Below are 72,089 nucleotides of genomic sequence, written 5' to 3'. Positions count from 1 at the left end.
CGAGTCTAAAAGTTAAACAAGTCAAGGTGTCAAACAAGTGTAATAATGAAAATCAGTAGGTGTATGCATTAGACAACCCAAGTCTCTAGACAACCTAAGTCACTAAGTTAAACAACTAAGGTGTTTAATGACTAAAGAATTAGACAACAAAGGGTTAGATGACTTGAGATAGCTTAAGTCCTTAGACTACCTTAGTGTCAGATAACCAATATCTTAGAAATCTGAAAATAGCTTAAGTCACTAGATGACCAAAGTGCTAGTTAACCTTTATGCGAAACTTTTATGGTGTGCTGAAACAAGTTTTTTTATCTCTGAATATTTGTGTGAATTAACATATTGATACATGTATTTGAAATAGAGATTCAATTATATGAATTACAACGAATATTATCACTTTGGAAAAAGGAAGCTTTTTAATCAAATGTTCAAATGAAATTAATATTTAGAAATATCTGATGAATGAACTATTGGCACAAGCAAGCTTGAACCAAAGATTTGATAAAGCCAAGTGCATGAAGATCATATGTGTTTGATGAAGATTGATGAAGATCCAGTTGAAGATTATGTTTCTAGTGTATTAAATCTAGAAATAATGTGTTAAATGTAATGATTAGGTGTTGTATCATGTTGGTAGGCTATACGACATAGGTTAGATGTCTTGTTAGTCTTAGTGTGTCTCTTTTAATTTGTTAAAATGGGTTTTACTAGGTTAAAAGACTTGCAATATATAGTTTTTGGTATGAATGTATTCAATCAGTTGAATTATTTTTCAATCGATTGATTTCACTTAAGTCAACTGAAATCAACCGACTGTACAGAAAATTCAACCGACTAATTTCACTTAAACTAGACTATATATGTTGTGTTTTCGAGAGCAGAGGAACGATTCTGAGTTTTTTAGTGCGAAATCTTGTCATTCATCACTGGAAAACTCTCTGTGCAATACATAGCTGCAATGTGTTTATTGAAGATCTTGGTTGATCTTAGAGGCATTTTGGCTTGGAATTAGCTTGAAAAACACATGTATGGTTGGCTAGGGAGAGCCATCATCAGGTTTGGCTGTTCTTCTGCCTCTGGTTGTTTGCCTGATGTGATTTTAGGTCTGTAAGTGTGATTCTTGCAGGGTGTAAGTCTAGATTTTTATGTGAGTCAAAAATCTTGTGATTTTCTTTGTTAAAAAGTGTAATCTTGGTGTGTGATTTGTAAAACTTTTAAATATAGTGGAAACCAGGCTCATGTTGTCCTTGTAAACTGGATATAGCTCTTTGATTAAGTGAACTAGTAAAAAAACAAATGTGCAATTCTCTTTCCTTCATCTCACTCACTTTAAATCACTCTAAAAACTCAAGAAAACTAAGGAATCCACTCTTTGTTATGCTTTAATGCGTTCTTGTCTAATATGAGGTTGTATACTTGTTAGAAATATTATTTGGAACAAGTCTTGTATGTAAAAGTTTGTTGTTTGAGTTGAATCTGTGAATTCGGCATTCTACATAAATTCCCAGAATTTTAGCTGACTGATTTGAAATTTTAATCGACTGTTTCATAGCTCAAGAACAAACTAGTCTGTTGTTTTATTTTTTGACCGATTGAAATTGTATTGTTCTACAACTTTTACATCTAATTCCCTAGTCTATTTGATTCAATTGAAAGGGTGTAACATCCCTAAGGAATATTACTGATATTTAATATATAAAATAAGAAATAAAAATAAATGCCTCATTTAATATAACACCATTTCCCAAAAAAAATGCGGGAAATTTAAAACTTTAGTACCATGTAATAAAACAGGAGTCCATCATTATAAAACTGAGGTAATATTCAAATGGCTCCAAAAAAAATTACAAAGTTATCTCAAAACCAAAATAATAATTATATACAAAATCCCATGCTATCCCCCGCTCCGAGTCTATGCATCTCCTGGCCCACCTGTCACATCATCTGCTCCCGGATAACGAGTTATTCGATCATCGCCAAACACACACAGAAAGGGTGAGCTATGCACAATATATAAAACAGATACATGATATAAACATGTTTCCCAACCCAAAACAACATGAGTACAAAACTCATAATTTCCAAATCACCCAACCATGACCTCATAGTCCTTCATGACTCATATGCATGAACTAGTTCTTGAGACTTCCCTGTGCTCCCATGAAACTAACTCATTCGTGGTCCAACCCTATGAGCCTATCCCGCTCATAATCCTGCCCTACAGACTCCTCGCCTATAGTATAACATCCAAGTCTCATACTTGGACCCTGGTACGCACGCAATCACCATACTATGGACTCCTCGCCCAATAGTAGCCGATGGGAACATCACAGTTCCTTGCCCATCGTGTGCCCGACACATGCAATCACCATACTAAGGACTCCTCGCCCATTAGTAGCCGACGGGAACTCAACCAGTTCCATGCACATCATGTGTCCAACCATCAAGCACATCCCAGACCCCTATTGGACTTAGTCCTTCACGCCCCCAACACCACACCACATGCATATACATCCTATACCGAGGATAAAGCAACCCAATCACACACACAAGCACACACAAACATGGAATTTCGAATAAATTCGCTTAAGCTAGGGACTCTCGCCCAAGCTAAGCCCACAGCCTCGCTTAGGCTAGTTCACCTCACCTGGGCGAGCTTAAGACAGTGACTGCATCGCGTTATCTCGCTTAAGCGAGATCTGTTCGCCTAGGCGAGATCATCACTCGCCTAGGCACCCAAAACCAACTCGCCTGAGCTACAATGCAAGCAACACACCAACTTGATCATGACATCTCGCTTAGGCGAGAACGTCTCGCTTGAGCGAGACCCTGGTTCGCTCAAACCCACCAAAACTCCTCGCCTGAACGAGAAGTCGCGCTCAACACGCTCAACTTCATCATCATCTCGCTTAGGCAAACCTCACTCGACTAAGCCAGTGTACGTGTCACTCAAACCCAATTCGTGTCGCCTGAGCGAGAAGCTCGTGTGGCATCATGGTTTGCGTCTCTGCTAATCTCGCCTGGGCGAGTCTGGCTCATCTGAGCGATAATTGCAGATCCCTACACTAATTACGCACGCAACAACAGCAACCAAACACCACTTTGCACTCCAATTCATACCAAAAAAGCTTATAACAATTCCATCAAACATACAGCATAATTTATATACAACACAGTTCCCCCAACACCCAATTTGCACAAATAGTGGAGTACTTAGTGTAGATATTCATCATGACCATACTTTTAGATAATAACACCAATAGAACAGTACCCAAATACCCAAATCCCTCATTCCTTTCATGTGGAACACGAAAATTCATGGTAACAGGATGCACTATCATACCATATGACCAAAAGCACACAATTACAGTTCACCTCCCCTAACCTGAAAATTTGATTGAAATTGGGAAGAAGATTGGTTTTCCTTGGTTTGCCAATGATGTGCCACAGACTTCCTCTCAGTTCAGCCCCTTTATGCACCCAAACCTCCTCTCTCAGCCTAAATTTCGTACTCTCTCTATAATAGTTCACCACAGATGCCAAAACCCTTCCCTTTTCCTAAGTTTTGGCTTTTATAGGTGCCTTTAAGAGGGTTTTTAAAAATAAAATTAGTTTTGGGCTTTGTGGGTTTTAATTCCTCTTCAATGTTAATCATTCGGTAATTTTCCAACCCCCTTGGCTGCCCCATTCTGCTAGGCTTTTCTTTACCCCTTCACATTCATACCACCACTATTAGTTAGCAAAAATAAAGCTTATTCTTTGCCCTACCAAGGTTTGAACCCATGACCTTCCACTCATAAGGCCAAAGCACAACCACTATACCAAATCACATTTGGTGATACACACAAAGCAACATAAGTTTACAATACCAATCACATACTCATACATATCTTTAAAATCAATAATAAAATAACTACACATAATTGGCATACATAGAACTTGAACCCAAGTCCTCTCACACAATCAAAGTACTCTCAACCATTTGAGCTAGTACTTTTCCATGTCACATTAAACAATAGTTAATGCCATAAAGGCGCTTTCTACCCACATTTATTAATTAATTAAATATTTAATTAATTAATTTTCATGGGTTTTACAAAGGGGTTTTATGCTTTCAAAAAAGTTTTAAAGAACCAATTCAACCCCCCTCTTCTTGCCTTAAATCACCATTTCAAAACTAACATGAACTATTTCATTGAATGAATAATATTATTGCTCTAGCAATTCAAATGCAGAAGCAAGATTGCACAATGTTTCCTTAATAGGACATATAATGAAGGTTAAGTCATATGAGAAGAACATGAATAAGAACAAGAGAAAAGAAAAAGGAAATATTGTTGTAAATATGTCATATCAATAATGTCTTAGAGAAATTGGGTTTACAGCTTCAATATTGAAATATCCTTCATTGAGTGAAGTTGGAACAATGAACTATGTTATACCATACATTTGAGAGAGTGTCATTTGCTTATTGTTGAAATTGAGAGTTCTTGATCTTAGGGGAGATTGAGAACGATACATGGAGAGGTTGATGCTTAGTGTAGCTTGAAAAGGTTTGTACTCATGTATTTGGAGAGGTTGAAACTCGTGTAACCTGGAAAAGATGATACTCGTTACCGATAAAAAATGTTGATTAGTAGAACTTCTGGAACAAGTTGCTTAAGATACGAGACAACCTCAGGTGAAGGTGAAATTGTATAAACCTGTAGTTTGCATTCTCTCTATGCCTACACATTCATTTTTCAAGTAGTAAATTCATTTGTCATCGCATACATATGTGCGTAGTTTTTGAATTTGTTTCTCATACTATATTCATCCCTCTCATTCTAAACCTACATTGCATTAACATAAATTAAAGCATAAAGACTTGGGTTCAAATCTTGTGTATGTTATTAGTGTGATATTTTAATTGTGTTTTATTTTACATATATGTTTTAAATGCGGAAACATGATTTATCATTATATGTGTGCATGAATTGGCATGAAACATTTAGTGGCTCAATGGTTGTACATATGCTTGATGGGTTGGAAGGATGTGAGTTCGAACCTTGGCTAGCATGAGTAGTTTCTCTTTATGTTTTAGTATTTTTGCTAAATGGTGGAACCTGGAAACTTTAGAAATTCTATGGGAAACGAAAGAAGTCCTCTCACACAATCAAGTACTCTCAACCATTTGAGCTAGTACTTTTCCATGTCATATTAGTCAGTAATTAATGCCATAAAGGCTTCCACTACCCGCATTTATTAAATAATTATTTATGTAATTATTTAATTTTGAAGGTCTTACAAGCCACAACTCGTACACTCACATCGCTAACACACACTATTCCATCCTTAAGGTATCACCCAAAGCCTTGTAGACCACACACATCCAAAGCATACAAGCCATGCCCTTGCATTATCGCCTCATTATACAAATGTAACTACTAACATAGGAACTCAACATAATTACTTGACCATGAACCCAGGATATAATATGCTTCCACGAACCTGCCCGCTCGTGGCCCAACCTCTACGAACCTCTCCGCTCGTAGTCTAACTCTATGGACCTCCCCGCTCGTAGTCCAACACTCGTGATCCATCCAGCTACGAACCTCCCCGCTCGCAACAACCCTCAAGTGTGAGCACGAAACATACGAACCTCATCGCTCGTATCCTCACACGAGAGTTCCATTAATATGTATCTCCCTACTCATATTAACCACGTGTACATCAATAGTCATGAACCTACCCGCTCATGACACTATCAAGCATCTCCTAGTCCAAGTCCAAACCCGACCAACTCACAAAACACAAGCCAAAAGAGTCCACTGCCCAAGCGCCAGACAAATTCCAAAGTCACTATCTTATGGCTATCACCTGGCGGTTCACACCTCACACCAAGCGCCACTCACTTCAGGGACATCCATGGTGTTAGTTTTGAAATGGTTGAAAAGCCAAGAAGGGGGGGTTGAATTGGCTAGTTAAAAATTTAGGCTATCTTTGCAAGCAAAAAATCACCTTTAATTGAATAAAATAGATCACCAAGTTAGGATGCAAACAGTACTGAACTATACACTTTCAATCGATCAAAAACAGACTTAAAAGATTGATTTTACTAAACAGATTCTGTTCTAGTATAATCAATCGATTGAAACTAAAAAATAGTCGACTGAAATACTGGGAAAAATGTAGAAATTTGAATTTGAATTTTAAATCAGAAACAATGCTCAAGAATGATCAAGATCAGTTCCAAATGGTTATACAAACATGTTCAATGCTGCATATGCTATGAAAACATGCAAGAACATGAAAAAGACGATTAAAGCACAAGTTCTTGAAACTTTAAAATGAAAATGCAAGAGAGAAATGTTAGAGAAGAGAGGACACCACGAATTTGTATACTGGTTTACTCAAACCTGAGCTACATCCAGTTTGTCAAGGCAACCTTAGCTTGACTTTGCACTATTTCAAAAGTTTTACAAAGTATTCACCCTTACACTTCAAAATATGTAAAAACAACACAAAAGACTCTTGAATCACACAAGAATCACACCAGCACAGCAAGAACCCTCTTGCAGACCTGGAAAACCACCAAGCATACACACACACAAAGCTTGAGAAAGATCAAACCTCAGTGGTAGCACAGCCTAGCCTACCACAAACCACTTTCTCCAAGCTTCAAACTAAGCCAAAAGCTCCAAGAATTGATCCAAGATCAATCTTCAACAGTTGCAACACCTATGATCACGAAGGAGAGAGTTTCCACAAGTTTCCATAACCAAATCGTGCTCTAAAATGATCAACAAACCTCTCTTTCGAAAATCACAGCTTTTATAGTCAAACTGTTACAAAATTCAACAGGTTGATTTTCAAATCAATCGATTGATTTCACTTGACTTAAGTGAAATCAGTCGATTAAAAACTAAATCAACTGATTGAATTTTTTGCAGTTTAAGACTACTGTAGTCAACCTTTTAACCTATTGAAAAACCATTCAACAAACTAAAAGAGACATTTAACTTGTTGAAAAACCATTCAACAGATTAAAAACACAATAAAGACCAAACTACATCTAATTAATGCTTTAAGGTCTAGAACATGAATTACAAGCTACAAATACACTTTCTTAAAGATGTAACCAAATGGAGAGCACACATTCCAGCCTTGATCACCATGGATATCATCAAATCTCCTTTCCTTCATCAATGTAGGCTTCATTCCAATGGTAATGGCTTCAGGATAGTTCAAAAGAGCTTTATTCAATCTTCATCAAATCTTCAAGAAGCAAACCACATTGGCTTCTCATGTCAACACATGGTACTTCTATCGCCTGGCGGCATACCCCGCACCGCTAGGCGCTATACTAGTAACATGCCAGCTACTAATTTAGCACCCCAAAATAGTTTTATATCCTCAAATAGTCCATGCATAAGTCCAGTTTACTATTTTACAGATCTATATTTAGCAACTTAACTCAAGATTACACTCCAACATATTATATAGTTCAATAATATAAATTTGCAGTATGCACAACCATGTATTCTCATGCCAACACTTAAGCGAAACCAAAATCATCATGTTCTCATACTTGCCTAAAAGCCATCATGATCATGCAACACTCAATCATTGTGATATCATCAATAATGGCCTTTTTCACGCACTTATAACATCATACATTCAAGCTAAGATATATAGATTTATGCATTCACCAATCAAGGCCATACCAACATTTAAGCATCCAATATTAATCATACTATTAGGGAAATCAAACTAATAATCATGAGTAACATATATATCTCTAGCTATAGATCTTCAATTCAAATCTCACTATTATTCTTCCTAACAACTCGAATTTTAATGGTCTTAATGGCTAAAACGAAAATTCCATTAAAATGTGTTTAATGGTTAATCAATGGCCATTCTAAAGTGGTTTTCCAACCACTTTCAGCTCCTCTCTTAGACGGCTAGGATTTTTGCTTCTTCATATTCATGCCAAAAAGAGATTTGGCAAAAAGAAACTTATTTCGCTTCAGTCACGGTTTAAACACATAACTACACAATTACCAAATCAATGCACAACCAATCAACCAATTCATATTTTGTGATAATTCCTATACTTCTAGGATTCTATTATCACTCATCATGCTCAAGCGTATTATCAAAATAATAAACAATTAAAATAACACACAATTGGCATACACAGGACTCAAACTCAAGTCCCATCATAATAAATAAGTACTCTCAACCATGTGAGCTAGTACTATTCCACGTCATAAAAACCAGCATTAAATGCCATAAAGACTCCCACTACCTGTATTTATTAAATAATTATTTATTTAATTATTTAAATTTCTCGAGTCTTACAGTTACAATCAGGGTGCACACTAATAACTAGTTATAAGATAAGTTCTTGTCTTAATTTTGAATGTTTTTACTATTAAGTGAGTTTAAATGGTCATGTGATTTATAGTATGCAACATGTTTTGGGATTATTGTCTCCTTATTGAGTAATTTTATTATGAATATATGTTTAAGTTTTAGTGTAAGAAGTTCCTTTGCATTGAATGCTTTGTTTGTAGATTTTAATGTTGTCTTTTAGGTTTATAATTTTACATCAACAATTGTTTTGGTCCAGCATTATATATGTCATAATATATGTGGTAGGTGTTTTGTCATCATTAAAAAACATATGTTCCAAATAAATTTGAGATGTTGGCGTTGAAGGATGTATCATTTTCAAGATGTTTTGACTCTTTGTAAATTGTATTTATAGCTAATGGGGAATAAGTAGTATGTTTAAATTATAGAAATTGGATTGAATAGACTACACAACAAGTATATAGAAAATTGAAAGTTAATGTAAGTTATATTTTTTTTTTTTTATTTTCAATACGAGGTCAGTTATGAGGGTTAGATAAGTTGTATGTTAGTAGGTAGAAAATTATAAAAATATATCCATAGAAAGTATTTAGGTTGTATTCCAAGATAAAAGTAGAATTTTGTTGAACTTGGTGGCTAGAAATGAAGCTAGAATCAATGCCACTTTATGTGACAATTTCATATGAGAAGTGATAATGTAGTTGGTTAAGAAGAAAGATAGAGAATTTAATTGGTATGCAGATTGCATATTGCTAGTATATTAACAGGATTGTTGAGAAATGATAGTTGATCAAGTTGCATGGAGAATCAATGTTTTCAAAAATAGATATAAGGTTTGGGTATCCATAAAATTTAAGTGAATAATGTAAAGTTGATGAATCCACCCCAAGGCTTATAGCTTGGGCCAATGGCTAGGCCCATTTCTTTTTATTTTGCTTGTTTTAAATAGATGCACAAATGTATATGAATAGTGTTTTTAGATGGTGTAATTAGTATTTTTCTCGTGGGCTTGTATTCTAGCCACCTTTTTAAGTGTTGTTCTTTCCTTTCTTTGTAATCTATTTTTGGGCCAATAACCTTTCCACAAGCCCAATATGAAATGACCAAAATCTCCTTCAGTGCAAGGAGTTATGTTGTGAAGTGCCTAGTAAAACCTTTTTAGGCATGCACGCGTGCAAGACCATCCAACTTTCAGCTGTTTAGTAGGCTTCAAAACTGATTCTACGAAGAGTGGCCCAATTCAATATGGAACCATCAGCATTATGGGATTCACTTTACCAAAGTCTCGATCCAAGTGTGCAATAGAGGACCTTTCGTGAACCCAACATTTTTCTTCATCACATGTAGATACCCTAAGCTAGGGTTTCCCCCTGTTCATCCTCACGTGTGCCATCATCTTCACGACGCCTTGTCTTAGTATCCAATGCTTCTTCCCTCACCTTATCACCGTTAGGGTTCCGCTACCTTAGCTAGGATTTCACCTAATCATTAGGAACCTTTGTTAGACGACTTTCTCTTCTTTGTTTTTTGGCTGCCTTTCCACCTTTATAAAGGCAGGCCAACCTCATGTAACGATTAGCTTTGATTAATAGAGAGGTTTATACTCCATTTTCAGAGCTCACCTTCCTAGTAGGCGTTCTACCTCCTAGGGTTTCCAAAAGTAGTGAGAAACGAGAGTTCCTCACTGGAACAAGAGAGATTTGAGTTCCAAACGAGAGAATCTGAGCCTTCCGCTTCGTTACAATGGTGTTCCGCGTGGTTTAATCAGTGGAACAACGATTGGAGTGGACGTCTGGCGAATTCCGTGATGGAACGTCTCCATCAAAAGTAGTAGAAAGTAACATATAAATATATATGATTGCTTTGAGTATATACTGATATTGTCTAAAGTGGTAAGTGTTTAAGACATATTCATGGATAGGAATATGGCCTTTTGTATCATGTTGGAAAAGTTTATCAAAGTTGTAGAGAGGTCATGCTTATGTATCATGTAATCAGGAGACACACAAGGGTTTCTTAAGGGCAATGGTAGAATTCGTCTCGAAAAATAGTATAAGTAGGAGATTTAGTTAGTGAGGATGTAAATTTTGGGATAGGTAATATCAACTTAAAGAAATCTAGTAAATCTAGTCAAGGATGTCCCAACCCTAATTAGGATAACAATGATGGTTGAATCTAGTGACTTGTTATAGGGAGTTCAATTTTTCTAGATAATAGTGCTCTTTATACAACGAAATAGTAATGCATGAACATTTTCACTAGATAGGTAAAATTTTATAGCCCTAAAGTAGAGATTGAATGGTTTGTTAATATTTGGAGTTTTTGATTTACAACGTCTTAAGTATAGGATGTTACATCCTAGGTTGAGATAAGTATACAATAAATAAATAAAAAATTATAGATCGATGGATTATGTTTGAAGAAAAATTTCTAGTTTATGAGAAAGTTTAACTTACTTCTGACATAGAGATAATGGTAGAAATTTTGTTTTGAAGACCCGAAAACCCTATCTTGATGGTGCTAGTTCCACAAGTTTAATATTGCCAGCGTTTAGGTAATTAATTGATCAGAAGGAGCTAAAAATGAGACAAAAGAGATTTATGAAGTTTGAAGGGATTGTAACTTCAAGTACTCGTAACGTCTAGAGACGGTGAATTTTGTTAAGGAGACCTTGAGAAGAAATGTAGTGTAATTGTTAACAGGAATGATCAATAACTTAAGTTAATAGAGTGTCAAAATTTTTACCGACTAAGAATTTCAGGATGAAAGCAAATAAGACTCTATAGGGTTTAATGTGTGATTTACTACTAAAAAGTAAGAAGTTAAACAAAATGGTTTAGTGAGAAAAATTTATAGGGAAACTTTGATTCATGATAAACATGACCAAATATATCAGTGTCTAGAAAGGTTCTTTGTATAAGTTCAGCATAAAAAGGGAAGATATTTAATCTGTATTTGTATATCTAACTTGTTTATAGTCATAGTGCAGCATCAAAACTTGACAAGATGTTAGGACAGTTGGACATGACTCAGAAGAAATTAAGTAGTATTACTATGTGAGTGATCTCTTTTTTTCACAACTAGTAAGGATGGATAAAGCAATATAGATGATAGTAGATTGAGTGATAATGAATACACAAATCTCTTTAGGGCAAATAATGATGTATTAAAAGAATGAGTTTTAGTTAATGGGTCAACTTGAGAAAATAATTGTTGATGTAGATGTTACAACAATTAAGTGTTAGATATGTTAGTGGCTAATATTAGTGAGTTTGAATTTTAATGGTATTTAGGGCCTATTAGTAATTGATAAAACTAAATATCTCTAAGGAAATCGATGATAAAAGATTTATATCTTAGTCATTCTGTACTAAGCCAATTTTCAGGATGAAATGTTTTTTAGTGGGAAGGATGTGAGAACCCCAAATTTTATAGCAAACCCTTTTATCTCAAACCCTAATTTCCCTTAATCATCTTCCTTTTCTCCCTGAAATCTCTAACACATCCATCCTCTTTTTGAAAATCCAACACCAATGGAGTGATGTATGCGAAAGACTCTACAAAAGCCTCTAGTTGATCTCTCCCTTTAGGTAATTTAATTTTCTGCCATTTTACTATGAAGTAATTGGATTCTCCCTCTCTGCATGCAACTCTTATCTAAAATTGTGCCTTGATCGTTAATTCGGCCTTTGACTGTGTAGATAGAATGGTTTTTTGTGTGTGACACTATTTATGGGAAGAGAGTAAAGCTAGAAAAACTTTGTCAGGTAAGGGAAGCTAATTTAATTGAAATTTTAAGGTCTTATTGTTGAATTATTATTTTTTTTGTATGAATGTTGTCTTTATATGCTTGCTAAAATTTGGGAATAATCCTTGTGAGAAGGGAGAAGGGGTGAAGGGTGATTTGTTTTAAACTGTGAAATGATAAAGTGTGATAAGAAACTATTATTTTGGATAAGAATTGTTTGTACTATTTTTTCTAATGGAGTGAGTATGAATGTGCTTTCAAAGAGATTGACTTACGAGAAATTTTGATGGTTAAGTGTATTTGATAATGTATTAGTATAAAGTATCATAATTATTATGGAAGAGTTAGCCTGTAAGATGAGAAAGGAGTAGGTGTGACTCTAATGTTATTATGGTAAAACAATAGTATGGATTTGTAGGATTAGATGTTTTTGGTGTGCTTTAATAACTTTTCCTTATAAGCCTTAAAGTAATTGAACACTTTTGTTTAAAGAGATTAAAAAGTTGTGAATTTGGAATATTGTTGCAAAAACTATGAATATGTTTGACTAGATGTTTGTATTACAATAATGTAGTATTAAATGTGGCATTGTATTTGTATTTTTTGAGATATGTGTTATGTCTATGATTGTTATAAAGTGTGAATTAGTGGTGTCTTATAGTGTTGCTAAATAGCTTCCTTGTATGCTACTTAAGATAATTATGGTTGCCTGAATTTATCTTTGGTAATGTGTGTGCATATGTAAAGTTTTAAGTATCTGTGCTAGTCAAAATAGTATATTTCCAAAGGAAAATATTAATTTTGGTTGAATCCAAGTGTATTGAAAGGAGATTTTGACAATGAGACTATCCTGATTCAACTAGTATCTCACTCACGTAGAGTCAGATATGCAGGTGGTGTTAGTCGAAGAAGGCTTCACATGGCAAATGGTATGAAATGAAAGAGGATCATGCTTAGGGAGGTAGTAGGGTTAAACCTGTGATGGCTTGGTTGGGGACAATGGTTCTGATTGTTAGAACACCATAGGAGGATTTGGAAGCAAGCATGACAGGTGCAAAGTTTCACGAGTCCATTCAATACACTAGTTTTCTAAGAGTAGAGTCTAGATTTATTTAGTTATTTGAACCGTTTTGGGCTGAGATATGGGGTTGATACATGGTAGGGTTGATACATGGTATTTGATTTGATGAATATGAACTGTATGTGTTTTTGGGATGGTTCATATAATGGAATTTTATTGTTGAGTGAGTTATTGGCTTGAAGTAATGGGTTGGTTTAAATGGGAAAAAGGAGAAGGACTAAGCTAAGGATTAAGTTCCATCAAATATTTGTTTAGATAATATTTATTATAAGTTAGTTTTGCTCTCATATTAAGTTTCTCTTATAAATGCATTGGGTGAGTTTTTTCTTCTTTTTTTTTATGTTGACCTTTAAAGAGAACATTAATTAAGTGGATAATTGAGTTATGATATATGGAGAAATGAGAGAAAATAATTTAAGAACTTATTTTTTCTTTTGAATATGCTTTAATGATGGGTTACTATTTCTAGTTAATCATTTCTCATCATTTTTTAATGCAATAACTTATCCTTACTCTTACAAATCTTATTCTATTTCAAAATTTTAATTGGACAACTTTTGTGATAATATATTAATTTTTTCTAATTGAGTGTATTCCCTTGCAATTATGTGTCTCTTGTTTCTTTCTTTTTCTTTATCCAATAATCATATATATTTTTATATATAGGAGCAAAGATAGGGGTTGATGGTGATATTAGTATTGGAGCTAGATCATGGAGTTGAAAGATTAGTATAGTAGTATTTTAGATAATATATTTCGAAGTTTAGTTTATTTTTGACATCTCTTAGATTGTGAAGACCAAAATAAGAATGCGTTGAAAAAAAAAATTGAAGGGATAAATTTGTACAATTAAACTTTTTTTACCATTAAATTTTATACGAAATTCATTTTATACGATTACATGTGCAACTTGTAAAAATAAAGGAAATGATTATTTTTAAAAAGAAACTAGAAAAAGGATTAATAAAATAACACATGAATATCTATTATAATATATGAAAAGAAAATACTAAAAAATTTACTTTATTTTGTTGTGAAGTTATTTTACTTTATATCCATTTTTTTAATTTTATTTATTTATATTTTTTTTCACATGTGTATAGAATTTATTTTACTTTTTTATCATTTTATTTTATTTTTAAACTAAAATTTGCCTATACTATTTTTTATTCTTAATTTTATCTTTTTATAACTTCTAATTAGTTACCATATGAAAGTTTGTTTGTTTAAAACGTTATTTTACTTTTTGTCCATTTCATTTAATAATAATATATTTCAACTCTGTCATTTAATATCTAATAAATTATTATTTTAGCTCTTAAATAGAATAGTTACTTTCTCAAATGTATAATTGTTATTTTAGGTCTTAAATAAAACAATTACTTTCTCAAATTTAACTTTATATTAATTTCCAAAATGTTAATTATATATAAAGTTGGAATTATTTTGATAATCAATTTAATCTATGATCTACATTCAAATCGTAAAAATCATTTTAAAATTTGTTGATTTTTAAAATAAATAAATAATTATTTATTTAATGTGTGCACTTAGACACATTTTAACTATCACCAAATAAATTAATGTATTTTCAATATATTTGTTAGTAAATAATGACTTATAATTAAAATACAAACTTTGTTCTTTTATACTATTTTTTTTCTTAATTTTGTTATTTTATAATTTCTACTTGATAAAAATAATTTATTAAAGAATAAAGTATTAATTTTTTCTATATTAATTTTTTATTTTTAATTTTACCCTTTTATGAATTCTAATTACTATATTTTTTTTCATTTCTTAAAATATTATTATTTAAAAAAATAATATATATTTATTAGCAATACAAATCCTTTATACTGCCATACAAAAAATTCTCTCTCACATGATTTTTTTTTTCAATCAACTTGAACTATGATAAACATTCCTAAAAACTATTTTAAAAATTACTGGATTTTAAAATAAAAATAATAATTGTTTCTTTTAAATTATGTCCTTAAATTTAGTCATAAACAAATAGTTATTTTAACGTGTCCTCACACACGTTTTAATGATTATTAAAAGTTTTTTCTAACATATTTTCAACATATATATTATGTTAAAAGAATGACTTCTATTTAAATTATTAATCTTTTTATATATTATTTTTTTTCCTTTTGTGATATCTAATTATTTATTCATTTATAAAATTAAATTTAGAAAAATATATTTTATTTTCTTAAGATAATAATATTTAAAAAATAATATATTTTTGTTGATAATAAAATATAAAAAAAACTGTAATGAAATAATTTTCTCTTAAAAAATTTATCAATAAGAAATTATATTTATCATTTTTATATTAAATAATAATATAAATATTGTTATTATTTAATATTATTCTTATGTAAAAATTAAATTAATTTATCTAATAAAAAATATCATTAATGATATGTACATAAAACTTCGTAGATTTTATTAAAATATTGTATTTAATAATTCATTTCAAAGGTTTAATATATATATATATATATATATATATATATATATATATATATATATATATATATATATATAACAAAAAAAAAGTTACACGGCTTAGTATTATGATTTTTGTTTTACTTAGTTTATTTCAAAGGTTTAAAATTTGTAATAAAAAAGCAACTTCTTAATATATTATTATAATATTGAAGTGGAAACATGTCAAACGTGGTAAATAATTGATATACTAACATGAAACGCGTTTAACACGCTAAAAATAGTTGACGTAATTGGATTAAAGTGACTAATTGATTCATGTTTAAAGTTTGAGAACAAAAAAGTATAAAACTTTGGTATTAGACGAATTCCAAATTCGAGTCAAAGTTCAAGGACTAAAAATGTAAGGCCCATGAGAATCCACCTTTTATTTCTGCCCTAAAGTTAGTGGGTTGCCCTTGTAAGTGGGCCTAAGGCCGACCCATAGGATAAAAGCCTTTCCTGTTGCCCTAATCCCACACTCACTTTCACTCTTTCAGAAATCAGTCGTCACCTTCTACTCCGTGAGAGAGAGCTCTGTTAGGGTTCAGCCGCCTTCCGCATTCAGTGGGCTCGAACTAGTTTTTCACTTCTCTTCCTAAGTATAACCTAAAGCTGTGGTGTCGTGGTTACTATTGAGTCCTGTACTAGCATATTCCAGGTACGGGAAGCTAGAACCCATTCTTGTGCCTTGTTTGTGTTGCTGTTTTACTTTCATGTTGAGAATCTTTGGCTGGTTTGTTATTCTGAATGCGTGCAATGGTGTGATGTGTTGTTTGGACTGGTGGGTGCGGCTGTTCCAGGTAAACCAGTGGCGATGCCTGTTAATCTCGCCTAGGCGAGATGAACAGGGAGCTCGCCTAGGACTTTTGCGTGAAAGGTCGCCCAGGCGACCAGCTCGACTTCGGAGCGAGCGAGCATCTCGCCCAGGCGAGAGGGGTCTCGCCTAGGCGAGATCCCGCGAGTGCTTATGCTCCCTTCTCGAGCCCTCGTCTAGGCGAAGGGGGAGCTTGCCTAAGCGAGCACGTCTCGCCTGAGCGAGACCCCTCAGCCTGAGCGAGACCCCTCAGCCTGAGCGAGTCCCCTCAGCCTGAGCGAGGTGCTGGGCGAGACAACGTTGAGTTTGAATGTTTGTTTATTTCCGGATGATCTGTTTTGGTTTGGTGGTGGATTGTATGATGGGAAACATGTATGTAATGGAGTATTATGTATGCTTGGCATAAATCATGAATTGTGGATGATGGGTCTGGTATGAAAGTTGGCATGCGAACTAAATGAGTTGGTTATTTGTTAAAATGGCATGAAAATGAGATGAGTTAAGATCCTATGAGCATGAATGGTTATGATGAATTGAAATGGGATGGGCTTGGATCATGAAAGGCGTTGGCCTCAAAGGTTGGTACGAGTGATATATATCTATGCGTGGTAATTATTATTTTGGCTATGTGAATGTGGTTGATCTGTGTCAGTGCATAATTTCTTGGGGTCTCTAGGTGAGACTTTCAGGGACGCGCTTCAGTGGTCGGGACGTAATTCCATGGCCCCTATTAGTGGGTGTCCATGGTGGTGCCCCATCTGTATAACTGGGTAAGGATTCAAGGTAAGGTTGCATCCTAACACTCTGAGGAGCGAGTTAGTCTCACCTAGAGCGGACTGACTCCTGTGGTGAGAGTAGCAGGAGGCCTGAAATCCATTAAGGGCTAACCTTGTGGTGAGGGAAGATTTGATTCATCGTAACACTTGTAACACAGAGCTCGGGGATGAGCAACTCAGGGTCGAGCAGAGGTATCCACCACAATTGCAAGCATCCGCTGAATCCGACCAAGTTATACGTATCCAGATGAGTCGAGTCGAGTCGTAGTGTAATGTTTGAGAGTCATAATATGTTTGGTTGATGTTTGGATATCGAATGCCGAGAAATATATTTTGATTGTATGATAAAAGTGTTGTTGGCTCTAGCTTACCCGTTTTGTTGCATGGTTGTATTGTATGTGGTTGTTCTTCCTTGCGATGATCATCAATTTGATTGATGGGAGCAGATGGGCGGAGTTCTCGTGGTCAACAAGGGAATGGCGAGTCCGCTGCTTAGCCATCTGGGCTGGAGTTGTTTTATTCACGATTTCTTTAGGGCTACGGTCCCTGTACCGCCTTATGCTTTCCTACTCTACACTCTTTGTTAGAATTGTATCTGGTTTATGTTGGCATCGTGGTGTGCCTAGGTTGTAGGGGTTGTGTTGAGGACCCCAAGACTACGCTACTATACGTTTCCTTTAATTTCGTCTAATAATTAAACAGGACGTTACAAAAAACATATTTAAAACCTAATATTAATTAGGCAAAACAAAAGGTAAAAGCTAAAAAACTAATTATCTTAAAATATACCATTAATGTATTTATATTGTCCTTAAATGAATCTAAAAACATATATTAAACATGCATTGATTAAATGAGTCTAGAAACACACACCAGATGAGTATAGAAAAAAAAATTAGACGAGTTTAATGATATACATTGGATAATTTCTCTATACATTGATTATATGAATACAAACAAGTCTAGCAATATACATTAGACGAGTTTATCTATATATTAATTAGACAAGTATAACAAAAAGCATTAGATGACCCATTTTGTTCATTAATTGAACAAATATAACAAAAAATATTATAACAGGTCTTGCAATGCACATTAGACCAATCTGTCTATACACTAATTATATTAGTATAACAAAAAATATTAGACAAGTCTAGCAATATACATTAGACGAGTTTTTCCATGTACTAAATAGATGAATATAACAAAAAACATTAGACAAGCCATTTTATTCATTGATTAAACAAATGTAAAAAAAAAATTAAACGAATCTATCAATGCACTGATTAAAGAAGTCTAACAATATATATTAAACGAGTTTATCAATACATTCAACAAAGAGGGAAAAACAAAAGGAGAGAGATAAACAAACTTCAACAAATAAACTTAATTATAAAGGAAAACACAAGTTTTGCAGGATAGAAGAGAAGAACAACACGTTCTATATTGGTGAGATACAACATGATCTTTCATAGGCTTGTAAAAAATCACAAATTAACCTTATGCAGAAGGGTTAAGGCACAGTTTCTCTGTAAAACCGAAGTCTATGTTATAATTGTCTAAGTATAGGCTTTGGTTCATTTAAATAACCAAATCCTATACTTAAATAGTCAAAGTATAGGTTTTGGTTTCTTCGGTGAACCAAAGTCTATACTAAGACACTCAGGTAAAACTGTTAAAAACACAATGACATTTTTGAAATTATTGACAAAGTATAGACTCCAAACCTAAATTAACCAAAGTTTATACTCTAACTATCTGACTATAGGCTTCAATTCTCTTAAAGAACCAAAGCATATACTTAGACAATCAGAATATATACCAGAGTCTACTTTGTCCATAATTTCAAAAAATGCCAATGCATTTTTAAAGATTATGTTTTTTCTTAAAATCATAGTGTATTATGCATAGTTAAATACACATTATTTTTTAGTGCGAATGAATGTGATAAAGAAAAAATTTCAATTTTGTTAGTTTTATTACATCATACTTTTTAACTTTAATTGCAAAATATTGATAAATTAGATTAGTTGAAATTTGAAAAGTAATATTTTTGATTAAAATTATTTAAAAAATATTTTTATTTTCTTTTACACGTAGTTCCTAAAAGGGTCTTCTAGGAAGTATATCTTATTAACATACAAAGTAATTAGATGAGTAAAGAGTTTCATACTGCTTAATCAAATCAAAAGACTCTAAGGGTAAAAGATTGGAACGAAAGGAAAACTTAGTGTGATATATAGATTTGTTAAGAAACCTACATTTTATACAATTTTATAGATACATTTTATACAAATAAACATAACAGGCGAAAATATATAAAAAAGATTGAAAATATGTGGTTAGTATTTGTTCTTGACTTTGTTTCTGTCTGTAAAAGCTCTTTTAATTAGAATATAATAAAAGTTATAGGGTGTGTTTGGCAACTCTCAACTCAAAAATTTACAAGTTGACTAAATTTAATTACTTATTATCTAAGAACTTTTAAAATTTTAAGAATGTTTTTCCTTTAAAAAAATGATAAAATATTACTCTGAAACTTTTTGACATAGACTTGAAACAAAAATCAAGTACTTGATAGACATTGATGTTTACAATTTACTAAAAATACAAAATTATTGAACATTTACAATTTAAACTGCTTTGAATATAGAGGTCTTTGTTGAAGATTTCTGAATAAATATTTTATATATATATATATATATATATATATATGTGGAGGTTGAAAATAATTACGTAGAGTAATTATAACCTATACTGGCTAGTGGTTAACAAAAATAAATACATAAACAAAAGACAGTAATTATGTAGAGTATTTATAGGGGTTGAAAATAGTTATGTAGAGTAATTATAACCTATACTAAATTGTTAACAAAAATAAATAAGTAAAGAAACAAAGACAGTAATTATGTAGAGTATTTATGGAGGCTGCCAAAGGCAAGGGAGGTTCTCCAATTGCGAGAATGCAGTTTGTAGTTGCTTTTAATCATTTAAACTTTTCAATTACTTTCTGTCCAATTTTTCTTGAAACTTTCAATTACTTTCTGTCCATTTTTTCTTGAAACTTTCAATTCTATTGTTACTCTCAAGGTAAAGATGGACCAGATTGATTCAATGCATGCATTGCACTTGAGAAGTTTAGGAATTATCCTCTGTCAATGTTCTTCTGTGCGAAACACAGAACTTTCACACTGATACCCTATAAATTGTCTGTCGGAATTTACTTTGGGTTGTGAAATATAAATGGTCCTTCTACACATACATACCTATAATCATTAATGAAGCTATGCTTTATTCTAAGTATATATCTCAATAGATGCTTAGTTTCTTGGAAAATGAAAAAGGTGTAAAAATATCAGTCTGATGATAACCAAATTGCTTCCAAAAATTTGCCACACACCTTTTACACTGTCACTGGTTTTTTCTTGTCTCTTGCAAAGTTTAATAATTGAGATACAAGATGATAACACAAATCCTGTCATCTATTCATCTACCCAAAACAAGATGATATATATTCTTGTAATATTATTTTAATTAAGTTAGCAGTGAACTATTGTCTTTTCGGAGTGAGGACTTAATTATTTTCTAAATTAATGTCTCCAACTATAATGATTCATATAAAAATATTAAAAATCTAATATCATAAAATTATATTTTGAATCTAAAAATCTTTTGAACCTAAAAATGTTATATTTTAATAAAAATTAATATGAAAAGAATATTAATCAATGCATTAATAATAATAATATAGAGCAATTTTTATAAAATAATTATATTTTGAATTATATATATATATAGAATGAAATAATAAAATTTGAAAAATTATACATTATTTATACTATTATATATACTATTATATAAAGATGATTATTTATTTATTGTACATATTTTTTTCAATTTTACTCCTTAAGTATTTTTTTAAAATCAAAATATTTATTTTATCAATTTTACTCTTTAAGTGTTTTTATTCTTTAAAATTTAACCGTTTTTTTCATTTTAACAATTTCTTTCTATAATATTTTTTAAGAAGATAAATTTTATATTAAAAATTTTATTTTAAAAAATATTTTCTAGAATAAAATTATAAAAATTATTTAACTTTATTTTTATAATTATAATGATAATAATAATAATAGATTTATTATTTTTTGTTATTATAGAAAAACAGATGCACAGTCGGAAATTAGTTATATTAAAAATGGTATTTATATTTTTCTAGTTGTAAAAAATACATGTTCATATTTTTAAGCTATATAACATAAAATAACAATCTTTTTTTATATTTTCAAAACAGTTTATGTAACTTATGTTTTAAATAATATAAAATTACATTCAGATTTTTCATTATATTCAATAAACTAATACTTAGTCTCGTCTTATTTTAAAATAACAATTTAATTAAATTTAATTAAAAATATAAAAAGAATTAATGTTTTAAAATAAAAAATAAATAAATATTTTATAGAAAGAACTTATTTTGTATTATCTTTCCCTTAAATGTCAGTTAATAATAGACTATTTTAGAATAAAATAAGAGAGGAAATTTAAAAATATAATAGAAATGAGATCATTTTATTAAAAAATTAACAATTATAAAGGAAGTTCATGTTTGATAAAAACAATAAAGGATATTACCATTTTATTAAAAATTTACCACTTTTTCTTCATAAAACAATATATTCAATAAAATATCAGTAAGCCATTGAGTAAGTAATAAAATTTTCCACTGACCCTGTACACCAACCAAGAATTTTCTTTTTTAAGTATCCTTTTTACACAAATATTGTCACTTTACTCTTTAAATTATATAATTATTTATTTAAATTTAATCTATTCTGAAGACATATATGCTTGCAATGCATGCATTGAAACAACCTGGTCCAGCTTTACCTTGAAAGTAACAATAGTATTGAAAGTTCCAAAAAATATTAGACAGAAAGTAATTGAAAGTTTAAAAATGATTAAAAGCAGTTACAAACTGCATTCTCGCAATTGGAGAAACTCTCTTGCCTTTGTCAGCCTCCATAAATATTCTACATAATTACTGTATGTATTTATTTATTTATGTTAATCAACATATTATATATATATATATATATATATATATATATATATATTAAATATTGATATGTAAATATTAATATTAATATCTTGTTAGTGTTATTTTATAAATTGACATTATTATTATTAGAGATGGTAACAGGGTGAGATAGAGATGACAATGGGGTGGGACGAGCACGAGTTTTGCTATCCCATATTTATTTCTGTAAAAAAAAATTCATCTCCATCTCCATCCCATTCCCATATTCAAACTAAAATATATTTTAAATGTTTGTTTACTTCAATCTTTTAAATTCTAATAAATCTCTTTTTTATACACTAATAAAAGTTATAATACATCATTTGATCAAAATGATACAAAGAACAAATAATAATCACAATAAAAATTTAAATTAAATTATAATTGTTTACATTTTAGATTATAATACCAAATAAAATTTCATGAGAACCAACACATTTATTAAATTTGCAAACATTAATTAATTAAACCTAATTGATAAAATTTAAAAATATTATTTTAAAAATATAAAAAGAAAACAAATATTCAAATTAAAATATATTTTAAATGTTTGTTTACTTCAATCTTTTAAATTCTAATGAATCTTTTTTTTATACACTAATAAAATTTATAATACATTACTTGATCAAAATGATACAAAGAACAAATAATAATCATAATAATAAAATTTTAACATAGATCTTGTATCTTTTAAACTTCAATTATGTTGGATGGTGATAAAAAAATATTCATGACAATTACATTAAATTTTTATATTGTAGTAAATAAAAGTTATTTATACAATTATAGTGAAAATATTACAGTATGATTGATAATTAGTTAGAAAATAAAAAATAATTAGATAAAATGTATCGAAATAGTATTCTACACAATGAAAACAAATAAAAATATTAAAAAATTAACAAATGTTTACAAACAATTTGAGAGACTATCGAAAGAAATCGCACAAAGGAAAACAAATATATAATTAAGGGTATGATAAGTTGAAAAATATCTTAGAGATCTAAGAAAAATTTTCAAATATCAACATATATACTCAATGGTTGACAAATAACAAAAAAAAAAATAGTGAAACAAAAGATTTCTTCAAATGAAACAAAAACTAATAATAATAAGTAAAAGTTTTTTTTATATTACCTAGTAAACGAAAGGTTTGTGCTATTTATTACTTAAATTGAGAGTATTAAACATTCTCATGTGAAAGGAAAATATACAATAAATAAAAATATTAAAAAATAATAAATATTCAAATGTGAGACATAAAAAAATTTTAATTGACATACATCTTTTTAACATAATTACATAAAGATTATGATAAGATGAAAAATATAATTGAGATGCAAATGAGTTTTATGACAAACCAAATAATTAGAAGAAATAAAAATAATATATATATATATATATATATATATATGTGTGTGTGTGTGTGTGTGTGTGTGTGTGGTTACTTAATTAATTGTGAATATTTAATAATTTAAATGGGGACGGGTACTATGGCGGGGATATATACATCCCATACCCATTCCCATATCCAATTAAAAAAGTCGGGGATTCCCCATACCTATACCCATATTCAGTCAATACGGGGATTCTTTGTCAAAACGGGGATGGGTTCGAGCAATACCCACGGGGCCGGGTTTATTTGTCATCTCTAATTATTACAACTTTATAAAACAAATGAGTTTTATCAAATAATTGTGTAAATAAAGAAAATATAGAAGTAATGATTCACTTTCTTTAACAAATTTAATTTTTGTTTTTAGAATAAATATTAAAATTATAAGTTAATTATTGTTGGATATTTTAAACATAATTCAAAGAGAAACTAAAATAGACATTGAAATAATGATTTTTTTTTATCGAGACTAAAATAGAATCTCTTGTTGCTAAAAAGGGGGAAGATCTAAGTGGTGACTTAAATGTTTCTAATGACTAGAATAGAATCCCTTGTTGCTCCAAAGGGGAAAAATCCACAAGTAAAAGACTCTTTGACGCTCAAGTCAATAAGAGAGTTAAGATCTTTTAGAGTAAGAGAGAATGAGTATGAAATAATGTTCGTATTCCTTGGAAATACTATATGTATTTATAAGGCCTTTTAGGCCTTAGATCCATGTGATAAAACAAGAAATGTAATATTAACTAATATCAATAAAATAACAACTTACCTCAAATAACAATAATATTGATATTTGACAAGTAATAAAGTTATTAAATAACTCGGTGCCTCACTTGAATGGCTTTTTGCTAATGGTACTTGTCTAAGTAACTTAGTGTCTCGTAAGGAGGGCTTGGTGCCTTGCTTGAAGGGTTTTCGTTAATGTTAGTTTTCTAAGTAACTCAGTGCCTCGTCTAGAGGGCTCCATGCCTCGCTCGAAGGGCTTGATGCCTCACTCAGAGGGCTTGGTACCTTGCGTTGAGGGCTTGATGCCTTGTTTGGATGGCTTTTTATTAATGTTACTTGTCTAAGTAACTCAGTGCCTCGGTAGAAGGGTTTGGTGCCTCTCTAGGAGGGCTTGGTGCCTCGCTTGGAGGGCTTGTGCCTCACTTGGAGGGTTTTTCCTTAATGGTACTTGTCTAAGGAAATGTATATTGTAAATGGATACCCGCGGGTAACGGGTACAAGTATCTTTTATACCCGTATGTTAACAAAGCGGGAACAGGTATCATAGTATTTGTACCCGTAGATATCCATACCCGCTATACTCTAATTTAAATTAAAGAAAATTAAAAAATATGATTAAAGCATTAACACATTGATTTTGAATGGGTTGTTGTTTATCAATTGGTTTTAAAAGATCTATATTTCTTTGAAAAAGGACATTCAACATTATTTAATTGGGTTTTTTTGAAATTTATGAATATTATGCATTGTATTTTTATTTGAAATTATGGTTAAAATATGTTGTTAAATATTAAAGTTTTAATTTTTAAATACCCGCAGATACCCGTGGATATTTGTGGATATTAAAAAAATATACAGGTACCCGCATAATGAATATGGGTATGGATACTAGGCAAATATTTATCCAACGGGTAGGGTATATGGGAACTACTACTTGTACCCTACCCACCCCGTTGACATCCCCACTTGGAGGGCTTAGTGCATCACTAGAAGGGCTTGGTGCATCGCTTGAAGGTTTATTCGTTAATGTTACTTGTTTAAGTAACTTGGTGCCTTGCTAGGAGGGCTTGGTGCCTTGCTGAGAGGGCTTGGTGCCTCGCTTGGAGGGTTTTTCGTTAATGTTACTTTTCTAAGTAACTCGGTGCCTCACTAGGAGGGTCTGGTGCCTTACTGGGTGGTCTTGGTGCCTCGTTTGGAGAGCTTTTCGTTAATGTTACTTGTCTAAGTAACACAATACCAAGCTTCGCTTGCAGGGCTTTTCGTCCTTCAACTTTCTTTGCTTTAGCTTTCTTTATTGATGGTTACTTTTTGTTGAGGTGGTTTGTCTTGAGATGACCTCGATTATGAGCTTTCCGTTAAGTTCTTCTAGCCTTCCTTCTACCTTAAAATATCAAATGTCGTTAGACTTTCTTCAAAGTAAGTCTTTCTTCTGGAAAGGTTTTTCTTGAATTTGGGTATTGTAACACAGGGTATTATCTGCTATTGTACTCAAGTGTTGGAACACCAAACTACTCTTGTACTAGAACGTCGAGTTTACTCATGTATTTAGACCATTAGAATGCCGAGTTATTCTTGTACTCGGTTATTGGAATGTTGAGATGATCTTGTTACTCAGCCACTAGAACGATGAGTTACTTTTGTTACTCAATCCCTGGAACACTGAGTTGCTCTTATTACTTGAGAAGACAACTCATGTAAATTTGCTTAAGTATTGTGAAATTAACAAAACTTTTATGTAATGAACTTAAGGCAATCTCGCTTAGGTGTAAAGTCAAAAAGCTAAGTTAAGTCACTCATTATTGATGTAACCTACTAGAGCAAACAAGTTGTGTGTGTGATCTACAAATTGTTGAATCAGAGGTTGTCACCTACTGTTGAACAAGTCCTGCACATGGAGCCGACTTACAATGGTCAAGATGATTAGATCATAACAACTTTTCTTCAATGCCTATTTAAAGATATTCTTTGAAGAATAACTTCTCCTTGATTATCATAAAATTTCTTCTGAATTAAATTGAGAATTGATATTACTAAAGCAAATATTTTGTTCTCTTAGAGGTCATAAGTGAAGCAATTTCTCTTGTAAGTAATACACATTTAATTCATAAGCTAGGTAGATTTCGACATTACTTCTCCCGTAAAACTTAAGGAGTGTGATTTTTTACTTTGATATTTTTTCTTCTTGTATAAGTCTTCCTCCTTACCACCTTTGCTTATAAAGGTAGAAAGGTTCCTCCTTACCACATTTAACAATGGATAAAAATGTGTCAATAAAATTGATTTACTGACAAGTGTCGACGAATTTTAAAATTCTAATTACTAGTAAATATTTTTGTTGGTAATGGATATATAGGTAAAATATATCATTAATTAACACATATTTTAGAATTTTAATTATTGATAATATCTATCAATATGGATTAATCAATAAAATTTGTAGCTAAGACAAAATTTAGATTTTTTTTTTTACTGAAGGATATTTGTATCTGTAACCAAATTGTTGATAATTGATTTTTTTAGTAATTTATCAATAAATTTTGTTGGTAAATTGTAAGCCAATATTCCCACCAATTTTTTAGGAATTGACCATTTTATGTAAAATCCATCGATAAATTCTATCGATAGTAATCCATCAATAAATATATGGGTAAAATAGGCGTTAAATTTGACAAAAATATGTCTTATTGATTCATTGGAGACAGGTGAAAAGAAGAAGGACGAGGAGGAGCCAAAAGAGGATGAAAAAGGGAGAGCAGACAAAGGAATAAGAGGAGGAGCTGGAGAACCAAGAACCAAATCGTGATAATTATCAACGAATATATATTCGTCGGTAATTACCAACGAATAAATATCAACATATAATTATCAATGAACATCGATAAGTACCCAATTACCGATGGATATATGGTTGTTAGTAATCATAGATAAATTTCTCCTAACAATCGGTAAAACTTACCAACAAACATCTTGCTGATAGATTTCTTAGAGCTATTTGAGTCTGTTGACCTGTCTTGTCATGTAAGGGAAACTAGTGGTTTTTGGTGTCCGTGAGTTTGTTAAATTTGATGTTTTGCATGTTGATGAAATCTGCACGGTTTGGTGAATCTTCTTGGTATGGATGATTTTAGTATTTTAGATTGCTTGATCAATTGATGTATGTTGTTGTTTGATCTTGTGGTAATTAGGAGAAAATGGAATTTGATTCATTGATCAAATTGGTACCAGCTACCATGTCTTTTTTAAAAAAAACCTATTTTGGACCAATACCTAACAAAGGAGTACAAATTTGAGCTATGAAACAAGTACAAATCACTTAAAAATCACAAAATGCATTTTTGTTATCTGATGTGACGTTGAGCGAAAGGTTCCACGCTTGAGTGCCACATTTTGCCAATTGATCAGCGTTGAGGGACATCTTGGTGGCATTGAGTGTCAGTGTTCACTGTAGATCTGATAACATTTTGGCTCTAGGGCGTTGAGCATTGAGTGTCAGACTCTGATTATAAGCATCAACTTTTCTAAATGATTTGGCATTGAGCGGTGACATGATATCGTTGAATGTTAGTTTTTACGATGCAAATGGTGTTGAGCACTAACATTGAGTGCCAAATGCCTTGTTTTGCTTGTTCATATTGTTTGGCTATTTTTGAATGTTAGTAATTGATGTAAAAATGTTATGATGGAGTTATTTATGTTATGACTATGAATTTTTATTATGAGTTTAAGGTGAAATTATGTGGTGAAAGTCATAGGAGGTCCTAGTCAATGAATCATTTTGGTCCTAAGCACTAAGGGGACTTACCTTATATGTGTGGAAGGGAAGGGGGGGGGTGTGATAACCCCTTGAGACCAAGCTTTTTAGAGCCTAGGAATCATCACAGGTGCACACCTACACTAGGTCCGACATCATTGGTATGTATTCAGATAATTGAGTTTGTGTCAATTGTTTATATGTATTCCCGTATGTTAACTATGCTTAGTAATATTTAATATGCTTTAATTGTGTAGGATAACTCTTTTTTACACTAGCTTACCCTTTTGTGTGCTTTGTATCTTCTTGTGTGATTTGCCTATTTCTTTTAGATGATCACATATTCGACGAGAATAGACAAAGTTGCAAGTTTAGAGACACTTTTGGAAGATGAGGAGCCATTAGTTAGAGTATATGGAAGGTTTTGAGTTTTACTAAATGGTAAGTTTTGTACAGGACTTATTAATTTAGTTTGAGTGTATAAATAATATATTTTTATAGTCTCATCTTTTATAAAACCGTATTAATATACTTTATAATTATCTGTTTTGAATACTAAAATGAAGTGTTCTATTTTATAAAAACAAAAATTCATAAACAATTACAGTACCATATAAGTTATTACCAAATCATCGTAAAATGCCAAATCCACTTAATCATCCTCAATCCATTATGTTTACGTCATTAAATCCAAATCAATTCTTTTAAAATCTTTGGAACATGATCAATTCTGCATCAAACATAATCTTATGAAGTAAATAATACACTTTTTTAGCATGATTCTTTTCTATTTTACATGAAAAAAATAATTTTGCCTCAATTCTCTTTTAGCACACTTTTCTTAATTACTTTTAACTTAAATAAATTTGTACACTCATTCTTTCTGTGTCTTTCTTCCTTCACTCACCAAATTTGAACACAACCAAACTAATAGATAATAATAATATAAGATGCTACATCATTATTTTCTAGAAAATAGGAATATGACCCATGACCATGTAAGAACATAAAGTGATTAACTCTATTGACTAAAAAATTTAATAAATTAGGAAAATCGTGTTAATTACTCAAGTCTTTATCTAATCACATCTATAAAAATTAATAAAATATGTCATATTCTCACTTTTGCGCGTCATATTCTCATTAGTAAGAATCATAGATGAATAGTGATCCTATTACTAATAATAATTTCTGAACAGACACAAAGGAACTATAACATATTTTTATCAAAATAAAGTAATAAATATTAATTAAAAACTGAAACTGTGGATGTTCATACATTTATACATATAATACAATTGAACTTTGTTAATAATTTTGGTCAAATCACATTATAATAAAAAATTCTGTAAATAGTAAATAAAGTTATATAAGATATGATTTAAGAAGAAACAATATATTTGTTTTGGCTTTGAAACTTTGACTCTTATAGATAAAAAATAGTAAGTTTTCTACTCGAGTTTTGATCTTTGTGAAATATAAATATTCACTTACGTACATCAATGTGCTTTAACAACATGAAAATGTTTCTTTAACCTTTTTAAAATTTCATTCCATTACTATATAGGAATAGACCAAGAAAAGATTATTAGTTTTAACTAAGTTGTGTTTGTGTATACATTAATTAAGTGATTACTTCACAATAAGAAAAGTAAACTTAATTTGGTGTAACAGAAAATTTATGACTTCTAGATAACATATACTTTAAAATGGCAGTTTTTAGAGTCAATCTCAAACTGTTCTTCTTAAGCTTAGTCTTAAAGGATTCTTCCTATAACAAAGGTCAGATCAACGGTTATCTAACATAAATTAAATAGCGCATTCAATATAGAAAAAGAAAGTGGCCAAAATTCACCGATCCTTTATCAAAAAAGAAAGAATCGTGTCAGCAAAAAGCAGTAAAAGTGGCATAAGATGAGAAAAATGCTTTTATTAAAGTAGAATTATATATTTATGGCTATGAAAAAAGTCCCGATGCTTTAGCAGTGTGATAATTATAAAGTCAAACAGGAGCTAATTCTCCTCCTCACATCACATGTTCCTCCATCCTCAACAACACAATAAACCTCTCCACATGCTATTAAGAATTCCGCAACCCTGACCCTAGCTATTCTGGTCCCTATAAGTTTTGCCCCACCACACTTTAACCCACACTGATTCCTATAAATTCACCAGAATGTCGCAACAACACAGCTCAAGGTAATGAAAGGAAAGCTGGTTTTGGAGCCAAGCCAAGAGGGCCGAGAAACCATGCTCCATTAACAACAGAAGTGGGTCTCCGAATCTCACTGTTGTTTGTTTCTCAAGAAAAAGGGTGTGTCTAAAAATAGTTAGGAATCAGAAAAGTGTAGTAGCTATGGTTAGCCAGGAGAGAAAGAAGAAGATAAAAAACGGGTCTTATGGGTTTGGGTCCATTTTCATGCATGCCGATCGCAAAGATTTGCTTTTTATGATTTTAGGTACCTTTGGGTCTGTTGGGGAAGGCTTTGCCACCCCTCTAGTCTTGTTTATCAGCAGCCGCATGATGAATAACATTGGGAGTTCATCCAACATGCAAGGGAACACCTTCATCCATAACATCGACAAGGTTCAATTCTATCTCTCTATACACACAAGAAGTTTTTATATGTTCTCTTATCACCGTGATCTCAGTTAATCTACACCCAGTTAAGTGTCATGTAAAATTAATTAAAAACATGAACACGTGAAACTCTGAAACTGTCTTAATAATTTTTCTACTCAACTCACACCAAAAGAGTATATAACACATGAGGGAAGCTTGTTAACAGTTTCAGCTTTATTTGTAATGCAGAATGCAGTGGCGTGGTTATATTTAGCTCTTGGCTCTTTTGCCGTTTGCTTCATGGGTGAGTTTTGGTTCCGCAATGATTTTGCTTTTTCTTTTTTCTCTTTCCATTTACGCCACGCAAATTAAAGTGATGATATTGTTGCATCTTTTTTCTTTAACTATTATTATATTTTGCAACTTTTTTTTTCCCAGAGGGTTACTGTTGGACAAGAACAAGCGAAAGACAGGCAGCGAGAATGAGATTCAGGTATCTGAAAGCAGTGCTTCGACAAGATATTGCGTACTTTGATATGCATGTCACAAGCACGTCAGAGATCATCACCAGCGTCTCCAACGACAGCCTCGTAATCCAAGATGTTCTCAGTGAAAAGGTAAGCTGTTATGTTTCATTACAGTTACAAAAAAGGATAATCTAATTTTGCTTATAACTAATCACATGTGTTACAGGTTCCGAATTTCTTGATGAACATTTCGTTGTTCGTTGGGAGCTACATAGCGGCGTTTGCAATGTTGTGGAGGCTGGCCATAGTGGGATTTCCTTTCATTGTTCTTCTGGTGATACCGGGTCTAATTTACGGCAAGACTTTGTTGGGGTTGTCTAGTAAAATCAGAGATGAGTATAATGAAGCAGGAACAGTTGTGGAACAAGCAATTTCATCCATCAGAACCGTTTATTCCTTCGTTGGGGAAAGCCAGACCTTGAACGCTTTCTCAAACGCACTTCAAGGGACAGTGAAGTTAGGCCTGAAGCAAGGCTGGGCCAAAGGCTTAGCCATTGGTAGCAACGGCGTCGTTTTCGCCATTTGGTCTTTCATGTGCTATTACGGCAGCAGACTCGTTATTTATCATGGCGTTAAAGGAGGGACAGTTTTCGCCGTTGGAGCAGCCATCGCAGTTGGTGGATTGTAAGCAATAATTACCTTACCCCTATTATTTTTATTATAATAATAACATTATTATTATTATTATTATAATTAATACTATTGTCTTGTCTATATTATGTAATTGTTTTTATAGTGAATATTTTGAATGAAGGTTAATTAATTTTACGTTTGTGAAAAAGGGGACTGGGAGCGGCTTTATCGAACGTGAAGTACTTTTCGGAGGCGGGTGCGGCGGCGGAGCGTATAAAGGAGGTGATAAAGAGGGTTCCGAGGATTGATTCTGAGAGCGAGGAAGGGGAGATTCTGGAGAGAGTTTATGGGGAAGTGGAATTTGACAGGGTGGAATTTGCGTACCCGTCGAGACCAGAGAGTGCAGTATTGAAGGGGTTGAGTGTGAGAATTCCGGCAGGGAAGAGAGTGGCGTTGGTGGGGGAGAGCGGGTCGGGGAAATCGACGGTGATAGCGCTATTGCAGAGGTTCTACGACCCACTGGGGGGAGAGGTGCGTTTGGATGGGGTGGGGATTCAGAAGCTGCAGGTGAAGTGGCTGCGTTCGCAGTTGGGGTTGGTGAGCCAGGAGCCTGCTCTGTTTGCGACAAGCATTAAAGAAAACATACTTTTCGGCAGAGAGGATGCCACGGAGGACCAAGTGGTAGAGGCTGCAAAAGCTGCCCATGCTCATGATTTCATCTCGCTTCTGCCACACGGTTACCAAACACAGGTCCTAACTCTACTCTTCCTATCATACCTCTACTGCCACTCCGCTATTTCTTCTTCTCCCAACTCACGCACTTATCTTATCAACCCATTCATCATTCATCGCACCCTCTAAACTATATTTTCATCATTACCAAAACCTAATAAATGCATACGCTTTCACGTAATAAATCATCAAATCATTAACTCCTCCTTTTAATCTACTACCTACCCTATTCTATATCATTTCTTATTTAATGTGTCTCTCTCACTTTAATTTTACTAATCTAAAAACAATGTACCAGATGAAGTATATTAAATATACTTCCTCCTTTTTTAATATTTTACACTGACTTTTAGTCAAAGCTTTTCCTCCAATATAGATCGCTTTTAGAAAATAAAATAAAAAGAAAATTTTAAAAGAACGACTTGAGGCGAATTTACAATAGTAATATTTAATTTTAATTAATGATTTATTTATTTTTCTTACAATAAGAAGAAAGTCATGCTAAATTGAAACATAACCTTATGAAATATATACCCAGATTGAATAATTATTTTTATGTTAATGGAAAAGAATAAATAACGGTTTTGATTTCACTTTGCAGGTCGGAGAGAGGGGGATTCAGATGTCAGGGGGACAGAAACAGAGGATAGCGATTGCGAGGGCAATAATCAAGAAACCGCGAATTCTACTTCTGGACGAAGCAACAAGCGCGCTAGACACAGAATCCGAGCATCTCGTCCAAAAGGCACTGGACAACGCCGCCGCGGGTTGCACCGCTATCATCATCGCCCACCGTTTGTCCACCATCCAGAACGCGGACCTCATCGTCGTCGTCGCCGGCGGAAAGGTCGTAGAGATGGGCTCGCACGACGAGCTCCTCGAAAACGACACCAGCGCCTACGCCTCCTCTTTCCGCCTCCAGCAACAAACGAAGAAAGCGAATGTAGCCGAAAGCGCGGAAACCGATGCTCCAGGGAGTGTCACGAGCTCGGCATCATCGAAAGACACGGAAAACGCGCTACCGGTGGGGCCATTTGGTGGGAGTGGTACGGACGTGGCGGAAGGGAAGAAGGTACAGGCGCCGTCGTTTCACAGACTGGTATCCCTGAGTGTCCCCGAGTGGAAACACGTGGTTATGGGGTGCTTAAACGCGATGGTTTTCGGTGCCGTTCAGCCGGTTTACGCATTCACAATGGGGTCCACAATACTGTTGTATTTTCACGCGGATCATGAGGAGATAGTGAGGAAGACTAGGATCTACTCGTTCGCCTTTCTGGGCCTCTTTGTGGTGTCTTTCATTGCGAATGTTGGGCAGCATTATTGTTTCGCCTACATGGGGGAATACTTGACCAAACGGGTCAGAGAGACCGTGCTTTCCAAAATCCTCACTTTCGAAATTGGATGGTTTGATTTGGACGAAAACTCCAGTGGCGCCATCTGTTCCAGGCTTGCCAAAGACGCCAATGTGGTAAGTTTCCTCTTCCATTTCCTCAATTACTTCTGCTCTAACGTTTTTAAGCTTTTCTTTTCACACTTTCTAATAACGGTATCAATTATTTGCCTCCATTTCTTCAATTTCTTCTACTTTAATGTTTTTAAGTTTTTCTTTTCACCAATAACGACATCAATCATTTGCCATTTGCCTTAGGAAAACAAACATCATAAGAAAAGATGGAACATAATGAGTATGATAAGATATGCTTAGGAAAGAAAGTCTTGTTAATCAGTACCCCACACCTGTCTAACTCAAAATAATAGGATCTCCAATAAATGCCATCTTATTTCTCATTTTAAAAATATACATAGCCCACATGATAAATAATACCTTTTATGAGTGATACATGATGAGTGAAAGATAGAAAAAAAAAATTATGTGTTAATTAAGTTTCAAAAAAATATAAAGTATTCATGTTGTTCAGTAACTTATCTGTTTTAACCAAACATTCATCAAAATTTCCACTTAAAAAAATTGTTTTCAAAATATTCTAGATTTTACTCCCTTTTTCTGGGTCCAGAAAGCGAAAGATATCAAACTTCAGTTATTCTTTCTTTTCTTGTTTTCATGGTGAAAGTGATTGTGGGAGGTGTAAAACATGAGAAGAAAAGGCATGAGGGAATTTTTACTATTTAAGGTCTTATTGTTTTGTACCATAAATTCTCAGCTATAAGGCTATAATGCATGTATCTCTCTACATGCAACCATGGTTGTCGGTGAGAATTTTATGTGTAGTTCACAAAAGGTAAATCTTGTGGATTAAAGATGGAGGACCTCTATTGGTATATCTTCAGTTGTGGTTACATCCTATCCGTACCCTTTTTCTTTTGAAGAAAAGGGAGGACCCGGCTCCACCTCACTTTCCGTTACCTTATTTTTCCTTTCTTTTCTTTATCTTTCAAAGACCAGGGTACTACTTCTAAAGACATAACTATATATATATATATATATATATATATATATATATATATATATATATATATATATATATATATATATATACTCCAAGTATAATTTTTATTCACTCTACTACAATGGAATTAGTTCAACTAGGCACTCATTCATTGAATGCATTAAATTTAGAATAGGATACTCTCCTTAAGAATCTAGGCTTGCGCTAGTTGAGAGAAGAAAAGAGAGATGAAAAGGAGGAAAAAAAATCTAAAATGTGATAAAAAAGAAAACTATGTATAACCAATAGGAAAATCTATAACATTTTCCTTTCCCAGAACATGAAGAGGGAAATGGGTGTGGACCAAGAAGAAGTGACCGGAGAAAGAAAAGGAAGTGATGATTTGATCACAATAGTAAACTTGAATACTATAAATATTTATTTTAAATTATTCGGTAAGAATATATAATAACTTAAGAATAAATACTAAATATTCTAATTTACTTAATGAAATCACTTTCTATATTTATTTACTTATCATTGACCGAGACCATATTTTTTATCGTAATTAAATATTGTAATTAATTCTCTCAAGTATAATATTACGATGAAAGCATCTTTTCCTTACCATAATTTTTTTAAGACAGGCATCTTTCTCGTTTGGTTCACTCTTTTTTCTTTTGATAGTAAAGACTTTGTAGTACCAGTTAACTATCCGTACATACTTTATTTTTTACTAAAACTTTGCAGTAAAGACTGTCAATTTTAACATTTTTTCTTAGGATAAAATTAGTTTCACATATTTCTTAAAAAGCGTAAATTGAGGAGCACTTAGTATTAAATAACATTAACATTATCACTGCTAAAAATCTCAGTGCACGTTAAAAACAAATAGTTTTCATGAAATGAACTGTGATGAACGCATGAAAGAGAGGACTGAGGCTTTGAAGGTGGCATTGTGGCTCCTGTCACAACTGAGGAAAGTTATGTACGTTGTTTGGGTACGTCAGATAATTTGATCGTGGCTTCATGCCGTCTAAACCGGCTTTAAAGCAAGACGTGCTTGTTTTTCAGCGTGTTCTTTAGCTTTTTGTGCGTTAGGTGTTGATAGTTTGGCAGCTACGTACAAGATCTGCGTAGTGGTTAATTAGTGTGATTGTGATTGGATCCGTGAGTAGCGTGTGTTGATGATTGATATTTGGTTGTGTTGATTCAGGTGAGGTCTCTAGTGGGAGATAGAATGGCACTGGTGGTACAGACATTTTCAGCGGTGATAACAGCCTACACAATGGGTCTGATAATTTCATGGAAGCTTTCCATTGTTATGATAGCGGTACAACCTATCATCATAGGATGCTTTTACACAAGACGTGTCCTTCTCAAGAGCATGTCCAACATGTCCATGAAGGCCCAGCAACAAAGCAGCAAACTGGCATCGGAAGCGGTTTCCAATCTCCGAACCGTGACCGCCTTTTCATCGCAGGAACGGATTCTGAAAATGCTTGAAGCGGCCCAGGAGGGCCCAAGCAGAGAGAACATTCGGCAGTCGTGGTTTGCTGGCATTGGGCTTGGAATCTCCCAAGGCCTTGCATCTTGCGTTTGGGCCCTAGACTTCTGGTACGGTGGGAAGCTCATCTCGTACGGACAAATAACAACAAAATCTTTCTTTGAGAGCTTCATGGTTTTGGTGAGCACTGGGAGGATAATTGCGGATGCGGGAAGCATGACAACGGATATTGCTAGAGGTGCTGATGTTGTGGCCTCTACTTTTGGCATCATAGATAGGAGTACAAAAATAGAGCCTGATGAGCCAAATGGGTACAAGACAGAGAAGTTGGTTGGTGAAATAGAGTTTCATGAGGTGCATTTCACGTACCCTACAAGGCCTGACGTGGCTATCTTCCAGGGGTTCTCGATGAAAATGGAGGCAGGGAAATCAACGGCGCTGGTGGGGCAAAGTGGATCTGGGAAATCAACGATCATAGGGCTAATAGAGAGATTTTACGATCCACTTAGAGGGATGGTGACAATAGATGGAATGGACATAAGAAGGTATAACCTAAAGTCACTAAGGAAGCACATAGCACTTGTGAGCCAGGAGCCAACGTTGTTTGGTGGGACCATAAGAGAGAACATTACATATGGAAGAGGTGGGAGGGTTGATGAGAGTGAGATGATAGAGGCAGCACGAGCAGCGAACGCTCATGATTTCATAGCGGGTCTGAAGGAGGGGTACGAGACATGGTGTGGGGAAAAAGGGGTACAACTTTCAGGGGGTCAAAAGCAAAGGATAGCAATAGCGAGGGCCATATTGAAAAATCCTAAGGTGTTGCTGTTGGACGAGGCCACAAGTGCATTGGATAGTCAATCAGAGAAGGTGGTGCAAGATACGTTGATGAGGGTAATGATAGGGAGGACCAGCGTGGTGGTGGCACACAGGTTGAGCACCATTCACCATTGTGATGCTATTGCTGTGATGGAAAAGGGAAGGGTGGTGGAGACTGGAACCCACTCCTCCTTGTTGGCCAAAGGGCCATGTGGAGCTTATTACTCTTTGGTCACCCTTCAGACTAGACATGCAGCCACACTCAACAACACTTGTACTAAAGCTTCCCACTCTCTCACTTGACCTTCCCAAAGTACCATGTTGTCTTTGTCTGCTCGCCTTGTTAGCTACTGCACTTTCTTTTCTTTTTTAGATAATAATAATAATAATAATCATAATAATGATGATGGTAGTCATAAAGAAGAGATTAGATGATCGGTTTGATTGGCTTGGTTTGGTGATAGATGAAACCCAACTTAAAGAAGTGGACGAGATGGAGAAGGAACTTTCAAAATTAGTGTACCTTTCTTATTTCGCACTTTCTCTCGTGTTCCCAACAACATCGATCCATGTTTAAATAATGTAAAGGTCTTTATGGATATCCAGCAGAATACTTGTGCCAAATCGTGTCAATATTTCCCTCCACTTTCCACCTCGAAATGATTACTAGCTTAGTAAATATTAGACTCAAGTACTACCGCACTCCTTTACAAAGTTTTAAGAGGATATTTTTTATATTTTGTGAAACTTTTTCAGATATACTTAGCCCAACTTTCAAAATTATTTAAAAAAATTACAATGACATTTCTGAATTATTTAACAAATATTACACGGTATAATTCTACGTATAAAAAATTAGTAAATATTAAAAAAAATATTTGCATAGTATCATTTACTTACTTTTTAAGTAGGACCTATTTGAAAAATGATAAATATTAGGTTTTAAAAATTTATAATTAAGCCCTTAAAACCCTGTTAGAGAACTTCGGAACAATTTCCTAACCACAATATGAACTAAAATAATACAGCTTCAAATTTTTAATACCAATAAATATAACTAAATATTAAAATTATTATCTTGTTGCTAATGTGCTAATTTATTTGATTTAATAACAATTATTACTCAGGCAAAATAGTGCAAAATAGATATATTATAACATAATATTAAATTAGTTGTAACCGAATAGATGTAATTCAAAATGCAACAACAATCTTATAAGGAAAATGATATCCTGACTCCATATTTTGACTCCATACTTGACTCCATGACGTGGCATGCACAGGTGGATTTTATTTTTTAAATTAAAATTAATTTTATTGAAGCATTTTACGTCAGACGTGGCTTAGTGGAGGAGTTGAACCGTTTCTCTTTTCTCCTTCTCCCGCGCACTCAATCGAAATCTCTCTTCTCTCCGCACAGTCGCCGCACGAAAACCCTCTTCTCACCGGTAGGGTGTTCATTGTAAATGGCGAATGGTTTTTTGGTCAAAAATTTTAACATTCTTTCCTTTCTCCCCTGCGCTCACTTGTATGAGTTCTCACTTTACCCCTTTTTGTGGTCGCAGTTGTAGGTTCTCTTGTCACCGGCAACGCGAACGGTTTTTGGAGTGGTTCGTCTGGTGAAGGAAGATAGCACAGTGTGGGTTTGCGGAATCTCTGTGGTGGCTAAACCTTGAAAGGGTTAGGGTTTGCGGACAGGGAGGGCGTTTGCTGTGGAGGAGTTGAACCGTTTCTCTTTTGTCCTTCTCCCGCGCACTCAGTCGAAAACCCTCTTCTCTCCGCACAATCGTCGTTTTTCTTCCCACCGACAAGGTGTTCAGTCTAGATGGCGAATGATTTTTTGGTTGAAAATTTGGACATTCTTTCCTTTCTCCCCCACGCTCACTGGTATGAGTTCTCATTTGACCCCCTTTTGTGGTTGCAGTTGTAGGTTCTATTGTCACCGTCAACGCCAACGGTTTTTGGAGTGAAAGGGAGTTCTGACGAAGCATCTCCTCCATTGTTCAAGCACTGTTTTCAAAGGTCACAGTTCTACGAAGGACCAGCTTTGTAGCAGATTGTAGGTATGACGATTTTTTTTTGTATTTGTTGTCTTAGGGGTTGTTTAAGTGCATCAATATAATTCTTAGATGATAACTTGATGGATCTGGCGTTGGAGAAGATGGTGACGGAGATGAGGAGTATTAGAATCTGGAATATTTGTCTGATATCGTGTGTTTGTTTGATGTGAACTTTTTCGTGTGTGATTTTTGAATGTTTGGTTGTTATCGAATATCAATATATGTGCTGTGTGTAGCACATAAGTTTCTCTATGTCCCTGTTTCTCGCTGGTTTTACAATTTTTTGAAAGTTCAAATGAATTTGGTAATGTTTGAAACATTAAGGAATTATCGTTGTTTTTCTCTTTCTGGCTTCGCTGCATATCACCTCTAAATGTATGCTTGGACATTCTATTTTCCATACAGGCACATTGACTACTAAGCATGCTTGCACCTGCATCTTAGCTCCACCCCATTCTTCAGTAGAAAAAATACTGTATATATTTTCAAATTCAAATATCAAACATATCTAACCTCACCCAAAATGAAATGAATAAGAATGTAGGTTTTGTTTTATCATGGTCTACTTCAGAGCCTTCCTAATACATAATGATATTTAGGAAAAAGCATTGATAAGATAAGATAAGATATATAGTCCTCTGTGTATATATTGATTTCCTCTGAAGTTTTGCATCGGTAATGGGTTATTGAACAAAGTGTGAAAATTGTCATATATAACGTGTAAAATATTCTTCCTTCAGATTATAAATCTCATTGAATTAAAATTTACAGCATTTCCTTGTTTTATATTCATTATATTATATCAGTAATGATTCATGTTTATTAAAAAAGTAATTACTCATCATCTTTTTAATTACCTTTTCTACAAAATTCAGATTCAAATTCAAATTTTCTTTTTAATTTACAATATTACCTTTTTAATTACCTTTTATTAATAGATACTAAGATAGCAAATGTTAGGATTTGACTTCTCTAATGGAAAAACTGCATGATATAGAGAGAAGATGAACTTATAACCATTGATAGAAAAAAAACATTTAAGATTTTAACTTTATAATTGTTATTCATGTAAATATATTCTGTCACAATATCAACAATTGATTTTCCAATAATGGCTATAATTCCATACTTTGGGAAACTAGGATTTTGAGCTGAATGAAGAAATATAGTGTTTTGAAGATTGATAGGATAACTTGATTTATGATAAGTCCAATGGACTAGACCACCTGATGTGTGGATCTATAGACCGTCTGATCCTTAAAGGCCCCATTGGATCATTTGCTGCGTTGGACCCTCTTGAACATTGATTTCACTTTCTTATAAGCAACATTTTTGTGTGTGATGACCTGTGTGCAACTAAGTGTTGACCTGTGCAGCATTTTTTGCAATAATGTGGTTTGACTCAATTTTTTGAACTCATACTATAGCAGCCAATTCGTGTTTTTGGGGTGAACGACATTGGTTAATAAGATGTGTTGTAATAAGTGGGGTTAAAGATGTCTGATTTGTTGGTGATGACTTTTGTGCACCCAAGTAATGACCTGTGCTGCATTTTTTGCAATGAGTTTATGAATCAATTTTTTTTATCTATTTTGTTATAGTAGTGAATAATTGTTTATGAGGTTATTTACTTTGGTGCATGTGATAAATTTTCAGTTATATTTGTTCCTTTGTGGATATATGTTTGATGAATTTCAATGAACTTGGTATGTTATTTAGGAATTTTAAGTAAGATGTCTAGTAAACGTGAATGCAAATGTATTCCGGAAGCAAGCAATAAAGGGAAGAAGAAGAAGGTGGTGAAAAATGCTGATAAGGTATGATTGGAATCTTTAAGTGATTTAACTTTTTTTATTATTTATAATAAATAATATTTTGTTCATGGTGCTATAGGTTTGAATTGTGCATAGGTGCGAAAGCAAGTACATTGTTGAAGTAAACAATGTACTAAAAGACACCCACCGTAAGCGGATTCAGGCAACACCATTTAGATGGTGTTTGGAGGTGGACAACGCATTGGAAATAAATTGTCCTTTGTTGAGGGAAGTGTTGCGTAGATGGGTTCCACAAGGGGAATACATTCGTGTAGGTCAGCATTTGGTGGGGTTATTGGTTTATGATGTTTGTATATGCCTAGGTCTTAGTATGGTTGGTAAATGTGTTGAATTTGATGTTGATGTAAGTGGGGTAGTAGGTTCACTTTTTGAGAAGAAACCAATCACCTTACGAGACATAATTAACAAGATTAAGAACTTAGTGGTTAGTGATGATGATGTAGACAATGCTTGTAGGTTGTATCTGTTACTTTGTTTTACTGTATTTTATTTTCCTAGGACCTTTAGGATAGTGACCAATATGCCTTTCAAAGTCTTAGACAACCTTGAGAACTTAAGCGACTATAACTGGGCAGAGTCAGTGCATAGTTTTTTGATCTCTGCACTCAATCGTGGATGTAAGGTTGTACGAGAAAAGATAAATACTCGTAGCCTTAACTTAGCCAGATCTATTGTAGTTGTTCAAGTAATTATTGTTTTAAGAACCTTTATTTTCCTTATGCATTATTATAATTTATTGATTTGTCTAACATTGTTATAGGTTTGGGCTGCTCGTCGTCTTGGCTTAGAAGATGTAGAGGGTGAGGTTCAATTCCCAAGATTTCTGCGGTGGCCCTCGGTGAAGATTAGGACACCTAATTTTGAGTCTACTTTTGAAAAGAATAAGGTTTTATTTGAGTTGTCTTTGTATATGTTTGGTTAAATTTGGTTTTATTACGAAATGTGTTCAAAAACAGATTGTTTTTTATTTGTAGATTGGGTTTGGTTGGGCCCTAACTGCAGAGGAGAAGAACAACCCAATAGAGCAAAATGTCGTTCATATTGAGGACCAATACAATGTTCAAAATGATGGCATTCAGGGTGTTTCTCATTCCAAACAGCAAGTGGATTTGGAAGAAAAATTTGAAAAACATGAACGAATAATTCTAGACATGAAAGAACAGATAAAAAAGATGCGTGATGAATTTTTTGATGCTCCTGAACTTGACTCCTATGCAGGTAAAGGAAATGATGTTAATGAAGAAGAGGGTTGTCCTTCTGAGCAAAGGAAGTGTGATGAAGGCCAGGGTTGTCCTTCACACTGGAAAGAGAGTCCGCAACCTCATCAGTGTGAGGAAGATGACCTGAATGACAAACCAAAATCCAACCATAATGGAGACGACAAAGCTATTAAGCCTAACACTGAAGGTCAAAGTAATACACTATTTATAGATAAGGCTAAATTGTATAAGGATGTGACTGCTGTTGGTTGTGCCAGGTATGCTATTTTTTTTAATAATGTATTCAACGTCAACACACACTAATAGTTAATACTTGAAGTTGCTGTTTTTGACTTTTCAGAACTATTTATGTTCATGTGAATGGTGAAATATTGAGGAGCGATGAATGTCCATGTTTTCGTCCTCGTGGTTGGATTGATAACATGGTAAATTATGAAACTTAAGTTTATGACTATTTATATTGTTACTACAACCATGTACTGATATAATTATTGTTTTTGTGTTCAGTCTATAATGTTTGCAGCCTACGAGTTCATGTATAAACAGAAAAGGCTGACCGGGAAGATTAGCAGGGTTATATTCAATCCTTTCTATACAGTAAGTTTTTTATTTTTTTCCTTTTAATATTTATGCTTAAATTAATGTATAAGTATTGACATTTGTTGTGGTTTAGAATGCAGTTATCCTTGATTGTAACAAAAGAAAGGTGAATAAACGTGTCTGGTGTCTAGATGACTACAGGCATTACCTGACACGTGATTTGGTTTCAGTGCAGGATATATTAACAGCAGATTTTATGCGTATCCTTACTTGTTAAATGTTGTTATATTTTGTTACAAAATGAAATGTGTTTGTTAATGTTACTTCTATTCAGTTGCTTGCCCCAGTGATTTATGCTGAACATTGGTGGTGTTATGCTTTTAATTGTCAAACGAAAGAGTTCTTTGTCTTAGATTCACTTGCACACAAATGCCGAAGGCGAAAACAAATTGATAGTCACGTGGTAAGTCCATGTGTGACATTATAAATTTTCATTGCTGATGTTTATTGTGTTCACATTATTTATGTTCGATTTATATCTGTTATAGGTACAGAATGTGGAACACCTTTTTTGGCTCTTATTAAATGACAAAAAACAATTGAAGCCAACATATGAAGTCCACATTGAAGACGTTCCTGAACAGCCAAATTTGTAAGCACAACTTTAATTGAGTTGGCTATTCATACAACTTGGTTACGTAATTAGGAAGTTTTCAATAAATGTTTTGGTAACCACTTGTAGGCATGATTGTGGTATTATGGTGTTGAAGTATCTTGAGATATGAGACGACGTCAAAAGATTTAATGGGAAAAGCATGCCAGCTTACACTGATGTGAGTATAATACCCTCGGAACTGCTTACATTTAAGTTGCATAAAGTTATTTTGATATGAATATGTAATTAAGTAGTTATTCTTTGGTGGCATCTGGATCTACAACAATTCAGGCAACAATACATTTGTGATTGGATTCTTCACCCAAAAAATAAGCATAGAGAGGCTGTCCTTGAAATATTTAAACCATATTTAAAGAAGTAGAGATGTCAATATTTTAGTGTTAATTTATAGCGTAACTTTTAGGTCTTTTTGGATATGGATGACGTGCAAATGAATTCTTAGTTGCACTTCTTTATACAGTGTTGAGGGTGACAATGACTAGAATCAATTTTGTAAATTATGGTTTTAACAAACAATTCTGTTATGGATTCAATTTGTGGTTATATATTAAAGTTACATGCAGTTTATTTTGTGATGACCGACTTCCATCTAAGTGTGTACCCACTTTATATTTTTCTTACCAGGTAACTTATGATAAGTACGTTGGTATCCCTTATTTTGGAGCCTATTAATTAAATTAATTGAAGAACACCATGACTTCAATATGATTATAAATTCTGATAACATGATTGTATTAAAATGCCAGGGTTGTATAGCTTTTTTATGAGCAACTATATTGTGAATTTTCAATCAAAATCGGTGACAATGAAAACTGTGAATAATATTAATCACTACTGCTGAAGTTGAACGTAGTAAACAGTAATCAGTACAAATACTTTGACCGTGTGAATAAATAAACATGTCATTGACAAACACAAACTCTAATAACAAAAGGTCTTTGGTTATGCCATGTTGATCATCCCAAATGATCCAAAAAATGTCGTTCTTGTTGATACTAGTTCCTGAAAAAAAAAACAATTACAATATTAAGCTATCATAAATATAAGGCAAAATTAAACATGTTTCTACTGTGATATACCTAATGATCTGTTCTGTAACAATAAGTTGTTGATTACTTTCTATTGATGTTAAAAGTGATAAAAAGCCTGTGCACTGGACATCATAAACTTGGGCATGGTATAGGGGTAATTAATTATTTCCATTAAATAGCATAAGAAGATATAGTTATGAAACGAATACTAACCATGTTGGTTGTGGTACCACTTTGAGCATTCAAAATTTCATTAGCTGGTGCAATTGAAGTATGATGTTCCCCATCCTAAAATGCATGTCCATAAATCAAATTAACAACTGGACAACCTGCATATTAAAAAATGGTACTCTGAATACAAATAATAAATACATACAGTGGCATTTCGAGAAGCTTTATTCCTAGCTGCTGCACTTTTTTTTTTTGCATATCTTCTCTACCGTTGATTGCATCCTTGTACCTCGTGGTCGACCATTTCTTTTAACGTGAATTGGACTTCCGGATCGTTGTTTGGTGAGCACCACTATTAATTGGAGAAGAAATTTGCACATTTGTTTGTTCATAGTTTTCTAATATTGTGGAACAAGATAACGAAGGATTCCTTGATAATAAGTCTAATTGGGAACACAAGAATTTTGTACCCCTCTCGCTTTGGCATGCAAACTCAGCAATGTCATAGAACTTTTTACACAATAAGTCATACCTACGAACAGTGGGTTCGTCTTTCTTAGTGTTATATGATGCTCTTATCAAAGTATGCCTTCGCAATATGCGTTTGCTCCATCGACTTAAAATATACTTTTGTGATACAAATTTTACCTCCTCTTGGGCAAGGACCATCAAGCTGTGGCGGCAAAGAACTCCTCTAAACTCAAAAAGCCGACAAGTGCATTCAATGTCTTTTGTCACAACATCAAATATAACTTCATTATATTTGTCTGCACTTTGGTCTTTCCATATCAACACCTCTTTAACAATATATTTTGCCTTACACCATGAACTTCAACACTTTTGATATTACAATTCATCTTACACCTAAGCTCATTTTGCACTTCACCAAACTTCGCATGAGTGTATCCATCTTGAAATTGTCTCTCAATAAATGACTGAGACCCACATGGAAGGATAGTATTAGCAAAAGCAAAATCTGCTTCACACTCTTTCTCCGCCTTAGAACGAAGGGCGTTGTCATATTGGACAACAAACTGCTGGAATGTTGTAGTAGAGTTGATGAACCCATCAAAGAAAGCATTCATTCCCTCACTTCTTTGAGTTGTGGACATGCCTGCCCAAAAATGACATTTCAAATAACAAGGAACCCATCGACGTCTTTCTTCGTAAAGAGTGTAAAGCCATTCGTTAAGTTGAAGATCATACTTTTCAATGAATTTTGCCCACCCATTCTCAAAATCTTCAGCACTATCTGACTCATATACCAATTCTTTTACACCATGCTTGATTTCCTTGTATTTGGTATATCCCACTAATTTTTTAGGTAGTTTTTTCATGATGTGCCAAAGGCACCAACGATGTCGTGTGTTGGGGAAGACAATTTCAATGGCATTTTGCATGGCCTTGCATTGATCAGTGACAATTCCTACAGGGGCTTTATTTCCCATGCATCGCAACCAACTTCGAAATAGCCACACAAACGTACAAGTATCTTCAGCACATAGAAGCCCACACTCTAATAAGATTGACTGACTATGGTGATTAACACCCACAAATGGTGCAAAAGGCATATCGTACTTATTAGTTAAGTATGTGGTGTCGAAGGACACAATGTCACCAAAATCTGCACATGCAGCCCGACTCCTTCTGTCTGCCCAAAATATATTGGTTATGCGATTATCTCTATCAACATCAATTTCAAAAAAGAAGTCTTTGTTCAACTCCCTCATACTGGAAAAATGATTTAATAAAGCTTGTCTGTCACCTTCCTTCCTTCCTCTCAATCATCATTGCATTCAAGTTTACAAGTTCTTTTTGCAATTCCCCTAGCACACTTTCTTGATGTTCAACAACTTTAATTAAGTCAACTATTTTAGTACCCTTAGTTTGACGTCCATATACCTCAAAACCTTCTTTAACGAAGGAATTGGTCAGCTCTTCTGCAGAGGCAGCAACATCTGCAACAACCTGAAGCAATTCACAACAAACTTCAATCAGTATAGATGACAGATTTAGGAAAAAAATCAAACAACAAAATACCTAACTTAAGGTGTTATTTGTCAAACTCCTTTTAATTACATTGTCCCCTGCTTTCATTTCCATCTAATGCAAGATTCTGGGAAACTTTGTCGTGCGCTGACAATCCTTTAAATTCAGAATCAAAAAATGGTCAAAAGACCAAAACTGCCACAATTGTAATCAAAATCAGTCAAAACTCATAACCAAATATTTTAAACTGATCAAACAAGTTTGAAATTAATTTAACATATAGTACCTATAACAAATAAACACATCCAACTACATGGAAGTGTTTGCTACTTTGTTTCTCCTTCAAGAACAATTTAGCTTCACATATACTGCCAACCAAAAACTCATACACCACTCGACCCCAATTAAATTTCCCAATACTACCAAGGTCATCAACAATGTTGAACAAAATAGAAAAAACTGTTCCACTACGATTGGGCAACAAAAACTCAGAAATTGCTAACAAAACGTAAAGCTTACCAAAATCCTCTAAACAAAGCACTTTAATATGTTTTAAGATGTAATCATATACCATTTCGATATCAACAACTTTGGAAGCTCCTAATAAATTCCTTGAATCACTATTTATCCCTTCCTGGTTTAAATCAATGTTCTCACCAACCATTCCCAAACCTAGACCAAGACATACATCTAAATAGGTAAATCCAACAACTTCTGTACTCATGTGAAACCCCCTCAACCTTTCCACCCACCTACTAATTAAGGACTCAAAAGATTCCTAGATATTTTAATAGACTCTTTCAACTCAACCATCCATCCAAATGGTGTTCCTCGGATAAATGACTTTTGCTCATCTGTTAACTTCTTATTCAAACTACCAATCAATTTTGTCCGGCATGAATGCCTAAAACAAATCTGGAACAATAAAAAAAAAATAATTATGTCATTTTTATCATAACAAATTTCAAAATAAATTGAATTCCAAAATTTATCAATACCTTGCGGTCAACATTGAATTCACTTCCCTCACTGACTGCAACCATATTTATGACCTGAATACATAACCCCAGATAATCACCCAATAATCAATTATGGAATAAAATAATATGGAAGTTAAAAAGATTGAGTCAAACCACATGCTTCCAAAAAATTCAACACAGGTCATCACTTATGAGCAAATATGTCATCATCAATAAATCATACAACTTTAATCCACTTGGGTTTGAAACCACATCAAAGAGATAATTTCAAATGAAATCACACTATCCATACTTAATCACCCCATAATCAACTATTGAGTGCTATCAGATGAAAGATAAAAAAAATTCAGTCATACCACAAGCTTCTAGAAAATTCAACACAGATCATCACTTGTGACCAAACAGGTCATCACTCATACATCACACAAGTGTAATCAAGTTGGCTATGAAACCATATCAAAGAGATAATTACAAATTAACTCACATTATCCAAACAGAATCACCGAATAATCAATTATGGAATAAAATAATATGGAAGTTAAAAAGATTGAGTCAAACCACATGATTGCAAAAAGTGCAGTACAAGTCATCACTTATGAGCAAACAGGTCATCATCAATAAATCATACAACTTTAATCCACTTGGGTTTGAAACCACATAAAAGAGATAATTTCAAATGAAATCACACTATCCATACTTAATCACCCCATAATCAACTATTGAGTGCTATCACATGAAAGATCAAAAAAATTCAGTCATACCATAAGCTTCCAGAAAATTCAACACAGATCATCACTGGTGACCAAACAGGTCATCACTCATACATTACACAAGTGTAATCAAGTTGGCAATGAAACCACATCAAAGAGATAATTACAAATTAACTCACATTATCCAAACAAAATCACCCAATAATCAATTATGGAATAAAATAATATGGAAGTTAAAAAGATTGAGTCAAACCAAATGATTCCAAAAAATGCAGCACAAGTCATCTCTTGGATGCACACAAGTCATCATCAATAAATCATACAAGTTTAACCCACTTGGTTTTGAAACCACATCAAAGAGATAACTACAAAAGAACGCATATTACCCATACTTAATCACCCCATAATAAACTATTGACTGGTATGAATTCAAAAAATTGAGTCAAACCACATTATTGCACAAAATGCACCACAGGTCATCACTTGTGAGCAAACAGGTCATCATAATAAAATAAGACAGATTTCACCAACCTAGTTAGAAAACTAGTATTGATGCACCTATCAAAGCACCAAAATCACAGAAACGGAAAAATAACACAAACTTACCAACCACCGCCTGAATCGAACAACTGAAAGCACCAAAAACCCTAACTTCTCAAGCTTCATCTTCGATTACAGTGTTGTGGTCATTCACCTGTACAAGATAGATGATAAATTTGCCTTTAAATAATAACTCACTCGACTATGCAGGCGAAAACCAAAAAAAAATCTCAGTTCCTTAACCAAAAAACCCACAACGACATCTTCGAAAAAAAATACCACAAACCTATTGACGTAGTGGAGAAACGCACAAAAAAAAGAACATACCTACGAACCACGATGCTGAATCCAACAATGGAGACAAACAAAAACCCTAACTCTGGGAGGATCGTCTTCTCCCTTCGTCTTCTCTCTTCGTCTTCTCCCTTCGTCTTCTTCGACTCACTAAAACACACGTATTCTCCTTTCTTCCTTTATCCTTTCTTCCTTTCTCCTTTCGAGTGGATTTTCCCTTTCTTTCTTTCTTTTCCCTTTTTTCGTTTTTGCTTTCTCTGCGCAACCCACTCTCCAAAGAAAACCTAATTTCCCACCCTTTCAATTTTCACGCCCAAACCCACTCTCCAAAACGTGTTTCTGACCCGCTCAATTTTCACGCCCACACCCACTCTCCAAAACGTGCCACGTCTCAAGTAAGATGCTTTAATAAAATTAATTTTAATTTAAAAAATAAAATCCACCTGTGCATGCCACGTCATGGAGTCAAGTACGGAGTCAAAATATGGAGTCACTTTATCATTTTCCATCTTATAAATACTAGAAAATATGATGCTAATATCATGGTCCAAAGCCATAACAATATAATTTAAAATTGTCAACTTCAATGAAAATCATGACCCTAATGTATTAGAATATCATTCTTATAAGTGTATTCTATTTTTATTAAAACATTCTAGAGTATGCTAGTTGTTATTTTATCTTTTTGTTAAACCTCGTGTTTGTCCATTTTCTTCTCATTACAACCGAACCTATCATCGTCAAACAGGCCTTGTCCTCTCTTCTATGGCGTAAAGCAATGCAAGATTAATATGATGCTCTATTGACTAATCATACTTGGTCTTTTACATCTCTTCATGTAGGCTACCCTGTTGTTGAAGGTAAATGGATTTTTCACATTAAGCAAAATCCAGATGGTACTATTAACCGCTACAAGGCCATATTGGTTGCTAAAGAGTTTCATCAATAGTATGGATGAGATTACTCTAAAACATTTACTTCGGTAGTGAAGCCCATCATTATTCATTTTATGCTTACCCTTGCCATTACACATCAATGGTCTATTCATCACATTGACATCAATAATGCCTTCTTAAATGACATTCTCAATGAAGATGTTTATATGACCAAACTCTCGAGTTTTCAGTCCATCAATTTTGATCTAGTATGCAAACTCCACAAGTCTATATATGGCCTAAAACAGGCCCTTCGAGCCTAGTATGAGAGGTTGACTTCTACATTCATTGGATTTGTTTTTCATCCTAGCTAGTGTGATCCTTCTCTTCTCATTTACACCTCTACTATATAGACAATTTCTAGGTCCTTATTTATGTAGATGATATCATTTGCACAAGTTCATCTCCAACCCTTATTCAATCTATGATTTCCAGATTGAGTTCAATCTTTGTTCTTAAATAACTTTGACAACTTTAATATTTTTTAGGCATTATGGTTAAACAACAACTTTCTAGAGGCTCTCTTCTTCTATCTCAAAGTAAGTATATCCGTGAACTTCTTGATCGAGCTGGCACGTATAGTGCCAAATGTATTGCTACTTGTACCATCCTAGGTGGATATTACTTGATAAAATATAATTTTATTGAAATTCAAGATAGTAAATAAGGTTCCCAGACGTGAAAAAATTTAAACTTATATTGTTGCAGTTATATTACACTGTGAGATCATTTTTACAAGCTCATAGTAGAGAAAAGCCTCATAAAGTTTATTACAAATGTCTGAAATTAAAACATAGAGTAAATCATCCCATAGTCTGCCCTGTTCAGTCCCTATGCATCAGCATGCACGCTCACCTAGATTCACATCGGCTATCGCATGACAAGTCACGTGATCATCGCCAAACACAAATAGAAAGGGTAAGTTGAGAAAGAAAATATAATATACTCAATGAATAATAACAATTACCCCTCACCCAATCTATCTTAGCCAATTTTAATTTATTGACTTCTCTATATTAGTTCCCACCACAATCTCATAACCTATATGAGAAAGATCCATTTACAACCTTGGTCATTAGGGATTATCATGCTCCCACGAACCTATTCGCTTGTGGTCCAATCCTACAGACCTCCCTGCCTGTAGTCCAGCTCTACGAACCTGCCCACTCATAGTCCAACATGCGTGAACACCTACTATGAACCTCCCTACTCATAGCAGCCTCAAGTGTGAGCATGGAACATACGAACTGTAAGACCCATGAAAATTAATTAATTAAATAATTAATTAATTAATAAATGCGGGTAGCCTTTATGGCATTAAATTTTGATTGATATGATGTGAAAAAGTACTAGCTCAAGTGGTTGAGAGTACTTAGTTATGTTGAGAGGACTTGGGTTCGAGTCTTATGTGTGCCAATTATGTGTTATTTGATTTATTATTAATTTTTAATAATATGCATGATCATGTTGAGTAATAACATAATTATAGAATTATGTGAATTATCATGAGACATGATATGATTGAGTGGTTGTGAATTGAATTGGGCTTCGGTATGGTCATGGGTTCAAACCTTGGGGAACCCAAATCTAACTCTCTTTTTGGCTAGAAATTTGTTGTGACTTGAATATGAAAGGGTATAGAAATCCCTAGCAGAGAGGCAGTCAAGGGGAAAATTTTGAGAGAGGAGAAGGGTTTTAGAGGCTGTTTTTCTGAGAGCTTGGAAAGGTGTGCGAAAATTAGAGCGAACAGTGAGGTTTGGGGCAATTGAGGGCTAGTTTGGGAGAAAGCTAAAGAGAGAGCATTGGTACTCCAAGGAAGAAACATAATTCAAATTATAAGCGAAGGAAAGTCTAGGTTAGGGGAGCTGAACCGAAATTTCGTATTGTGGTTTTATATGCATAATTTTGGAAATTGTATGTCATGAAATTCGTGATATATGTGATCTGAATTTGGGGTTTGAGCGCTTGGATATTGCTGCTTGAAATTGTTATCCAATTGTATGAGGGTGAGGGGTTCATACACTGTATATGTTGTTCATGATTCTAACCTGAATTTTGGGGACTATATGGGGTCTATTTTGTGTTCATAAGTTTGACGCACTGTTCCCAATTATTTGGTATTGAAATGCAATGTGGTTGGACCTGGATTCTGGTGTGTTGCATGTGCAAACAGTGCGGGAATCTGCAACTCTCGCTTAGGTGAGTCAGGCTCGCCTAGGCGAGTTTAGCAATGAACCGAGCCTGTCTCTACTCAAGCGTCTCGCTCAAGCGAAGGATTTCAGTGTTGGGCGACGGTCAATCTCGCTTAGGCGAGTGTGCCTTGCCTAAGTGAGAGATCGTGAGGGTTCTTGTTTTCTTTTGAACATCTTGCTCAGGCAAGAAGTTCTGTTTTGAGCGACAGAGCCTCTTGCTCAGGCGAGCCTTTTCCGCTTAAGCGAGAAGTCGTGGTGTGTTGTTTAACTTGCCGCCTAGGCGAGGTACATTAGCTCTGGGTTATGGACGATCTTGCCTAAGCGAGAAAGAGCTGGCTCAAGCGAGATTTCGTGGGCTGTTGTTGTGATTACGTGTTCGCTCAAGCTAGTGAGCCTAGCTTAAGCGAAATGGGCTTGGGTCTTGGGATGAAGGTTTTTAGGCTAAGAAAAGAAAATTACAATGGTGGTTTTTAAGGCAATTGGTAATGCGATATCAATTCGGGTTGGGTTGGATTTGTGATGCGTTGTCTACAAGGCTTCTAGGATACCTCAAAGGTGGGCTTGCTAGTGTCCTTGAGTTGTGGCTCAGAACGTATCCCTTGAGTTGTGGCTCGAGATAGGGGTTAAGCACGTGGCATTCTCTGAGTTGTGGCTCGGAATGACGTCCCTTAAGTTATGGCTCGAGATGGCGGATGAACACGGGAACTCTTGAGTTGTGGCTCGGGTTGGCGAGTGTTGCCAGTGTGAGTGTGCTGGTTGTGGCCAGTACGGATGGGTCCAGATTCCTCAGTAAATTAGCTGACGAGTTTGGTAGTCTTGGGACGCTACGAACTATGTTCGTATTGGGAATTCCACCTAGCGTTAGGGTGTGTGATCCGTAGCATGGTTTCCCGTACGTGCTCTATCGATTGTGGTCGATAGGTGTGACAGCAAAACATCGTGAGGTACTTCATAGAAGATGTAGAACACGATTAACATGGTTGTGGCCATGTGGAAGGAAAGGATGAACGTCCTTTGAGGTGAATTGATATCAACATGGTTGTGGCCGTGTGAAACAGAAAGGTGTATTCTTTTGATGTGTTTTGTTATATGACTATGATTGATATATATATATATATATATATATATATATATATATATATATATATATATGCTTATTATATTAGCTCACCCTATCTGCTTGTGTTTGGCGATGATCGTGTACGCGGTACACATGAACAGAGGATATTGCAGGTGGAGCTGGTGAGGCTTAGGCTCGGAGTGTGGGCTAGCTATGAGGACTTTATAAATTTGTTTTATTATGGATTTTAGATTATAAACTTTTATTTTTATTATGGACTTGTTTTAAATATAAGTTTATGATGTAATCGAGATACCTTTAATTGGTTTTATGTTTAAATTTTCTTGCGTTTTTGGGAAATGATATTTCATTAAATGCAGTTTAAATATATTTCTTTATTTTATATATTTAAATCCGTAATATCCTATCGGGATGTTACACGAACTTCCCTGCTCGTATCCCCACACAAGAGTACAAAAGATACAAACCTCCCTGCCCGCATCAATCACGCATCTCACATCTCCATTACGAACCTCCCCGCTTGTAACTAATCCAACGTATCCCTCACCAAGTCATCAAGGTCAACCATGCAAATCCATCTACGACGGACCCTTGCTGCCAAGCGAAAACATGCTCTAGACCGCCTGGCGGTAACTCCCTGTTGCTAGGCGCCACACACCCAATGACCCCTCTGTTTGTGTCTTATTGCCTAGCGGAGCATCCCCTGCCGCTAAGCGCCACACCAATAAATCAAGTTTCTACTTGTTTAGGCAACACCAAACATTTTCTAGCACATTCATGCATACAAATCATACAATTAGAATATCAAATTCGAATTTACAGTTCACATGCCACAAAATTCATCATCACAATTCTTTAGTACTAGTGAAACATAAGCACTCAAGCATTCAAACTTAGGATACTACATCACTTGAAAATAGTCAAGCATATATAGAAAACATGTGCTCTTAAGTCTAGCAGTACCATCAAGCATACAATCTCATCATCACAGAATCAATAATATTACTGCATCCATAAACATCATGCTTCATTTCACAGCTCATACAACTCTATCGTCAACACATACATAAATATCTCAATAATTATTTTATTCACTTAGAAGCTCTCATATACAAGTGGAAGACATCCAATTTGTCATTTCTAGATTCTTAAGACATCAAATCTGTAAGACTCAAGAAAATTAGAATAAAGAGAAATACATGAAAAAAAATTAACAATTTGATTAAGTTTGTGAATTTATTCTAAATTAATTATTTTATTTAATTGTGGGTTATGGAATTATAATTTGAATGATTTAAGTAATTATTTTATTTAATTATTTATTCAATTATAGCATGTGGAATATATGTGTTTATATAAAATTGTAGTGCGCAAGTTATCATTGAGACGCACACAATGTAACGGTTGTTCTGTGTGCCCCAGTAAAGTTTTTGGTGGGGCCTACGTAAATTTTTTAAATTTTCTCTCTCCCGTTTAGTTGCACTTGCAACATTAGGTTTATGTTTTTATTTTCTTCCCATCCTTAGTTGCATTTGTTTCTTCACATTTTCGTTGCCATTGTCACAAATATTGATAAATAAAAACGACTAAAGCTTTGGTTTTATTTCGAAAGATTTTAACAGAAAAGGTTAGGAATAATAGGAGATAAAACTAGTTTTAAAAATTAGGGTTTTGAGAGGAGTGTTTGGGATGGTGGCTTAAAGAAAAAGAAAAACTCCAGTTTTTAGAAGAACTTAGAGGGAGAAAAGGAGAGAAGGAGAAAGACAAGAGAGGAACGATGGTGACTAAAGATCGAGAGCTGTAGAGTAGACAACGAAAACGTATACTGGAATTCAGGTAGAGGAAGCTGACTGTGCTTTTTGGTTTTTTATAAGCTTGACCTTACTTTCTTTTTCTTGTTTTTGTGTTTTTTTTTTCTTTTGTTGATTGATGAATGAAGATGGGAAGCACATGCATGTGCATAGAATGATGATGAATGTTGTTTTGTTCTTGTTAGTTATCTTCATATTCTTGCTAGTTGATGGAATGGTAATGGGTGTTGGTGTGTGTGGTGTTTTCATTCTGAATTTGTGAACTTATCCTTGTTGTTGAATATTTTCTAAAGCATGAGATTGTATGGACTTAGTGTTTTACTGTTAGAAGGCTTTACATTGCTTTGCATGGGGTTGCTTGGACTTAAAGTGAAAAAGGCAGGGGTGCAAGAGTGTTTACATGGTGTGAGGTTATGCGTTAGTGGGTTGAGGGGTAGTTCGAAGGTATTGATGTTCCTGGTTCTGATCACTCTATGGGTTTCTTCCTCGCGGATGTAGCCATTGAAGTATTAACTCCTATAACAGCAGGTCGAGGCAACGTTTCAATGGGTTATTAGGGTTACGTGAGAAGGACTTGAAAGGCTTGAGTCACATGTACTTTTATCCTTTATTTATTGACGTTGCTAAAACTTGGTTCCCTTTCTCTTTCCTATCACTTTGTGGTTTGAGTGGTAACCCTTATGTGCATTTTATTCTCCTTTTCTTTCACGTTTTGAGACCTTGTGTTGCAGATTTTGGGTTCAAAATCTAGTTATTTATACATCTTGTTGTAGGGTTTCACAACAACATGCAAAGGTGGGTAGTGGTGGTCTTTTCGGAACCCTAAGCATGCATGGCAATGTTCTTATTTTTGTTGATGCAACCTCTCATGTAGGGTTTTAACATTTAGAACCGTGACTTGGTTTCCTTCCTCTTGTTTTTGGTGCAGACTACACATGATTTCATAGTGTATCCTTCTTTCTTTATCATTAACTTGTGGTAGCTTTTAGTTTTATTCTACCTCCAATCACTTCTCTACTCTTGAGGGACCATGGGATGCATTAAAATGTGAAACATATTTAGTTGGTGGTGGGGCAACCTTGCTTTTATCTTTCCGTTTACATCCATTCATTTAATGCTTTGAAGCTTTGTAATTAACATGAAGTTACTATAGGATTTGGGTTCTTGATTGCCTTGGTCTATTTTCTTTCTTTTCTTTCCATTCTTTAATCTTTGGGTGGGTCACATGTAGATGTAAGTTTTTTTTTTATATATTTTGGTTGTGCAACTTTATGTGCTAAGGTCACATCTTTAGATTAATGTACTTGAAATTTTTGATGGGCCAACGTTATGTAAATGAGTTATGAAAGGTTTTTATATTTTTTTCCTAGCTATGGGTCCCACTTGTTGCTTAAAGATACAATTCTTTTCCATGGGTTTTCACAATTTGTTAAGGTGTAGTATATGATTTCATTTACATAAACTAAGTTCACATTTCCTTTTTACTACAAATACATTTGACTTTCTTTTAAGCTTTTGGTTTTCTTGCATGGTTCCTTCAATCACTCTTATTTTTGTGTGGGCCTAGGGATGGTGTAAGACCCATGAAATTAATTAATTAATTAAGTAATTAATTAATAAATGCGAGTAGAAAGAGCCTTTATGCCATTAATTGTTGGTTGGTGTGACGTGGAAAAGTACTAGCTCAAATGGTTGAGAGTACTTGGTTTGTGTGAGAGGACTTGAGTTTGAGTCCTATGTATGCCAATTATGCGTTGTTCTTTTTATATTAATTTTTAATAATATGTATGAGTATGGGATTGATACTGTAAACTATTTTTGATTGGAGGGTATCACCAAAAGGTGAATTGGCATAGTGGTTGTGCTTTGGCCTTATGAGTGGAAGGTCACGGGTTCAAACCTTGATGGGGCAAAGAATAAGCTTTATTTTTGCTAACTATTAGTTGTGGTATGAATGTGAAGGGGTAAAGAAAACATAGCAGAAAGGTAACCATTAGGTGCTGAAAAATCACCCACTAAGGGACTTGAATAGCCATTAAGCGCACACTAAAGCCAATCTCGTTTTATTTTTAAAACCCATCTTAAAGGCACCTATAAAAGCCAAAATTTAGGTAAAGAGAAGGGTTTTGGCATTTGTGGTGAACTGCTATAGAGAGAAGCACAAAATTGAGAGTGTGAGCGACATTTTGGGTGTGCAAGGGCTGAAGCAAGAGGGAGATTGTGAATCAAGGTTCCTGTCTTCTCAATTTTTGATCACTAATTCCAGGTTAGGGGAGCTGAACCCTTGTTAATTTTTGGTCTGATTGTATGAGATTGATGATCTATTGCCAGAGAGTTCGAGTTAAATTGTGGGGTGAATTCGGGGTGGGGTAATTGGGTACTATTTTATTGAAATTTTTCATGTGAATTGATGCTCATGATGGCTATTCTGTGTTTTGTATATTTATATAGTATGAAAAGTGGGAGTGAGAGTCTCTATGGCGTTTGTACTATGTTGTTCGGTGAGTGTAAGGTTGTCAAATTGATTTGGTGTGTTTTGGGAGCGTATTTGGGTTCTCTGGTGCAGTGCTTGTGCGCGTAAAACAGTTTCAGAACCTGCAATTCTCGCTCAGGTGGGCGAGACTCGCTTAGGCGAGACATGCAGGGACTCATAGTCTTACCCTACTCGAGGTTCTTGCTCAGGCGAAGAGAAATGGGTTTGAGCGACACAGACACTCGCTCAAGCGAGTGAGGTTCGCCTAAGCGAGATAGTGATGAAGTAGCGCGTGTTGAGCGCGACTTCTCGTCTAGGCGAGGGTTTGTGGGTTTTTAGCGAACCAGGATCTCGCGCAGGCGAGATGGCCTCGCCTAGGCGAGATGTCGTGGTCATGTATGATGCTTTGTTTGTATTTTTAGCTCAGGCGAGTTTTGAAATTGGTGTTTGGGTGAGAGATGATCTCGCCTAGGCGAGAGTATTATGAGGTCATGGTTGGGTTATTTGAACATTATGAGAAATTTAGTTATGTTATTTTGGGTTCGAAAACATATTTATATTCATGTTTTGTTATATATATATATATATATATATATATATATATATATATATATATATATATATATATATATATATATATATATATATATATATATATATATTGTGCATAACTCACCCTTTCTGTGTGTGTGTGACGATGATCAGATAGCTTGTTATCCGGGAGTAGATGATGTGACAGGTGAGCCAGGAGATGCTTAGACTCGGAGCGAGGGCTAGTAGGGGATAATTTTGTATATGTATATATATGTTTATTATTTTAGCTTTGAGAATATTATGTAACCCTGTTGGGAGCCATTGACTTTATTTCAGTTGTATGAATTATGGACTCCTGTTTGTTTTATGTTTATATATATAAGTTTTAAATTTCCCGTGTTTTGGGAAATAATTTATATTAAATGCGGTATTTATTTTATTTCGAATTTTATTTATTTAAAATCAGTAATATTCCTTAGGGATGTTACAGATAGTAGCAAAACTTATCACGTGTTGGAGCTTGTGATGGTTTAAGGGTACCTTTGTATCCTATAAATTCACATGTTAGCTTTGTATCCTATAAATTCACATGTTAGTTGAATGTGATGTTGAGTATTATTTGTCATGTTTTACTTACAAATTTCTTTTATACATCATTGTTTATGGTGAGCTTACCCCTATTTATTTGTTTGTGTGTTTGTTGTGTGTGCGATGATTGTATAACGTGTGTGTTATATGAGAGCAGATGATAATGCAAATGCTTTTGACATGGAGTAGATTGATGAGAGCATGGGGTGAACTCAGGAGTTTTTATAATTTATTTAGTTGTTTTAAATCAAATACTGAAGACTATGTAATTTTCTTTTATTCGTAATTGTTATTTGATTTTTTTTAACAAATTGACGGTTTGAATTATGTAATTTAAATCAAATTAAAATTTTTTTAGTACATTTTCAATGATAATGTTTTTCCGCTAATTGCGTTCATTTTCTAACTTTCCGTGACATCCTAAAAAATTGGGGTGTTACATTTTGGTATTAAAGCCAGGTTTTCGAAAAAACTTTGGGATTGTGGGGAGTGTGCTCGTTTAGTTGATGTTGTGTGACTTTGAACTGTGTTGTGAATTGTACTTGATTGAGGTATTGTTTGGATGATTTCCTCTGGTTTGACTTGTTTTATTTGTTTGGTGATATTTACATGGTATGGAAGGTATGATTTATAATGTTAGTGTGATGCATGCTTGGGTGAGATGCTATGTTTAGTGAATGCTATGATGATGAAGCATGTTATACTTGATTGTGTATGTGATAAGACAATATGAATTCTCTGATAACTGTAAAACCATTATGGTTCTTTTACCTAGAGGACTTTGGTGAGTCTGGCTTTGGTGAGTCAGGGTAAAAGGATTTCTTTCGATCATAAGTCTTTGACATGAGCTTAGCATGAGTTCTCTTACCGGGTTTTGATGAAGAGGTAAGGGTTGTTGCTTGTAAGTCTTTGGGAAAAGCAAGGGAAAGGCCCTTTTCCAAGAGGCGTTGTTGTGCAGGAAAGGTAGAGTGATTGGTTATGAGAGAATGACATATAGTTGGATATTACTTGGTGGTAATATGTTTTTAATTGCATGTTTTGGTTTTGGGAACCTGTTTCTGGTTGTTATCTTTAATGAGTTATGCATATGTTGGAATCAGGTGAAGTGAGTTTTATGTGTGGGTAATATAATGTTGCATGATATCACAATATGGTTGTTTTTCTATATGAGATTATTTGTGTTAAAGGTATGTAAATATTTCATGTTGTTATATAATTATTCGATGGTTGTTTTATTTTTATTAAGTAATGATATGGATTCTGCATAATTTTTTTAATTACGAATTATAATTTTATTTAAAAATATTGTGAAAATGCTTAAGGTATAAAGCTAGGTGTGGAAAGAAAAGAAAGGTTGTATGTTAGATTATTATTTTTTTGAATAATATTTTACTTACGTTACTTCATGGAGGATTTTGTTTTCTTGGGTAAGAATATTTTGTTTTAAGAAATATGAGGTTTTTATTTTATATTTGTAGTGAATATTTTATGTGTACAAATTTATTTGGTATGAGACTTTTATTTCATCATGTTAGTGTGCAAAATTTTAGGTATGCATAATTTTAGGTATTTATGACATTTTACTTTTCCGAGTAGACAATTTTAGGCATAATTTTAAGTACAAATTTGTGGATTTATTCTAATTTAATTATTTTATTTAATTGTGGGTTATGGAATGATAATTTGAGTGATTTAAGTAATTGTTTTATTTAATTATAGCATGTGGAATATATGTATTTATAAAATTGTAGTGCACAAGTTATCATTGAGACGCACATAACGTAATGGTTGTTATGTGTGCTAGTAGTGTGAAGGTGCATGTGTTTGAACTGTGGCAGGCTTAGCTTGTTGTCTATTAATTTTTCTCTCTCCACTTTTTGGTGGGGCCCACATAAAGTTTTTAAATTTTCCTTACACCTGTTGAAAACTGTAATATGTCCAACCCTTAAATCAAGTTCCAATTGCAATTCAATCACAACAATTACATGTTCACTATGCATTCAAACTTCTAATCATCCAATCCAATCATACAATAATCACTTTCCAACTTCTACACATTATAATTCACAATCAAAACCAAATCCATATTGATCCCTTATTTTCACCCAAACCCCAATTCATCAAATTTCCAATTAAAAAAAGCATCTATTATCATTCAATTACGCCAAGAAACATATGATCAAGTTCACATAATTGCAGAACATCCAACACATCACGAAAACACCAAAACATATAGAACTATGCGATTCCAGTGCATATCGCCTGGCGATTCTTTATTGTCGCCAAGCAGTTCATCACAGAACCCAGAAAACCATGTGAAAATGGTTGTGTCGCCTGGCGGACCTTCATAGCCGCTAGGCTATTTCTGGGTAGAAACCCAGATTTTTACGAAAAATAGTGCGAATTGAAAAAGAACTCAAACCATTCATGCCAATCATCATCCAATACAAAATTAAATGAAAATAAACATGTAAGAACAACTCCCCTGACCTGGTTTCCTTGCTCCCAAAAGCAAATCCTAAGGGATCCTTCTTGTACTCAAAGGTTTCACTCTTATCCCCTCTCAACACTCAAATTTTCTCTCTAGATTCACTATTTCTCAATTCCTTCTCACTCTTCTTGCTGCCAAACTCCAGAACTCTTTGTTTTCTCCCTCACTCTGAATTTTCTAGCCCAAACATAAATAAAAATAATTGACACAAAATTAATTGAAATTAATAGTAAGTGGCCATTATTGTGCTTTTACTACACCTCAGCTTCTTCCAAGCTACCTTTCTGGTTTCTCAAGGAATTTCTAGAGGTTCTAGGTTTCTCCTTCCTTTAGCAAAAACATTAAATCATGAAAAAGAACCACTATTGAAAAAGAACCCATCATTACTTGTACTTTATTAACTATTATCAGTATGAATGTCCTGTGTCTCAAACTCTACAAATTGGGTTCTGAAATATGGATAATCCCTCTCCCTCTCTTTACCGCTCTATTGTTGGTGCATTAGAATATGTCACCATCACGAGATAAAAAATTGGGTATAGTGTGAATAAGGTTTGTCAATTCATGGCACAACCTCTTCTTGAACATTAGAAAGCTATTAAACATATTATGCGTTAGCTAAAAGGCACTCTTTCTTATGGTCTACACATTCAGTCTACCTCTCCAATATAAAATCAGTACTCTATCACAACCTTTTGTGATGCAGATTGGGCATCTGACATTGATGATTTTCGTTCCACTTATGGTGGTTGTATATTCTTTGGCTCTACTTTTGTATCTTAGTGGTCTAAGAAACAAATCTTGGTTGCTCGTTCAAGTGTTGAAGCAGAATACCACATTCTTGCTATTACTACTACTGAAATCCTACGGCTGCCATATCTTCTTCATGAACTCAAAATACAGTCTACCACTCGTTATTTATTGTGATAATCAGAGCGTAGTTGCATTAAGTCATAATCATGTTCTACAATCGCAGACAAAACACATGGAACTTGACATGTTCTTTGTATGGGAAAAAGTATTAAATCACTCCTTAGTTGTTCCTCATATCCTTGTTGGTAATCAAGTTGTTGATATCTTAACCAAGCCTATCTCTCAAGAGCAGTTCTCTACTTTACGTAACAAACTCAATATTATTGATTATTTTCAATAACCTTGAGTTTGAAGGGGACTATTACAATATCATTCTTATCTATGTATTATGTTTTTATTATAACATTCAAGAATGTGCTAGCTATCATTTTTTCTTTCTGGTAGGTAAATATGGTGACTCACCTAGTGTCTAGTGTGAGCATATATATCACTGTATTGTCACTGTTTATTATGAATAAGAAATACCCTTTCTCTTCACGTTTTATCTTCTGTTGTGTTTCTAATATAAAGTATATGTAGGTGGGAAGCTAAAGTGGAGAAAATTTTTATTTCTTATGATGTAAATCATAGAAATGATAGTGATAATTTTCTAACATTTTAAGCAATATGCCACACCATGGTGGCATAAAATTATAAAGGACATTGAGATAAAAAAAAGTGGTTCAATGTGGTCGTTGGGAGGATTTGAAGGCATGGGTGGGAACATGTTTTATTTCTCCTTATTATAGGATGGAAATACTTTTTAAGTTCCAACAAATTCAACAAGGAACTAGGAGTGTAGATGAAAGGATTTAGAAATTACTTTTATTAAAGCTAATTTGAATGATGAAACTAATTTTCAAGCATCCTTTTAATCTAGTAATGGTGAATGTGTTATTCCATTAGAAGACGATTTGTTTCTTGTAAGGAGAATGTTTTGTCAAGTTCAAAAGGACTTTGACAATTATAAAAGACCAAATAGTTTCCAAGCAAGATGCCTTATTAACAACAAATTGTGTTAAATGATAACTATTAAAATAGGTTAACACATGAGAGATGGTTAAATTGTATTTTAAAACCTTTTGAAACTTTTTGCAATGCTTTGTTGATCAATGTTGAAGATGAACTTTATATTTAGATGATTTGTCAAGTAATTTTCTTATGGTTATCGTTTGATGAAGACTTGTAGATGTAGCACTAAGTGTAGCAAACACACTTTTAAATATAATTTTCTTAGACTTTTTTTTAAGCAAGGCTCTCCCTCTTAAGCTATATGGAGATTAATAACATTCAATATAGAAAGATAAGGAATGACAAAGATTTGCTAATAGTATTTTTCTATTGGTTCTTTTGTAAATAGTAGTATGTATTCAATTCCCAATCAACTTATTTGGTTTAACTAAGCATATTATTCCTATGAAGATAAAATACATATTATTTGGACCTCAACCACTCTTGGCTAGAACTCTACCCAATATTATTTGAGCACATAACAACACCTAGCTCAAAATTGCTTATTGTTTGAACCTTATCCATTGTAACCACTCTTGACTAAACACGAGTATTGTTTGGAAATTGGTCACTATTGGCTAAGGTTTTGGTAAAAGATGAGAGTGATATAAACTGTCACATAGGTTTTTTCTTACTAGACATAAAGGTAGCGTCTTATGAAGCACACAAGGTTTAATCATCCTACTAGTTTACTATTTGAACACAGAGAATTTTCACATGAAGATCTGAGTACTTTGAGCTTCTAGCAACAAAATTGGACCATTTTTGCACTTTTGATCACTTGTTATTCTTTTCTTCAACTTGAAAGACTTCTCTAAATATGAAATCAGAAAAAAAAGAGTAGTTGTGAATACTTTTCTTCCTATTGAGTGTGCGTCAAAACATGTCTTTATATAAATCATATTCAACACATCCTTTAAGAGATCTTTGACATTGACTTAGGTTTTATGAAATCCTCTTGTTAGACATGAAGATGTGAGCTTCTTTACAACACAAAATATGATCGTAAATTTTTTTTAGGACATTAGCTTAAATCATTGTGTGCATGCATATCATTGTATGAGAATTTGATCATCAACAAAGAAAATAAAGCATATGTGTTATATCTTCTGTCAATTGAAGCACATTGCTTGTTGCATTATTTGTTGTATAAAATGTGCATCTTATAAATGAAGCAAATTCATATTTTAGTCTTTGTTGTTTAATAGCACTTAATTAAACTAAATAGGGCTCGATGGATTTTTCTCTAACAATTATATATATGGCTATTATGTAAATGTGGCTTGTACAAGAGTAAAATACAGGCTTGGATCATCCATTATTTCTTACACCAAGCCATGTAAGGACTAATTTTTATAATCTTCCCAGTATTTTTTGTTCTTATTTATATATTCATGTTTCTATTTCACTCTTAGATGCAAGCTAATCCACATGGATTAACTTTGAGATAAATATTGAGCATTTTTTTTTTTGTTTCCTAGTTTTGTTGTTCCAAAGGTACAAAAGTATTTAATAATTAAGTTTATTTCTTCAAGTAAGATAATCAAAGTTAGACTCTCATCACCTTTGACATGGGATAATTGATGCACCCTACATTAATAGTAAGTTAGACACCCAAACATCTAACATTGAATAATCAGTTAGGTTGCCCTACCACATTTTAATTAGAGACTTAAATAAATTAATTGTAGATAGAGAACAATTCATAAAAAAAACATATTGTGCTTGTTGCCTCACTCCAATAACATCCATCCAAACTAGAATGCAACAACATGCTCCTTATTCTTGTCCGTCCTCTCTATGATTGCATTCTATTGTGGAGTATGGTTAATATTTAAGTATCTCATAATATCTTTAGAGCATAATTTATATCCATTGAAAATTCTATATCTAATTTAGACACCTAATGTGCACAAATTTTGTAGATTGTTAGCAGATCAAACCCTTATCTGTTTAAAAATACAAAATGAATGCATGAAGAGAAGTTACTGAAAATGATTTCCTTAAATTGATATTTATGTTGCAAAATGCTAAAGTGAATAATAACTTATTCGTTTAGCGCAAGATTTGAAGTTGAGCGGATTGAGGGTGACAAAACAAAGTTAAGCTAGGTGAGCTTTAAGGGCTATGCAAATTGAAGAGAGGCTTAAATCCACAAGAAACACTTTAGAAGAGGAAAAGAAAGAAGAAATGCCACTTGTAGAGTAAAGCAAGTCGACGCTAAGCATAAGATTCCACAAGAAACATAACAACTTGGATATGTAAAGGGGAGCTATTAGATAAATAGAAGGAGGGACATAAAAGACTAGATTAGAAATAGATCTATATTGTAAACACTATGATATCTATTCCTATTGGTTTTCATTCTAATATCCTACTTATATGAGTAGCTAAGCTTGTTTGTGTTGGAATTGAATTAACAATAACTTCTTTGTACTTTTTTTTTTCTTATTTATGCAATAACATTCAAATAATTTTGTTTCCATTTGAGTTAGTTTTGTAATTAATGCTTGGGCTAAAGAGGAATCTCTATTCTTAATTTTGACCTTATAAGTGATTGAAAAATACTATCATTGTTTGAACTGAATAAAACCGTCTAAAGAGAGCAACTGTCAAGTAGGGAGTTTTATTTCTTGCTTCACTATACTGACTCTTATTTTAGGAATCAAATGGCTTTATTATAAGGAGTTGAGCAGAGTTGCTTGAGCCTTAAATAATAAAGTGTGAGGAGATTGACTTTGTTTGGTAACTTGGAACAAGGAGAACTGTAATATCACCATATGATCAACAAAGGTAGTTGCATGGAATATGTTATATTTGGTTACATAATCTAGAGAGATAAGTTTTGGTGATTAAGAAGAATATTTGGGTTTGAACCTTGATAAAAGAGCTAAGTAATTTTATTACAAGGGATTGAGTTTATTTGAATACTTAGTTGATTGAAAGAAAAAAGAAATTTCATGCATAAGCATGAGGTGCATATTAGTTGTTATCTTCAATTAGTCCTATCACAGATTACAACTGATAACATAACTTTTGTAGTTAGTCTCTATCTTAATCAATCTTTATATGTTAGCCTTATTTTATTCTATTCTTAATTACTATTCCAATATCTATAAAAAAACAAAATAGTCAAATTATCAACATATTTACTAGTGCCTTTGGAGCGACAACTCTCTTTTGATTGTACTACAACTAACTTTATTCACATGCCAAAAGTTACATAGTTGAATACACATATTAAAAATATATTCACCATATAAGTAAAGTGTGAACATTCGTTCTTAGACATTGGATAATCTTATTGATCTGGTGGAGAATTAAGACATGAAATGCTTAAAATTTTCAGAGGCTTTTTATTTATGTTTAAGAAATAGGACTGTCCACCTTTTATACATTACAACAATGGTACTCCTCTCTTTGCCTTGCACCAATTATGCACCTTCAATGAGGCACATGCAACCTTTTGTATCTAAGGCTCCAATTGATGTAAAGTTCTTCCTCAACTCTAAGGCATAATTGATGTTGGCCAAATGTTTTACCAACGAAATCATGCATCTTTCCAAACAAAACATATACCAACTGTGTCATGCATAAAGCATGATTATCCATCAACCCTTTACCATTACCATTCTCTTTCAACATGGTAAAGTAGTTGCTAGGTGGACTCATAAGAAAATAACAATAAGAGCCTATTATCAACAAATTAGACAACTATAGCTTAGATGTAACAATTAAAACGATTGTTAGCATTAGACGCTGCAAACCACATTAGATGACACTAAGAATGAACAAGTTTTGATGATAAAAAACGTATTATGAAACATACTTAGATAAGTTAATATACATGCTCAAGATAATCTTAGGATGATTAAAATTATATCTTAGATAAAGATCTAGACAAAAGAAGGATTAATCAAAGAATCTACTTCGTTAGACACACATACATTGTTGGCAAAATGAAGGAAGCCTAGTGATTTTGAATGATGTTCATGCAATGAATGATGATCAAGTAAGAATGAAGACAAAATGTTAAATGTTTAAAGTTATCTTGTAAAATAAATTAAATGTGTTGTAGAATAGTTTTACTTAATTTAGAATCAGCAGCATAACCTTCGTCTCTCTAAGTTTTCTCATTTTTGGAAAAACTACAGTGATAATTGATTATCACTAATGATAATCAATTATCCTGTTCAAAATTTGTTTCAGAAAACTTTACTTGAATAATCGATTATCCTTAGTGATAATCGATTATCCTTTGCAGTTGGAACATGACGTTTCAGTTTTTAACCTAATTTTTGAAACCCCTATTTAAAGAACTGCAGTTCAACTTCGAGAATACCTTTATGAAAAGCTAGAGTGCTAGTGTTGTCACTGCAAAGAGAGTTCTCTAAATGTTCTCAAAAGAGCTTTGAAAAACCTAGTGTGGGTAGAGTGATAACTTTTCCTAAGAGTGTTTCTAGGAGATTGAGTGCTGTTGCTGTTACTAGGAAAGCTAGGCCAAGCTCTCTGTGTGATTCAGAGAAAGGTTGTTTATCACTTGGGTCTTCAAGAAAGGTGTTTTCTTTTCCCTATTCTTTTGTTATTTGATTGTAATCTGATATTTGTTAGTGATTGAGTTAATCTCTTTATTTGAAGATATTAACAACTGGACGTAGGATCTTTTGACCTGAACCAGTATAAATACTTGTGCTAAATCTTCTTCCCTATCTCTTTATTGTGTCTATTGTTGCATTTAAAGGAATCAATTTTTAAATTAATCGGTAAAATTTCAGAAAAAGTTTAAAGTATTAATTTTAATATTAAAAACCAATTCACCCCCTCTTAGGTTTTGTCCAAACACTAAACATTCTGCTGTGCGATACCAACAATTGGTATCAAAGCTTGGTTTGATAGTTTTTCAAAATTTTGTTGAGGGTGCGTTTATCAACAGACCTCCTCTTTTTACTGGTGAAAATTATCCTTTTTGGAAAGTTAGGATGCAATTTTTCTGGAATCAGTTGATAGGGGTATTTGGGATGCTGTGTTAAAGGGTCCATTTGTTCTTGTTAATATTGTTAATGATGTGCAATAACCAAAGCCTTTTTCACAATGAACTGCAAATGAAAATAGACGGGCTCAATACCATTTCAGTTTGTACAAGTGCCCCAAAAATGTGGGAAATTTTGCGAGTGACTCATGAAGGAATAGACGATGTAAAAAGGGTGCGGAAGAACTCCTTAATCCGAGAATACGAAATGTTTCGTATGCAACAAGGAGAAACCATCTATGATGTGCAGAAATGGTTCACACACATCGTAAATCATCTCATGAGTGTAGGTAAAATTTTGACACTGATGAATTAAACATAAAAATTCTTAAATCTTTGAATAGGACTGGGCATCCAAAGGTGATGGCCATCACGGAGTCACAAAATCTAGCAACGATGACAATGGCGACCCTATTTGGAAAGCTAAGGGAGCATGAGCTTGAACTGGGTAGATTAAATGAAGAAGAAGATATTGGAAGAAACAAAAATATTGCCTTTTCCGAGGTCATAAAAGGCAAAAAGCATAAAGATGAAGAAGACTATGATGATGATGAGAATCTGAGTCTGATGATTAAAAAGTTTACAAAATTCATGAAGGCCAAAGGTAAAAATATATTCAAGAGCAATAAGAAGGAGAATCAAGGATCATCCTCAAACTTCAAGTGCTATGGATGTGGAGAAACTGGACATGTCAAAGCTGATTGTCCAATTTCAAAGAAAAGTGAAGAAAGGAAGGGCAGAAAATTCTTTAAGAAAAAGGCATACACTGTTGACAAAAAGAAGAAGATGGGCATCTTCCTCCAATCAGGAGTTTTGATGATGATGGTGACTTATGAAGAAGTATGGAAGACTTGATGATGATGCATGAAAAAATGTTGAAGACTTAAAAGAATGCTTTGATTCAAGAGATACATTGAAGACTTAGGGGTTTAGTTGTTTAGGTCTTGTAATCTGTGTATGTTATTTAAAATAGTTAAATTAGCATGTCAAGAGTCAAAAGGCAAAACCCAAGTAGTAGAGCACCAAGAGAATTTTATTTATTTGTAAAACTCACTGGAATAATCAATTATTCTTAGTGATAATCGATTATCTCAATTAAAATTTATTTTTGAGAAAATCCTTTGGAATAATCGATTATCACTACTGATAATCGATTACTGATAATCGATTATCACCTGGTGATAATAGATTATCCTAAGTGATAATAGATTATCACAGCGAGAAAAATATTTTCATAAAAATTTCTGTGATAATCGATTATCACTTATGATAATCGATTATCTATGGCAGTTGTGACTTAACTTTTCATATTCTTAACTTAATTCCTAAATAGGCTTCTATAAATAGAGTGGTAGGCTTTCATTATCAAAAATAGAAGTTAGAGAAGTTTGAGTACTTCAGAACTCTCTGTGGGAAGGCTTTGAAAAATCTAGTGTGTGTAGAGTGATAACTTTCATCAAGTGGGATCTTGAGTGATTGAGTGCTACTGTTGTTGCTAGGAGAAGTCAGACATCCTTTGTGTGATTGAAAGGAGGAGTTATTTCCTTGTGTGATTCAAGGAAGGCGTTTTCATCCCTTGTGGATTTCAAGGGAGGTGTCTTTATCTCTTGTGTGATTTAAGAGAGGTGTTTTCTAAACCCTAATCTTCTTATCATTAATTGTAAGTTTGGTTTATTTTAGTAATTTAGTTAATCTCGTTTTTAGAGACCTTGTTGACGTAGGGTCTTTTGATCTGAACCAGTATAAATATTTTTTGCAAGTTTTCTCTTCCCTACTCTCTTTATTTTATTGTGTTTATTAAAATACAGGAAAGAATTTTAATTGAACTTTGATATTAAAAGGGAAAATTTTAAAAGCACATTTTTTTGTTAAGAACCCAATTCACCCTCCTCTTGTTTTTTTTTTGTCCAAACTCTAAACATTTCGCTGCGCGATATCAACAATTGGTATCAAAAATCTTGATAAATATTTGATAGTTTTTTAAAGTTTTCGAAAATGGTTGGAGAAAACCAAACTTTTTCTATGGGTGTGTCTATTGACAGACTTCCACTTTTTACTGGTGAAAATTATCCTTTCTGGAAAGTCAGGATGCAAATCTTTTTGGAGTCTATTAATAGAGGTATTTGGGATGCTATTTTAAATGGTCCTTTTGTTCCTACTATTACTGTTAATAATTTGCAAGAACCTAAGCTCTTTTCCCAATGGACTGCGGAAGAAAATAGTAGGGCTAAATATGATGTTAGGGCCAGAAATATAATATCATCTTCACTAACTCTTGATGAATTTTACAGAATTTCAGTTTGTACAAGTGCCCAGGAAATGTGGGAGATTTTACGAGTAGCCCATGAAGGAACATATGATGTTAAGTGTGCAAGGAAGAACTCATTAATTCAAGAATATGAGATGTTTCGAATGCAACAAGGCGAAACCATTTATGATGTGCAGAAGAGATTCACCCACATCGTTAATCATCTCTCTAGGTTAGGTAAAAATTTTGATATTGATGAATTAAATATTAAAGTTTTGAAATCTTTGAACAAGACATGGCAGCCAAAGGTTACGACGATCATTGAATCTCAAAATCTTGCAACAATGTCTATGGCGGCTCTTTTTGGTAAATTCAGAGAGCATGAACTTGAACTTGGACGTTTAAATGAAGAAGAGGACCAATGAAGGACAAGGAACATTGCTTTCAAATATGTTATTGTGAAAAATAAATGCTCCAAAGAAGATGATGACTTTGACGAAAAGAATATGAGTCTCATGATAAAGAAATTCGCAAACTTTATGAAGAGCAAAGGCAAAGGACATCACAAAAGGTATAGAAACGAAAGCCAAAACTTTGTTTCAAATTTCAATTGCTATGGACGTGGTGAAACAAGTCACGTAAAAGCTGACTGCCCAAATGCTAAAAAGGGTAAAGAGAAGAAAGGCAAAAAGGTTTTTAAGAAAAAGAAATGGAAGGATAATAATTCAAGTTCTTCTTCAAGCTCATCTAACTCTAGTGAATCTGATGAGGAATCAAATCTATGTTTGATTGCTGACCATGACTCTTCTGACAGTGAGGTAAGCTCTTATAGTAATGACAATGATTATGATTCTTTGTATGATGCATTTCAACAACTACTTTATAAATCCAGTAAATTAGATGTTGCTCATAAAAAAATAAAATCTGATTTTAAGGATTTACAAAGTAAGTTTGAAAAATCTCTTGAGGAAGAAGAAGTCTTGAAAAATAAAATTTCAATTTTAGAAAATAAAGAGACTGAAATTATTGAATGTGCTTCCTGTAAAAGTTATATGTTTGATTTAAATATTCTAGAAAAACAACTTGAAGATGCATTATAAAATAAAAGTGTTAAAAAACCTAATTTTAAGAAAAATAATTTAAGTAACAACAAGCAAGCTCCTAAGAATAAGAATAAAAGAGCCCATAGGGTATGGGTAGAAAAAGGTAAACCTTCTTCTAGGAATATAAATTATGTAACATGTTTTTATTGTATGCAAAAGGGGCACACTTAAAATAAATGTAGAGTCAAACATTTTGATGTCCCTAATGGAAGATGTGCTTATATTCCTATTATAAAGTAACATATCTCTAACCTCAAAGGACCCAAATAAGTTTATTGGGGACCAAAATGTTATTGTTCTCTATCTCGCAGGTTATATCAAAATCAAGAAAGTCTCTTTGAATGTTCAATAACTAGTA

At 33.6% G+C, this 72,089-nt stretch overlaps 3 protein-coding genes across 3 annotated transcripts; 2 read left to right on the top strand and 1 right to left on the bottom strand.

Moving 5' to 3' along the window:
- The first annotated feature begins 30,267 nt into the window (after positions 1–30,267).
- Positions 30,268–37,948, top strand: LOC114185462 (ABC transporter B family member 15-like). Its single transcript, XM_028073196.2, has 7 exons — positions 30,268–30,816; positions 31,042–31,096; positions 31,231–31,409; positions 31,486–31,943; positions 32,102–32,642; positions 33,226–34,092; positions 36,228–37,948. The coding sequence occupies exons 1-7, from the start codon at positions 30,586–30,588 to the stop codon at positions 37,638–37,640; spliced, it is 3,744 nt and encodes a 1,247-aa protein (XP_027928997.1). The 5' UTR covers positions 30,268–30,585; the 3' UTR covers positions 37,641–37,948.
- A 6,662-nt stretch (positions 37,949–44,610) lies between these two features.
- On the bottom strand, positions 44,611–46,600 carry LOC114184421 (protein FAR1-RELATED SEQUENCE 5-like). Its single transcript, XM_028071731.1, has 4 exons — positions 45,733–46,600; positions 45,519–45,637; positions 44,913–44,987; positions 44,611–44,670 (listed from the first exon to the last, which is right to left on the bottom strand). Exons 1-4 carry the CDS (start codon positions 46,598–46,600, stop codon positions 44,611–44,613), a joined length of 1,122 nt encoding a protein of 373 aa, XP_027927532.1.
- A 23,775-nt stretch (positions 46,601–70,375) lies between these two features.
- Positions 70,376–71,053, top strand: LOC146886169 (uncharacterized). The gene has a single exon (XM_085673321.1). It carries the CDS (start codon positions 70,376–70,378, stop codon positions 71,051–71,053), a length of 678 nt encoding a protein of 225 aa, XP_085529447.1.
- The last annotated feature ends 1,036 nt before the right edge of the window (positions 71,054–72,089 follow it).

Source organism: Vigna unguiculata, chromosome 5, assembly GCF_037176805.1.
Source record: "Vigna unguiculata cultivar grain cowpea cultivar isolate G323 ecotype 2 chromosome 5, ASM3717680v1, whole genome shotgun sequence".
In the NCBI taxonomy this organism is placed as follows: Eukaryota; Viridiplantae; Streptophyta; class Magnoliopsida; order Fabales; family Fabaceae; genus Vigna; species Vigna unguiculata.
The sequence above is the reverse complement of the archived record's forward strand: the minus strand, read 5'-3'. Positions and strand labels throughout refer to the sequence as shown.

What these genes read in the sequence shown, in the direction of transcription:
- LOC114184421 (XM_028071731.1), bottom strand. Translation starts at nt 46,600, where the DNA reads ATGAGGGAGTTGAACAAAGACTTCTTTTTTGAAATTGATGTTGATAGA. An exon ending in AGTGCAAAATGAGCTTAGGT is followed by an intron (nt 45,638 to 45,732) that starts GTAAGATGAATT and finishes ACCAAAGTGCAG; the next exon opens with ACAAATATAATGAAGTTATA. An exon ending in GTGGTACCACAACCAACATG is followed by an intron (nt 44,671 to 44,912) that starts GTTAGTATTCGT and finishes TTTTTTTTTCAG; the next exon opens with GAACTAGTATCAACAAGAAC.
- LOC114185462 (XM_028073196.2), top strand. Translation starts at nt 30,586, where the DNA reads ATGGTTAGCCAGGAGAGAAAGAAGAAGATAAAAAACGGGTCTTATGGG. An exon ending in CACACGGTTACCAAACACAG is followed by an intron (nt 32,643 to 33,225) that starts GTCCTAACTCTA and finishes TTCACTTTGCAG; the next exon opens with GTCGGAGAGAGGGGGATTCA. An exon ending in TTGCCAAAGACGCCAATGTG is followed by an intron (nt 34,093 to 36,227) that starts GTAAGTTTCCTC and finishes GTGTTGATTCAG; the next exon opens with GTGAGGTCTCTAGTGGGAGA.
- LOC146886169 (XM_085673321.1), top strand. Translation starts at nt 70,376, where the DNA reads ATGGTTGGAGAAAACCAAACTTTTTCTATGGGTGTGTCTATTGACAGA.